This window comes from Neltuma alba, unplaced genomic scaffold (assembly GCF_004799145.2).
Source record: "Neltuma alba isolate B1F8T4 unplaced genomic scaffold, ASM479914v2 tig00011756_pilon, whole genome shotgun sequence".
NCBI lineage: Eukaryota > Viridiplantae > Streptophyta > Magnoliopsida > Fabales > Fabaceae > Neltuma > Neltuma alba.
This window is the reverse complement of record NW_021636384.1, coordinates 404494-476582: the sequence shown is the minus strand read 5'-3', so window position 1 is coordinate 476582 and position 72089 is coordinate 404494. Positions and strand designations below refer to the sequence as shown.

At 32.7% G+C, this 72089-nt stretch overlaps 1 protein-coding gene, 1 long non-coding RNA gene and 1 pseudogene across 2 annotated transcripts; 1 reads left to right on the top strand and 2 right to left on the bottom strand.

Annotated features, from left to right (window-relative positions):
• Positions 1-36088: 36088 nt before the first annotated feature.
• On the bottom strand, positions 36089-39042 carry LOC114717582 (MDIS1-interacting receptor like kinase 2-like; annotated as a pseudogene).
• Positions 38057-49959, top strand: LOC114717584 (uncharacterized). The gene is made up of 3 exons (XR_003737726.1): positions 38057-38129; positions 41533-41542; positions 49948-49959. It is a non-coding gene; the product is annotated as an uncharacterized LOC114717584 (long non-coding RNA).
• A 10347-nt stretch (positions 49960-60306) lies between these two features.
• On the bottom strand, positions 60307-60648 carry LOC114717605 (MDIS1-interacting receptor like kinase 2-like). Its single transcript, XM_028902814.1, has one exon. It carries the CDS (start codon positions 60646-60648, stop codon positions 60307-60309), a length of 342 nt encoding a protein of 113 aa, XP_028758647.1.
• Between the last annotated feature and the right edge of the window lie 11441 nt (positions 60649-72089).

Sequence of the window (72089 nt, the reverse complement as noted above, 5' to 3'; positions counted from 1 at the left end):
AGACCCCTGAGACTCACGCAACTCGGAATCGACCTGAGTCATCCGTGCCTACCAAAATTAATATAAAGAAGTTAATTATAATATAATGATATCTACACTGTGATATTATATTAATATTTAATTTATTACTTACCGCTATCTCCTCAACCTCATCCGACGCACGCCCGTCTCGGGTCTATACACCATCGGCCACATCTCGCCATAAGTGGCCGTGTATCCCCGCTCCTGCCGTATCTTTTCCCTCTGTAAATGAAATCAAAGAAATAATTAGTTACAAATTAAATACATATACATATTTAATAAATTTATTTCAAGTACTCACAATCTCGTCATAAGTGATCGCAAAGCTCCTGGATCCAGCCCTATGACGTATCGTCTGATGCCTGACGCTCCCAGCATTTCTCCTAGAAAGAGCCTGAAGCAAAATGTAAAAAAATTAAATTAAATGAGTCAAGTCGGATAAAAAATAAAGAAATTATAATTAATACAATATTATCATACCATCTGGTCAGCCGTCATCCTAAAATAGACGTAACTGGACCAGTCTTGGTCCGGGACTCCACCAGGTACATCTGCCAGTATCTCCTGGAGGGGCCTCGTCCCGTCACCTTTCTTCTCCCTCCACAGGTCGGCCCTCCTGTTCTTCCATGCCATCCCAAGCCTCTTGATCGTGTCAGCCCTCAACTCCTCCCCCAGAATAAATTTACTCTATGATTAAAATAATAAATTAACTAAATAACAAATTATAAACAAATAATTAAGCAATTTCAATAATAAAAAACAAATAATTAGTTTTTAACTAATTTAAGAATATTATAAATAAAATATAAATTAATCAAAAACAAATAATAATTAAACAATTAAGTAATTTAAATGAAAAAATATTTTTACTCAACTAAATTTAAAATTATTATAAGTAATAAATTAATGAAATCAATAACAAATTATTTTCATTTAACTACTTTTAAATAATTTAAATAAAAAATATATATTCATTTAACTACTTTTAAAAATATTATAAATAACAAACAAATTAAATAAATAAAAAATTATAATCAAACAATTAAATTATTTGAAAACAAAATATATAATCATTTATTTAAATTAAAAAAAATTATAAATAACAATTTTATATTACCTTCATCATTTCCCAGCCTTGCTGCTTCTTGTCTGAGGTGATCTTCTTCCAGTCCTGCACGTAGATGGGGAACAGCGTCCACTGCTGACCAAGGAGGCGCACGTACTTGTTGTACAACTGGCCACCTTTCTTCGTCGGTTGGCCCAACTCATTGAGCGGCACAACCACTCGTCCGCTCGTCATCATAGACAGCTCTCTGGCTGTCAGCCTCCGATAGGACCTGTTCCCCTCAGTGTCTGCAAAATTTAATTAAGAAATAAATTATATATCAATAAATTAATACAATTTCTATATAAATTAAATACTGATCAAAATTTTAAAAAGTTAAATAAATACTTACCGACAAATTCCACCTCATAACCAGCCTGACGTCTCGGAGCAGGACGCTGCGCAGCCTGGGGATACTCATTCCCCTGATCCTGCTCCTCCTCCTCCTCCTCGTCAGCAGCATCAGCATCAGCATGGGGTTGCTCATCCCCAGTAAAATGAGCCTCCTCAGTCCGCTCAACATCATCCTGCTCCATAAAACTGAGGATATCCTCCTCGCTGAGATCGTAGTCATGAATGCTGGGGAATGGCTCACCAGCATCATGATGAACCTCACTGGGTCCAGCTCTCTCAGGATCAACTGGGTCTTTCCCGTGTCGACGAGTCATCCTAATAACAACAAATAGTAATTATTTATAAATAAAATAAAAAGAAAAATTATTTATAAGCTACAACATAATAAAATAAATAAAATAAAACATAAAATAAAAATTATTTATCAATAAATTACTATTTTTACCTGAAAATAAGGATCTGCAACTGAATCAGAACTCGAATATGTTTGTGGAGAAAATTCAGCAGAGCTTCCAGAACGATTGAAGAAGTGAGAGTGGGGGGGTTTATATAGACCGAGAATTTCTAGCGGTTTACCACAAACCGCTAGAAATTTCTAGCGGTTTTGGACCGAACCGCTAGAAATTCCCAACGGTCACAAGGGCCTCGGGAATCGTTGGAAATTTCTAGCGGTTCGGTCCAAAACCGCTAGAAATTTCTAGCGGTTTTGGACCGAACCGCTAGAAATTTCTAAACTCCTCGGGGAATGAAAAATATTTCTAGCGGTTCATGCATCAACCGCTAGAAATTTTCAGTGTCTAGCGGTTTATTGGCTTGAACCGCTAGAAAATAAACGCTACAAATTTGGCGCCAAGTTCCCGCCAAAACCCGGGGAATTTTCTAGCTCTAAATTTCTAGCGGTTAGGTGGTAACCGCTAGAAATGTGCGGCAATGGTCAAACCGTCTGTATTTTGCAGCGGTTTTTTATGAAAACCGCTAGAAATATCTGGAATTTCTAGCGGTTTTGTTGAACCGCTAGAAATGTTCCGCTGCTACTTTAACATTTTCTTGTAGTGTTTGTACAAGCTTGATCATTGTTTCTCACTTTCACACAGGCTATATCTGACGCCATTTTTCCCTCCTAATCATTAACCCCTGTTTTTGGCAGCCAAACAAAGAAGAAAGCTACGATCACCTTCTCTGGCCACGGCCTCACCCCTTTTCCAGCGGCAGATCGCAAAATGAAGGTGGAAGATGACCTGATGGCTTGAATCAAATAAGAAGGGTGCGGAATGACCATTATACCCTTCAACAGGTTTTTGTCCTCACTTTCCTCCCGTCCCTATTTTTCTGTAATTGTAAAATAACTCAAAAATTAATCAACAATATCCAATAGTTCCTTGACCCAAAATAATTTTCATAAAAATTTTGGGTCAAAACTCATTTCCAACTATTTTTCTTAATTTTTTTAAAAATAGCCCTTAATTTCAGAAATTAATCCTTAACTAGAAAAGAAAATTTCAGTTAATTTTTTATTTATTTTACATGGAATTCGTTTTTGAGAAATAAATTATTTAATTATCCTTACAATTATATTAATGAAAATATTAAAAAAAACGGAATCAAGTTTATTGTAAGCAGGCTTAGGCATTATCTTCCCTAATTTGAGAATTGAGATAGAAGAGTTTTAATAATAACGAGGATACACTCCTTGTCTTATTGAAAAGAAAATGAAGGCATAATTTATGTAAAATGGTTTTTTAAATAGAACATTAATTGAAAGAGAGCTTCCTCCAAATATTGCTTACAAAAATTCTGAAAGAGTTAATTATAAATTTTGATATAGGTCATAAGATGGTTAAAAATGAAATTTAAACAAATCTTTTGAAAAACTGCGTAACATAAATAAGGGATGACGTTTTTTTTTTTTGGTGAAAAAACAGGGGATGACTTGGGTACTAGCTTTATATACTGAATATATTTTTTATCCAATAATCAAAATAGAACAAGTAAATTTTAAAATATTAGTGATATTTTAAAATTTACATATATTGATTTGATTTGATTGAAAGCAAACGCCGCAACTTTCCATCCACATATATATATATATATATTAGATTTTATATAAAATAAATGAGATTATGATATATAATGATAATTGAAATGGTACAATTTTAATTTTTTATGATTTTTAAATAAAATAAATTAAAATTCCACAATTTTTTACGGCTTTTTTCTTTAAAAACATTTTATCATTGTAATATATATCATGTTACTCATTTTATTATAATCTAAAGACAAAAGGAAAAAGGGAAAAAAAACATTTTTTTTTGGCCAAAAGGAAAAAACCATTTTGGAGTTGGAACAATACAAAGCATATTAGAGCGTGTTAGAGATAGACATATTAGAGGCTCAAGTCCATATGAGTTTAATTTTTTCCTATAATATATACTCTAATGTTCAGTTCAATATAATTATGATGCAGAAAAAAACTGTAATACTAATATGAAACAAAGAAGCCAACTATTCTCATTGACTTCAAGGGGCTTGACTTTGCTTTGAAAATACTACTATAACATAGAATGAGAATTTCGATAATTCTGAAAAATAATGTGACAATATTTAACCAGTCACCCTTGAAAGGATTTTTTTACTAATTCGAGATTATCTATTTTGGTTTTCGTCCAAAATAAAAATATATATACACTTAGTTATCTAAGGTTTCAATTAGACTTAAAACATTCCTGGTTAAAAAAAAATTAGACTTAAAACATTGAAGTTCAATTTTCATGCTTAATTATTAAAAATAAAGAAAACGGGTTATTATTTTTTTAAATTTATATTTATACTAATTAAATTAAACTAATATATACTGCCGATAAAATTTCTCAAATCATGTACGTACCCCCAAAAAAAAAAAATAGTACCTGTTAAGCCCTTATCCCTCTTTTGCAATACCATGTTCTATATTTTAAATATGTTTTAAAAATATTTTTATTTGTATCCCTATTTAATGATTTTTCCCAACTTCTAATAAATAATTTTACTATCATGAAACATTTGATTAGATGAAGATTTTGAAAATAAAAATAAAAAGCATTTAGAAACTACTAATTTTCTTGTCGTAATTTTGACAAAGATGCTATATTTATTGAAATAATAGATAGATGCAACTAAGAGAATGTGAAAAGAATGTGAAAAAGGCTTCAATTTGCTGCAACTCTTAATTCAAAGTCTTGAATTAATGTGATACTAATTCAACACGGCAAGTTTCAGTTTCATGATAATTTGTACTACACACAAAGAAGGGCATTTCAGTATTTTTGGTCCAAATAATTAGTTGTGGGTATTATTACTATATGAAACGTTTGATGAAATCCACCTGAAGATGCGAGTAGGATGTCCATATCAACAAATCAATTTTTAATTCTTTTTCCAAACTTTGAAAAAAAAAAGTACTTCTCAAATAAATAAGTCAAAGCGTGCTTATGATTTAATATTTTAATTTATCTTTATTTTTTACTTAATTCGATAGCAATCTGACCTCTTTATTATATTTTTTTTCCCGTTTAACTCCGTTGTAGACTCATTTTGATTGTTATTGAAAAATTATTTTTTATGACATTTGTACGGTTCATTTTTTAATATTAATTTATATTAGGCTAAAGTATACTTTTGATTCTTTAACTTTATATAAAGTTTCATTTGAGTCCTTTAACTTTAAAAAATAAACTTTTAGTCATTTAACCCTAAAAATATTAACAAAAAATGATGATATCGAACTCTTGAATGCTGATAAAACATTACTAAATGCTAACATGTTAAGTTTAATATTTAAAACAACTCTGATTGTTACAAAAAATCATCATTTAAGATTAATAATTTTAAGGTTAAAGGACTAAAAATATATTTTTTAAAGTTAAGGGATCAAATTGAAATCTTACATAAAGTTAAAAGACCAAATATATACTTTAACCTTTAGATTAAGTTTTACAACTCAACAATTACTTACGGAGATATTTACATCTTATTTAGCCTTTTTTTTTTTGCCAATTACCTCTAATTTAGCCCCAAGAATGCTTAAGCTTGATAATTAAGGGTCAGAAGAACATATCAAATTCATGGATAAGTATAAAATATAATAAAACAAAACGAAAAATAGAATAAAATTTAAATACTAAGTAATATTAAATCAGTAGCAAAAGAGTCAAACGCACGTATAAATATTTGGTAAGGAACTTGAAATTTGACGAACTGTAGCAGTTAGCGAACCGAAAGTGGACAAGGTAAAGTAAAAGGTATTGGTGCAACCTCCATGAAAATGACCCGTAATTAATTTTCTAACCTTGTAATTTCATTATTTGTACAAAAAAGTAGTAATAAAACAAAAATAGATGGAAGTGGACGTGGTTATGAACTTAAGGACAAAATGTAATAAAAATTAAACGGACCAAACTGAGGCACTAGTTCGGATTTATTTGTTAGGCTCTCATCCATGTGCTAGTCACAAAAATCCTTGGAAAAATATAATACTCTTCTTATCCTTAATATAAAACTTAACTAATTAATTTGAGCAGATTAAAAATACTAGTTAAATTAGTTAATATGACATATATATATATTTTAAAAACACCCTAAACATCTTCTTTAATTTATTTTCTATGTCCCCTACTTGATTATTATTAAAGCATATTAATAAGTTTAATTTGAAAAAATTGATAAACATATTAAATAGGTTTTATATATAAGACTAACATTAACTCTCCAATTAAATCTTATATTTAGAACTGAAAATATATGTGTGTGTGTGTGCACGCGCATCAAAAGTCACAAGTTAAGGAGCCTCTACACTAGGCTCAATTTTCTTATCCCTTCCCTATTGATCTCTAAAGAAGCCCTCACCTGAAAATTGTGAAATACTTCCTATGGTCCTATTTATCATCTTCTTATTTAACAAGGAACGTGGTCTATTATATCAGTTTTAATTTAGATTTGTTTTAATATATAATATATTTTTCAATTTTATCTTTAATTATTTATTTTCTCTCATTTTTCATATTTTCTCATATCGCATTTTCCTACATATTCCCTTTCATATTTTTTCTCATTCATTATAATGGCCCACAAACCAAATCATTATCTCAAACCAATTAGAAACTTTATCGGTTACTATTCACTAATAACCTTCCACAATTTTTCCAGGCCTCCAAAAATTCATTTTTATCCATGATAATTCACCTTTTAATATGAGAATATGATCTGAAAAATTTTCAGAATTTTTCACCACCTCTAAGTATTTATTTTGAATTTTCTCCAATTAAGCCTTTATCGGTAGTTCTAAGGGAAAATAAATTTCCTAAAATTAATTCCTAAGCTTCCAAGGCCTAAAACCAATTTTATAAATTCAAATAAATATTTATATGATTTATCCATAAATCTCCCAAATTTATTGAGGCCTTTACCTAATTAAAATAATTATTTTCCTTCAATTTCTCAATAATTTCTTGAAAAACCTCCGTTTCTAGGAAATTCCATAATAATTCATTTTCACCAAAATTCCACCTTTCAGGCCTCAACCAAATTTCCAAAACCTCCACTCTATACTTTTTCCATTTTTTGGGGATTTTCTAAAAATTTTCTCAAATTTTCCCGTTTTGCCTTTCCGAGACTGATAATTACGGAAATATCAGTCTGGACCTTTTCGGGGTTTCATATGAAAAGTTGTTTCATCTCCCTGTCTAGTTCCTACATTGACCATCATCCAAATTTTTTATCCTTTATTTCTAGATAAAAATTTTTTAGATGTGACACCAGGCACCATCTTTATCTCTAATAATGCCACCATATCCAGCTGTAGTAGATGTTGAAATCATGGCCCCATTGACATAATGTTTAACCCAATTCGGTGGTGGAAGAGACCAGGCACACATTCTGTCAATAGGTACATTGTCATAGGAGCTCTCCTATTCATGCATAGCAAAGTGCCACCAATTTGTCATAATATAACTACTAGGATCCTAGGGTTTAGCCTTTCTAGGTTCAAAAACAAAGCTATTCCTCCATATCCAAAGCTTCCAAACAGAAACACCCTATATTATGTTCCAGGGATGATTATCACTTTTCCCCCTATTCTGCCTTAGATTTTCTGAGACAAATTCTTTTAGTGACACATTAAAAAAATCAAATAGATATTTCTGGTTAAGCATTTTTAACCAAAATGCCCTTGCATAAGAGCAATGTCTCAACACATGAAGAGTATCTTCAACTTCCACATTGTAAAAGGTGCATAGAGGTGAAACTCGTGACCATTTGCTCCTCCATAAATTTGTTGGCAACCTATCATTAAACACCTGATAGAGGAAGACTCTAACTCTCTCCACTCCTTTCCATTTCCATATTAGCTTATACGTACGGTGGCAAAGAGCTAGGTCACTTTCCTCTATCAAATAATAAGCACTTTTCAAGCTGAAGAAGCTATTTGGAGAAGTATTCCAAATCATTACATCATTCCTTGCGCTTTCTATAGGAGGTAAGACTCTAATAATCCTCTGAATTACATCCTCAATAACAATACTACTTAGCTTTTGAAAATCCTACCCTCCAAAAGATGTCTAATCAGCAGCAACAACACTAAGACTCTCCTCTTGAGTCAGTGGTCTTAAGCACAGGTCCTTAAGCTTCTTATCAGGAAACAGCCATAAATCATTTAAAAAATTGACATATAAGCCATTACGGACCACCCATTTAGTACCCTTGTCAATGACATCTCTTTGTTGACAGATAAACTTCCATAGTTTAGAGTCTCCAGGAAGCGCATTAAGCAGATTCTCCTCATCCCTCATGATATATTTGTGCTGAAGAATATCAATCCATAAACCTTTCTGAACCTTAATCAACTTCCAAGCAAGCTTCGCTCCACACGCCTTGTTAACAGCCCCTAGACATTTAAACCCTAAACCTCCATGAGATTTAGGTAGCATTAATTGATGCCAGCCTACAGGGTGATACCCATTTGAATTTTGAGTATCACCCCATATGAAATTCCTCTAAATTCTTTCTACCTCTGAAAAGATTTTGGTAGGCTAGAGCGTCACTTGTATTGGGTACATAGGTACAAAGCTTAACACTGACTTTGCCAAAGTAATTCTTCCGGATAAAGATAAGCTATTAGCTTTCCAAGCAGCAAGTTTTTGTCTTACTCGATCCACAATATATTGAAAAGTATTATCAGTTCTTCTATTATTGGTTAGTGGAAAGCCTAAGTATTTCCCAATGTCATTAGAGATTTTCATCTACGTAATTCTTTTGATTTTCCCCTTCTTAGCTGGAGACACTTTGGGAGAAAAGAACAGTGATGACTTACTATTATTAACAGTTTTACCCAAAGCTTTGGTAAATTTTCCAAGGCATTCTTACATGTAATTGGCTTGGGATTCAGTAGCAACACCAAAAAAGAGCAAATCATCTGCAAAAAGGAGATAAGATATAGCAGGCCCCTGATTGGTAATTTTTATTGGCTTCCATCTTCATTCACAGCACCAGTAATAATATAGGAAAGTTTGTCTATACACAGCACAAATAGCAAAGGAGATATTGGATCTCCTTGTCTAAGCCTTCATTGAGGTTCAAAATACTGAGTCTTAGAGCTGTTCCATAAGAAGTTATAGGATATAGACGTAATGCAGGACATTATCAACTTGACAAAGTTTTCTTTCATACCTGCGTCATAGAGAACATCTTGTAAAAATTCCCATCTAATTCTGTCATAAGCCTTAGCTAAGTTGATCTTTACTGCAAGGAGACCTTTTTTGCTTTTATTTCTCATAGTGTGAAATATTTCCTGACCAATAATTATATTATCTTGAATGTGTCTCCCTTTGATAAAGCTTGCTTGGTATGGGGAGATTACTTCATTCATTTTATTCCTTAGTCTCTGAGTGAGCACTTTTGTGATGTATTTGTAATGCACTAAGCACAGAGATATAGGCCTAAAGTGAGCTACTGATTCTGGGATCTCTCTTTTCAGAATAAGAGAAATCAAAGTCTTGTTAGCTTCTATGATAGATATCTCCCCAGCAAAGACACCCCGCACAAATTTGCAAATAACAAACCCCACTATACTCCAGTTTCCTTGAAAGAAGATTGGGAAGAAGCCATCAAATCTCGGTGCTTTATAAGAATCAATTAAAAAAATAGCAGATCTGATTTCATCATCTGAAGGGATCATACAAAGGTCATCAAACATACCCTCTTGTACAGGAAAATTAGCCACAATATGCAGCTATATATAATCGTTTGTCTCATATTTATACAAGTTTTCAAAGAACCCCACAACCATATATTTCAAGCTATCTTATTTCCATCTTCAGATTTCAGCGCAATAACCTTGTTTCTTTTCCTTCTAATCTTCATCTTTAGATAGTAATATCTAGTATTCCAATCCCCTTTTTCAACCTAATCGGTTCTAGCTTTTTGGAACCATTTCAATTCTTCCAACTTTAAAACTTCATCTAATTCCTCCTGAAGCTTTAATTCTAAGTTACAAAGAAACCGAGAGAAAGGGTAACCATCAGCCTTTTGAATACCATTTAATCTAGCCAGGAGTTCTTTCTTTCTTTTTTCAACCAGGCCAAATACTTCTCTATTCCACATTTGAATATCATTTTGAAAATTTTCCAAAGCATAGTTCAAATCACCATCATCAGCCCAAGATTTCTTAAGAAAATCTTTGAAATTTGCATGCTCTAACCACACAGCTTTAAATCTAAAAGGTTTAATTCCTCTAGTAGTATAGGATGGTTCATGTAAAAATAACAGAAGAGGATTATGGTCAGAGAATTTCGTTCGAGGTAGTACCTTAGGATAGCTATCTGGAAACTCATCAAGAAATTGAGAATTAATCAAAGCTCAGTCAAGCCTCTTGAATAGTCTAGCATGTCTTGGTAATTTAGGGCCCCTCCAAGTGAATTTAGGACTGACACTCCCCAAATTTGAAAGAGAACATCGATTCACTTATTCATTGAACCAGTTGATTCTCCTCGAGCCTCCCTGCACACTACCTGCTCTTTCTGATGTAGTAAAAATATCGTTGAAGTCACCATCTACTACCCACGGATCAGAGATTGTACTTGAGATAGCCCACACATCATTCCATAGCAAACTCCTCAAATTTGAGTATGAAATGGCATAAATAGCAGTAAGAAAGAACTGGAAGTTTGTGACATTTGAATAGTAGATGTGGATAAACTGGCAAGAGGATTTAATGACAGTAATACCAACGCTAATGCTTTTCCAAGCTACAACAATACCACCAGACTGTCTGATGCTTGGAATGATTAAAAAGAGATCATATCCCAACAATGATAGCTCCTTAAAATGAGAAGTTTCTTCATATCTCGTCTCTGCCAGAATCAAGATGTTGGGCCTAAGCCCATTAAGAGTATCTTTTAAGTTCCTGATGAGGTTGTTACTACACGCCCCTCTGGAGTTCCAAAATAAAATACTATCCATTAAAAAATGGTTAGAGAGTAAAGGCCCGACCCATTAACACTATTTTGAGAATTGAGTTTCATCAACCACAGTCCCCTCATTACATACGCGTAGGGCACTCCTCAGACATTAGGCTATCTAGCATTGGGCTACACATATTCAGCCCATCACTAGTAACCCTGAGGTTATTATCTCTGTGCTTTTCTCCAGGATCAAGTGGCAAGGAAGGGGGTTTTCTTATAAATCCATTGATCCATCGTCTATCCTCTCTGAAGTAGGAATCACTTCTATTTCTTTGCCATTCTCATTATTTTTCTCCTTAGATTGCATCTCAACATTAATCTCATCCAAAGTTAACATCAAAATCTTGTTGCTTCTCATATGATTTTTAAACATGTCTCTTGTTCTTTTCTCCCTCTTGCTTTTCTCCACTTTGTTTACTGCTCTCTCCATATCAGGAATTGGGACTACATCAATCTTATTACCATTATCAATAACATTTTTCTTGTTGTTTTGCGCTGATTTCTTTCCCCTTGTATGACGTACAAATGTTGCAAGCATGCCACTACCTTGTACAATGGCTTACTTAGACTCTACTGGACGTACATTGTCTTTAATATTTTTTGTAAGGTTAAGAGGCTTATCCACGTTAGCAAGAACATCGAATCATGACCCTTGATTTGGCCGTCTGAGATTCTCTCCTTATTTCTCCTTTCCTTTACGTTGCTGGCAAGGTTTCTAAACAATCCTCCAATATTCTTGGTCATTAGAGTGGTTAGCTCTAGAATTTGTGACATACCTCTATTCTTTATTCATATTAGCATTAAAACTATCCTTTTCAACTTCTGTATTCCCTGGTTCATCCTTCTTCTTTGGACACATAGAACAATTACATCCATAAATTCCACAGTTAGTGCATAAAGAGTGAAGGCCTTTATACCCTAAGTGATACTCTTCTCCATCTAGCGAAAAACCTGACATAAGTTGTTTTCCCAGATTGATCAAAACACAAATTCTAGCATAATGCCCTCTGAGTTGACATGATGTATTCAAATCCACCTTGATAGTCTCCCCTATTCTATTCCCAATGATTGGTTAGAGCTTCCTCATCGTAGTACTGTAAAAAGACTCTTGGAAGTCGAACCCATACTGCCACTTTATCAATCTTAGCTCTCGCTAGATTAAACATGGGTTCCCATGGCCTTACTATCAAATAATGATCATACAACATCCATGGGCCCCCTGTCAAAGCATTAAAGTAGTCTTCTCTATTTGATAGCTTCACCACAAAATATCCATATCCAATATTAATAATGCTTATCACTCTACATCTTGCCCATAGTGCTTGCACCCGACCATGAAGAGCTTTATATCCCATATGTCTGTCAACCAGTTTAATTATGACCACTTTCTTCCAAGCTCTGTAGAGGCATCTCTTTAACCTACCTGAGAAAAGAAATATGGGGAAGTTGCGCTTAGGGTCTTCTCTTATCCTTACAATAGGCTCTTTCTTATCTTGGTCCATTTCTTGAGAAGACTTTTTAGATATTGTATCATCTGAAAGTCTATTGTCATCATCTTTTTCATCATCAAAACATTCCTCCTCATGGTTTACACCTTTGAGTTTTTGAACAAAAGTTATACCAGTTCTTTGCTGCCGAGGAATAGGTTGAGAGCCCAGTCTTGGCCATTGTTCCATGTTAGAGCATTCAACAGTAACCACATTCTTTATCTTTTTTGAGCTTCGTTGGAGTAGATCGTCTTCCTCATCGGAAGCAGGAACCAGAGCAGCGCCTTTCTTTAAGAGCACGAGAGCCATGGTGTGTTGCTCTTTCACTCCTTTTTGTGTGCCTATATTACTACATATATATATATATATTTATGCATAACGTATGGGCTTTGGACCCATTCAAAGCCCAAGACATATGCTCAAGTCCAACCACCAAACCCATACGCAATAGTTTAGTGCGCACAACATATTGCAAATTCTTGAATAAAGTCAAATCATCAAAACAGATAGCTTCATATGGATCCCCATCCCACAACCACCAAAACATTCCTAAGGCACTTGGCCATAACTACAAGGTTTCCAAATCACAAACCATTAGTCATTCAACATCCAAGTTAAAACATAATGTTGATGCTTTCAACACAAATCATGGTAAGTATCTCAAAAGTATAAGTAATGTAGTAACCTTGTGTCCCAATAGTTACGTAATAAAAAGAGAGACTTTTTATTAGCATAATAGGTATTGCAAGTATTCTCATAATTACGTTCATTTTTACTGTCTTTAAGTTCCCAACATGTATGATTAAGATGAAATTTGAAATGTGAGGAACAACATGAGAAACCTAATTTAACTTTTTTTTAATTGATCTTTAAGTTTGCTAGTGTGTTTGTTGGCCCCCCAACTTTTGATAACAACTCATATTTGTGTTTCTTCTAGAGAAGCTTAGATGTGATCTTGTCCCCCCCCCCCCCAAAAAAAAATTCTTATCCTTTCTTCATTATTCTTATTATTTTCAATATGTATGTCACCTAAATTTTTTCACATATATGTATGCATATATATAAGATATACAATTATACATTAAGTATTTTAATTTACATATCATGTATTTAATTCGCCCGTCAAATTTCTATATTTAGCATTATTTATTTTATTTAATCCTTTGTGATTGGCTAGGTTTATTTTAGATATATAACTTGAAAACTTCTTTTTTTGCATGAGCATTCATTTAAGAAATTTGTTTTTTTAGGTATTGGATAAGAATATAATCTAATTTGTTTTGCCCAATTTTGTTCTTCAGAATTGGCTGGAACTTTTGACAGTAAATAGTCAATTTGAAAAGTTTTTCACAAAATAATTATGGCAACAAGAAATTAATAGTTGATACTATCCATATGGCAACAAAAACATTTAAAAGAGCATTTTCTATTATAAATATTATCAAGAACCTGAAACAAAATGGCATTTAGAGATAAATGGTTGAGCGATGATTGTTTGCTTGCTTATATAAAAAGAGAAGTTTTTATTGTATTAAAAATAGAAAATTCATTATACCTACACACTGCTGTTTGGAGATGGCTTAAAATTAAGTGAAGTGACAAATTTACTCATTGTAATATATTTATAAAAAAAAAGAGTCACGCATCATAATAAAATATTAAACATAAAAATATCTATTAACTTTTCAAACCAGACCCCAAATGCCATTGAGCCATTCTTGTTAAATCTTGTAAACGACGGTTACTTTTTTTAAATGGGTCACACTTAGTGCCTATGTGTCAAATGCTCCGTGTCTCATTTTATCTCTCATATGAGTCAGCTTTAGCTACCTCTCATCCTTTCTTGCTCTCCCCTCCAATCACGGGCCCATCATTCTATGTCCATTATCTTTCTTTTTGTCATAACACGTGGCCCCTCATTCTATCTCTCCCTCTCTTTTTAACACGTAACTAAACGCTGTGTTGCCTCTCCCTGTAACACCTCCTCCATTGCTCAATTATTTCTCAATTAGAACCATTATGACGTATTTCGTAGCGTTTCTAGATGAAACATTTCAAGTTTAAAATTTTGCTTTTAATTTTGTCATATACTGTTCATCCGAAATTGGGCAAATTTTGAAAATTCAGAACTAATTCTAAAAAAATTGAAACAAATTGTTTTCAATTTTCACGCAAAGCTTGCTAAGAGTTCTACAAAAGAAAAATATCTATTGGACTCAATTCCATGTAGAATAGCACCAGAAAATTTGACAAAGTATAGTGTTCATATGGTCAATTTTTGAATTTTTAGTATTTTAGCCTAATTTTGGAAGGACATAACTCCTTACAAAAAACTCCAATTTCAATGTTCTACCACTTGATTTAAAGCTAAGAATATAATCTATAAGTTTACCAAACCTTAGGTCCAGACTCAAAGAAACAATTATTATTTTATGTGTCCCAAGTTTGGTCATTTTTAGGGACGTCTTATCCCTTAATTAGGTTCAACTTTGTCTTTTCTTTTATCTTTTCTCATTCTTAACCTTTTGGGACCCATAACATGCTTGCATATACATTCTAATATACTTGGACATTTTCACAAATGTTCATATATATTCAACTTCATAAGGGAGCTATTATCCAACAAATACAAAACATCCAAAACATTAAATAACATAACATTATATTCGTTGGCAATGTTACTAAGCATTTACATGTCTTCAGTTACCACTTCCTGGCTCTTGCCCTTGTTGTTAAACATAGGGGGATGAGATTTCAAAGAAATCCCAGTAGCAAAAAATCATAATTATCATGCAATCATGCAAACATAATGTGACATGCTTTTGTGCACATAACTTTATTGCTCATGCATAATAAAATACCATGAAAAATAAGCTAGTTCATTCATAGTCACGAAAACATAATGCCAAAGCATGCTTAATATACATTGCAATCATAATTTAGTAACATAGCTTAGTCACATCATGGCATTCATAGCACATACACACATACACATAAATGTAAGCAAGAAAGCACTTTAATCATAATTCAATGCTACTATTTGTTACTTGTCCAATTTGATCACTTTAAGGGACAATGATCTTCCTTACTTCCTCCTCACAAAGCCTATTAAACTAAGCATAAAATAGGCCACATTAATAACCAAACAACTCATATACAATTCTTAAACTTTAGCTTCACAATTTCCCCCATTTTCCTTTCATTTTTAACAAAATGATTCCTCCTTTAGAATCAATGACCTCATGACTCAATCCTACACAATTTTTCATTAGGAATTCAATGGTACAATTAGATTTTTGAAATTCAAACTCCTCCCCCATGAATAGTGACTGGCTGAATAGGGGGTTATATATTTCCAAAAATTCTATTTTTGATTCCAATGATTTTAAATACTTCCCAACAACATATCCTTACACAAAAACATGTTTTAAAGCCATTGGAATCATCCAATCAAGCCAAAACAATCAGCTCCTACATGAACAGTGCTGACCAAAATTCCTCTCCTTAAATCTTAACCTTAATTTCATCCAAAAATTAATCCATACACTACTTAATCTTTCTGATTCCACTGGATTATTAAGGTTTCTATCCTTCCCAAAGCATCACATGACTGGACCGAATTTAACATCATTTTCCCATAATTTTCCAAGCCAAAACCTTAATCTAATCAATGTAAAACTTAAGGATAGTGATGCTTAGACATACCTTAGCATTTCCTTAGTATAGGTTGGATGATTCCTTGCCTAAAACACTCAAGAATTTTGAAGACGCAGGGCTGGAGCTATAGTGACAGAGTCTCTACTTATTTTCCAATTTTTCCAACATTTATTTGTATTTTCTAATAGGGTATTTATAGAAAAATTCCATCTGCCCTCACCCCTCCATATTTGGACGAAATTGGACACCTCAAGGGGTGTATGTGGCAGTCATCAAGTGCCTCAAACCTTCAGATCTCACCATGTGGTTTTTCTCTAGATTTTTCCACACAAATATCCCTTAATTTCACATTTTATTTAATAAAAATAGAGGGACCTGGAAGCTGCACTAGATTGGGCATTTATTGGGCTCAATATGGGCCCTAAAAATGGTCTAGGCTGGTCCATAAATATGGCCCACAAACCAACTCAAAATCCCAAACCATTTTAACACTTTATCAGTTACTATTCACTAGTAACATTGTATAATTTTTTCAGACTTCTAAAAAGTTATTTCTCTCCATGATAATTCACCTTTTAATATAAAAATATGATTTAAAAATTTTCAGAATTTTTCACCACCTCTAGATATTTGTTTTGAATTTTCTTCGATTAGGCCTCTATCGGTGCCACCGCGGGAAAATAAATTGCCTGAAATTAATTCCTGAAGTTCCAAAGCCTAAAAATAATTTTATAAATTCAAATAAATATCTAGATGATTTATCCATATTTTTCTCAAATTTATTGAGGCATCTAACTGATTAAAATAATTATTTTCCTCTGATTTCCCAATAATTTCCTGAAAAATCTCTCTTTATGGAAAATTCCATAATAATTTATTTTTACCATAATTCTACCTTTTGGGCCTCAATCGAGTTTCCAAGACATCTAATTCATACTTTTTTTAATTTTCAGAAATTTTCTAAAATTTTTCTCTAATTTTTTCATTTTGTCCTTCCTAGGCCGATAATTACGAAAATGTCAACCCGGACCTTTTCAGGATTTCACATCAAAAGTTGTTTTATCTCGCTGTCTAGTTCCTATATTGACCCTCATCCCAAATTTTGATTCTCTATAGCCAGGTGAAAATTTTTGGGATGTGACACTCCCTCTCTCATTCATTCTCTCCCTCTCCCTCTCCTTTTAGACGTGAATCCTTGTGTCCAGCTTCCAAAAAGTGGAAATGGCTCCTCTCTGTTGCCTTTAGTATCCGCTGCTCCTCCTTTGCTTCAAAATGTTGCCATTTGATGAAGAAAATCACAAGAAAATAACGAGATGGGAGGGAGGTCGTGAATTGAAATTGCTAATTAATTTTCTGTTTGTGAATATTGTCGGAAAACAAAAATGGATAAAGGTACCACCTATCGCCTTTGAAGTGCTTTTTAAATGCATTCAATATAAATATTTTGTATTTTTAAGTATTTTTAGTACCTTAAAGTATTTTTTAATGCAATTTTAGACTTAGCAATTTAGGGTGTTGGATGTACTTGAAAGAATATTCAAAATGTTAGATGCACTAAAATATAATTTAAGATACCAGATATATCACAAAATACTTTAGGATATTAGATGTATTTGAAAAAATACTTTTGGATGCTAATGGACCTTAACTTAATAAAAATTTAACAATTTTAAGACACTGACAAAACATATTCCATCTAGCTTCAAATATAAGTGATTTATAACTAATTTATACATATAAATATTTTTTCATGTGTATCTAGTGTTATAAAATATTTTGGGGTTTACCTAGCACTATAAATTATATTTTGCTACATTTGACACTTTGAAATAATTTTGTGTGTGCGTATATAATACCCTAAAAATTATACTCCCTCCGGTCCTATTTATAAACTTCAATTTTGAAAAGGAGAGGAGTGTGGTTCATTTCATAAGTCTCAATTTAGATTTGTCTTCACTTTAAATGCTATTTTGTTTTTAGTTTTACCCTTAATTATTTATTCTCTTTCTTTTGTCATACTCTCTCTTATCATATTTTTCCACACATTTTCTTTCATTTATTATAAGGGCATATTTGAAAATAAAAATATATTTCTAATATATTTATGGCTTTTAACCAATTTGAATTAATTGTTCATTATTCATAAATTAGTTATTTTGGTGCATCCGGCATTCTAAATTATTAAGTATAAAATAGCACTAAAAAAATACTTTATAGTGCTAAAGGTACCTAAAAATACAAAATACTTTAAGATATTCAATGCACAGTAAAAAAAAATATAGATGCACCTATTCCCATTTTTATTTCCCAACCATATTCCCAAACAAAAAATTAATTAGCAATTTTCCAATCACGCCTTCCTCCGATCTCGTATATTTTCCTTGTCATTTTTTCACTAAATGGCAACATTTTGAAGCAGGAGGGGCAGCAGAGAAAAGCCATTCTCCAAAAAAGCCACCCCTACTGGAATATTATGGTCAGCACTTGAAAGATGACTGGTTGAACCACCGGATTTGGAATCACAGCCACCACCGTAAAGACTGTTAAAGGATGATTTGTTGTAAGCATCTCGTTCAAAAATAAATAAATATAAAAGACAAAATAAATTGAAATCTTATATTTATGGTTAAATTATATCTCTAACTAGTTTGTATATTTACAACATGAAGTAGTGTGTATGGTAATACATAGTGGGTGGACTTTGGACCCATTCAAAGTCCAAGACACTCAAGTCCAACCATCAACCCCACAAGCAATATTTTAGCAAGCGCATCACAACTTCTTGAATAGAGGCCAATCATCAAAATAGATAGCTTCATGTGGATCCACATTCCACAACAACCAAAATATTCCTAAGGCACTTGGCCATAACTACAAGGTTTCCAAATTACAAATCATAAGTCATTCAACATTATTATCCAATTTAAAACATAACTTTGATGCTTTCAACAACAATCATGCTAAGTATCTCAAAAATATAAGTAATATAATAACCTTGTGTTCCTATAGTTACGTAATAAGAAGAGAGAGACACTCTTTAGTTATAATAAAAGCATAACAAGTATCGCAAGTCTTTTTGTAATTACATTCTTTTTTGCTGTCTTTAAGTTCCCAACATACATGATTAAGATGAAATTTGTAATGCGAGGAACAACATGGGAAACCTGATTTGACCCCCTTTTTTTTTTTTTTTTGAATTGATCTTTAGTTTGCTGGTGTGTTTGTTGGCCCCCAACTTTCAAACATCTCACATTTGTGTTTATTCTAAAGATGAATTTTCCCTCTTCATGCTTAGATGTTATTGATTTCATTTTTCTCTTTCCCTTCTATTTCTTGTCCTTTCTTCATTTTTCTTATTGTTTTAAATATGTATGTCACCTAAATTTTTTCACATATATGTGTGCATATATACATATACATATATATATTTATAAAAGATATACAATTATACGTTAAGTATTTTAATTTACACATCATGTATTTAATTTGCACATTAGATATCTGTATTTAGCATTATTTATTTTGTTTTATCCTTTGTGATTAACTAGGTTTATTTTAGATATAACTTGAAAACTTCTTTTTTAGCATGAGCATGCATTTAAGAAATTTATTTTTTTTAGGGTTAAAGTGCAACCCACCCCCGACGTTTCCGCATCGTTGCAATTGCTTACCAAATGTATTTTTAGGCGTAATTTTTGTCTTGTGGTGTTTTATTTTGGTTGAATTCGAATCCTCATCATCAGAGATGCTAAACGGTGTTAAAATCATCATAAGGGTCCCACACATTAATGCCAGATGGTATCCCTATCACATTTTTTCCTTCATTAAAGTACTCCCCACATGGCAAACCAAATGGACAAGTCTCTTCCTTTCTTCCATCGCAGATCAAGGCTGCGCAAAGTGATGGCGGCTACTAGGTCCAATGGTTCCAAATCATGCTTTGTCCCAGTTCAATGGAAGTTCTAGATCTACTCTCCACCTGCAAAGCTCTAGATCAGCGAACATTTGAGCTCCATTAGCGACATCTACGGCGAGGATTTGATGCTTCCTCCATTTGAGCTCCACCTTGCAGATCTTTGTCGTTGTTATATGCAGAGGTCTCCGTCATCACAGATGGCATCGTCGTGCAATGGAAGGAGGTTCAAAGGTTGAGATGGTGTCATCATCATAAATCTCCTTCCTTGACCATGGTTCCTTCACCCTCCATCTGGTCACCCTCTGATCAACCTCCCACTCGTCGTCCTTTTCTTTTCCTTTCATGCAACCCATTATTTGTGTCCTTTCTTCTGAAATTTTTAGTTTAAAAAAGGAAGAAGATGGAGATCGACTTGGGAGACTTGGCCGAGGTATAAAGAGTAGAAGCAAGAGATGCGATTATGTTCGGTACAAATGTGACGGTGTGACACCATCGATGGTGCTAGCAATGGTCTGATGCCATCAACAACTACTCCTCATTTCTAGTTTCGTAATTTCACCTCTTATCTTTGCTCACTCATCAATCTTCACACTACCGATGGGTGCTCAGACTTTGATTTTTGTTTCACCCCTCAGTTTCGATTTTCATATTTTTGGGTTTGTTGGTTTCTGTTTATGATTATTTATGGTGATGAAAGCAACAAATTTTTTTTCAAAAGAGGTTCTGATAGCTTCAGGATTCAATCGAGCTTTATATACAAGAAGGTTGAGTCCAGAAAATTCGATAATCCCCTTCCTTGCTGCTTATTGATGCTAGATGGTGGGTTGTTGATGGTAATGTTGTTGGGGTTGATGTTTTACCCTTTACTATTGGTGTTGTCGCCTTGGCGAAGCTGAAGATGTTGGAGGCTGTGACTTGTGAAATACCCATGGCAGTTTTTTTTCCCCTTCTTCTTCCACATGGCCCTTACTTGGCACTAGCTTAATGCATTTAGCCCTCCAACACAACAAAAAATGGTCAAAAGTTACTCACTAACGGGCAACGTAGCCGAATCGCCATCAAGGGCAAACATTGCACCAAAAATCGCCCCTAAAAATACATTTGGTAAGCAATTGCAACAATTCAGAAACGTCCAGGGTGGATTGCACTTTAACCTTTATTTAATGAAATGGTAATACACCAAAGTTTAAGTATTAATATTCCTACAAATGTGTATATGAATTAATCATTATCAAAACAAGGGAGGAAGAGTTCAAGCAAGAGGAGGTAACTTGGAATATTTACATGCTTAATTAATTACCATTGTCCATTATTGAGTTGATGCTTTGCTACTGAGATTCTCAACCCCTCTTCTCCCATGTATTAACAGAGGAGCAAGTTCCTCAAGGAAAAGGCAAGCTTATAAAGAAGATCTAAAGATGGAGATTCCAAAAAAAAATTTAGTTGTTATTATGTAAGTATTATTTTGTTGTTTTATGCTTATAGTATTTGGCAGCCATGCATGTATGGCTATAATTTCATATATAAATAAAACTGATTATAAAGAGAGTGTAGGCTGTATATGTAATATCCCAAATTTTAGAATAGAAATTTATAAGATGCTGAGAGGTTTAAATAATTAGTTAAGGCCTCAAAAAAATCATTATTCAATAAAAGCCTATTTTTGAGTAAGAAATTCAGGAAAATCAAAAAGTAATAATTATTAAAAATATGGATGCTCAGAATAATTAAAGAAAATTTCCAGATAATTATTTTGGGAAATAAAAGAGTTTATGAGAGTTTATTTTCCAAAACAAAAAGGGGGTAAAAAAGATAGTTTAAATGCTAATTTCCTAAATTAACGGCTTATTTTCTTGAAAAATTTAATTAAAAGACCAACTAGAGGTCAATGTTTTTAGCCTGAAAATTTTAGAAAAATCATTTTATGGGCTATGGGAGCTAAATGAAGAAGACAATTATTATAATTTATTAAAAATTAATTTTGAGAGTTGCTTCTTAAGAAAATATTGGATTAAAAGAGCAAAAAATAGTTAATACTCCAAGCTCAAAATGGAGCAAGGCACATTCTAATTAGAAAAGGAGCCTAGCACGATGGCGGATATTGGAGTGCTAGGCAAGTAGGCTTCTTGGGTAAGCTTGAAAATCATTAGTCAGCACCCAAAATGCACATGGTAAAATTCCCATCTGACATCTATGCTTCCCTTCTCTTTATTTCATCCTCTTCCGCGCTACTTGCTTAGATGAGAGGGAGACCGAGTGAGAGCAGGGGAAACAGAGTGAGAGAGTGAGAGAGAAATATAGGGAGGAAAAGTAACTTGAGATCAGAGAGGAAGGGGAGGTGTTCAGGAGAAGATAAGCCACATGCAAATTGGTTTTGAATCAAGGTGAGCATCTTGACTCTTCCTCTAAACTCTATTTCTTTGATGGGGCGTGGATCTGGGTTAGAGTGGATGACTAAAACTAAAGCAAAATAATATATCGATTAAACTGAAGAAAATATTTAAACACTGATGGTAGATGCCATTTATATTGTTGAGATTGAAGCTTTGCCTTTTGAAATATGATTGAGTGTTTAAGTTGTAGTAGGGACGCCTCAGTTGATCTTTTGGGATGCCTGAATTGCTGAAACTGAATTGATTCTTGAATATTGTAGATGATAGTTGATTGATGAAGTTTGAAGCTTGAATAGTTAAATATACATTCATGTTCTGTGTGGTTGCAGCAGTAAGAAAGTAGCGTGCCCTTTATTCTGTTATGAGTTCTGTTATGGGAAGAATTGAATTCTCCGAGTAAAATGGTTAGACAATGTATAATGACTTGAAAACTGTGAAGTTAATAATATACTATGGAGGATGCATATTATGATATTTTATGTACTGATTTGATTTGGTTCATGGTTGCTGAGATTGAGGTTATTGCTTTTGTTTTTGTTCTCCGGTAATTCCACCAAGAAATTCTTGAGCTTAAGATGATTAATTGTATATCTAGTTAAGAATGTAATAGAAGAACATGATGTGTATATGTCGATTGTTGTTGCTGGAGACAACTTTCGAATCTGTAATCTTATGTGTGTATTACTTGTATGCTAATGTGATGAACAATATTTATATCTTTGAATCAGATTTAAGGTTCTGAAATGCTAATAAAGGATGACATTTTGAGACTAATTAAAAAGGGTATGTGAAAGGTACTGTTAATACCTTGGTTATCAAGCAATAATTGAGGGTAGTTAAAATGGCTTGAAATAATGTTTATGAAGCTGAAAGTTAATGGAGGCGATTTTTTTTACTTTTAATACAAGGAGGCTAAGATGTTTGCATATTAATAAAATACATAAAGCAAGTGCTCTTGCGATTTATAAGATGAATGCTTGATAATCTGAAATTTCAGATATTATGCATATGAAAAAGCCATTGATTTGATTATGGAAGTTAACATGATGTGTCAGTATTAGAGTACCAGGATTAAGAACTTTGTGAGTTCATGTACATGTTTTGAAACTGAAAAATAATTTGCAGGTTATATAGTGCTGCTATTTGAAGCATTTTGATGGTTAAAAGTTGATTATAAACTTGTAAAAATATGGTTAAAGCTGAAAAATATGAAAGCGCAGAAGAAGTGTATGTTATTTCACGGTGATAGAAAACATACATATACAGGAGCATATTCGAGGGCCCATTCGAGAGTCCGTATCAAGGATCCCACATTATCCTCTAATTGATTTTATACTCTCTCTCTATAATATTTACATATCACATTATATCTCACAATATTTGGCAATATCCTATCTTTGACTTCCAACACTCCCCCTCAAGTTGGTGCATGTAAGTCGGCGATGCCCAACTTGCCTGTAAGAGTTTCCAATCTTTCCTTGCTAAGAGCCTTTGTAAACATATCAGCGAGTTGATCCTTGGTCCAAATTTTTCTTGGCATTATCTCACCAGATTGGTATCGTTCCCTCACAAAATAACAGTCCATTTCCACATGCTTGGTTTGTTCGTGGAAAACTGGGTTCATAGCTATATGCAACGCCGCTTGGTTATCACAGTAGAGTGGTGTCGCTCCCTTTTGTGGTGCTTTTAAATCACTCAACAACCATCATAACCAAATGACTTCACTCACAGCACATGCCATTGCTCTATATTTTGCCTCAACTGACGACCTTGCCACCATATTTTGCTTCTTTGTTCTCCAAGACACTGGTGACCCTCCTAGTGTCATGAAGTACCCGCTACACGATCGTCGCGTCAACGGGCTACCTCCCCAATCTGCATCACAGTATGCTTTAAGCTCTAGACTTCCTTCAGCTCGCAGCACAATGCCTTGTCCCGGGGTGCTTTTCAAGTAACGCAGTACTCTCTCCACCGCTACCATCTGTGGATGCTTTGGGTCAGATGTGAACTGGCTCAACACGTTAATAGCATACACTATATCTGGGCGTGTCACTGTCAAGTATTGAAGCTTACCAACTAGCCTTCTGTAGCGTCCAGGGTCTACTTTTGGATCATCCTCACTGCTTTGCAATTTATAGTGCTGCTCTATTGGGAACACACTTGGTTTGCAATTCACCATGTTTGTCTCTCTCAAGATGTCCAGAGTGTATTTTCGCTGGCTCAAGACGATACCTTGTGGAGAGCGTGCAACTTCAATGCCAAGGAAATACTTGAGTCTGCCAAGGTCTTTAATGCTGAACTTTCGGTCAAGATACTTCTTCGTCTCCTCTATTTTCCTTTCGTCATTGCCTACCAACAGCACATCGTCGACATAAATGAGGCAAGCAACATAGGATGTGGTGGTACGAAAAAGGAACAATGAGTGGTCGGCCTTGCTTTGATGGAAGCCTATACCAATAAGTGCCTGAGTAAATTTGTGATACCAGTTGCGAGAAGCCTGTCAAAGCCCATATAAGGACTTTTTCAATTTACACACATGTGTCTCCCCCTCACGTGCGAACCCTTAAGGAATACGCATATAGATGTCTTCATCAAGGTCGCCGTGAAGAAAAGCATTGTTGACATCTAGTTGACAGGCGAACCAGCTGCGTTTTGATGCCACAGCGAGTAGACAACGAACAGTGACCAACTTGGCAACGGGAGCAAAAGTTTCATGAAAGTCAAGACCTTCAATTTGAGTGAACCCACGAGCAACTAGCCGAGCTTTATAGCGATCTACCTTTCCACAAGGTAAGTATTTGGTTTTAAACACCCACTTCGAATCAATAACATGTTGACCGGGTGGGAGAGGAACCAGCTCCCACGTACCATTTGCCTCTAGGGCAGTGATTTCCTTCTGCATTGCTTCACGCCAGTGAGCATAGCGACGTGCCTGGAAATAGTTCTTAGGCTCATCGTTGGAATCAATGGCAGAAAGAAAAGCTTTGTGTGAGGCAGAAAATTGATCATAAGTGATGTATTGGGAGATGGAGTACGTTACCGAGGCACTTGATGGAGTGGGAGTGTGAGATGGTGTAGTTGGGGGGGCAATGGAAGCAGGCAAGTCAGTGATATAATCTTGAAGTCGTGATGGTTGAGTGCGACTTCGTTGGCTACGGCAAAGAGGCACCAGTGGTTCGCTTTGATTGTCATTATGTGGTTGGTCACTGCATGATGACATGTCACCAACTGATGGTGCATTCATAGAACTAAGTGACGCATCAGCCCGCTCATCAAAAACCTGGGGAGAAATGGGACCGATATGCTGTGGAGGTGACACGCCTATCATAGCAAATGGGAATTCATTCTCAACAAAAATAACATCCCAAGACACAAAGCGCCGATGTTCTTTAAGATCATAGAGAAGGTATCCTTTCTTCCCAGCTGGGTAGCCAAGAAAGACACAACCACGACCACGTTCCTCCATTTTGTCAATACATATCGCATGGCATGCATAAACAAGGCAACCAAAAACTCTCATGTGACTATAATTGGGACGCCTTTGAAATAAGACTTCATAGGGCGTCTTGCCATTGAGGACTTTCGAGGGCAGCCTGTTAATGATGTAGGCTGCTGTTATGATGCACTCCCCCCAAAAGCGGATAGGCAAATGAGCCTGAAAATGTAAAGCTCATGCAATCTCTAACAAATGGTGATGTTTCCGCTCAACTACACCATTCTGCTGAGGTGTGTGAACACATGTAGTCTGTAGAACAATTCCTCTGTCTGCATAAAACACACGTATTTCATGTGATTGAAATTCAACTCCATTATCAACACGAATTTGCTTGACCCTTTTCTCAAACTGTGTGGCAATCATGTTGATGAACGATTGAAGATAATGGCTTGTTTTAGACTTATGTTTCATTAGGTAAACCCAGACACCTCTACTGTAATCATCAACTATAGTAAGAAAATAATGATCTCCACTAAGCGAGGGGGTGTGATAGCCTCCCCATATGTCACAGTGAATTAAATCAAAGCAAGACTTGGATTTTATTAAACTTTCACCAAAAGGCAACCGAGTTTGTTTGGCTCGAATACAAGAATCACAATGAGAAAAACCAATGTTATTCTTAAAAAAAAGGAGAACAAGAAGGAATTTGTTTCAGCTTATCAAGAGAAGCGTGACCAAGCCTTAAATGCCACAATTTGCTTGTTTCACCATTTTGAGCAACAAGTGTCACCCCCGCATTCTGCAATGGCGTCAAGTAGTAAAGTCCATCTCGACATCTACCCACTCCAATCAGGTTCCTCAAACTCAAGTCCTGAATAACACAAAAGTCAGTGTAACATCCCAAAATTTCTAACCTAGAAATAGGGAAATATGTCATACCTTGATATCTTTAGTATGATTAATGAAAGATTTAGGGCTGACCAAGGCCAGGTGAGATAAAAGATAGATAAACAACACAACAATTGAAGTGAGAACTGAAAAAGGACCAAATTGTCATTTTTAAAATGATTGGTCTACAAAGGGCATTATCGTAATTAGTGTCTAGAAATCCTAAAAATTTCCAGTAAATCATGGAAAATAGAATTAATGCCGTAGAATGGTATTTGAGATCTAGAAAGTAAATACAGGTTGAAAATAATTTATTAAAAATTATTTTAATTATTAATATTCTGGCTAAATTAAGGAAAATTAGCCAATATTAATTTTTAAAAATACTTAGAGATCTCAGAAAATTATGAAAAATTAAAAAAAATTCATTTAGGAATTATGGAAATTTATAAAATTATTTCCAACCCTAAATGATGAGGAGGTTAGCTTTAATTGAATTTAAAGCTAAATTAATATCGGTAGATTGTTTGTTTTTACAGGAACGACAATTTAAGGAGTTATAGAGGGAGAAAAATTGTAAAATTAATCAGAGAAGTTCCCTTTACTGAGACATAATTAATGGTGAGTTGATATAAGAATTTTGAGATACTAGAATTTTTCGGCTATCAGATAAAGTAAACCAGTACTATATTAAGACTCAGTGGACTGTCTGGACAATAGGGGTGATAAAATTTCCTACAGATGGACAAGGACACATGTCACGCCTAAATTGGCCAAGAAAAGAAAAAAGAAAAGAAAAAGAAAAAGAAAAAGAAAATAATAAATCAAGATAGGTTAAAACCTAATTAGATTTAAGTAAGATGATTAGGGTTAAGTCATCTTCCGTAGGATTGTGACATGTGGCAAACATAGTTCATTGGATGGCTAGGATTCAACCATCTACTTTTGAAAAGTCAAAAGTTTCTAGAAGGTTGATTAGCCAAGTTAATCAAGGGATTAAGAGAGTAAACCTTGATTAGAGCCTAATTAATCTTAATGAATAAGAAGAGATGACATAAGCCCTAATGACTCATCATCCAAGTGTCAACATATTAAGCTACCTAGCCTAAGATTTGTACATGTGGAAAGAGGTAAAAATTGGAGGGCTAAGATTAAGTCTTATGCAAGAAGGGCATATGTGAATTAGTGAAATATGAAGCCTATAAATACCCCCTCACATGTTCATTTCATGCAAGACCTTTCAAGTAGGAAACCTCTTGCAATTTTCGTGTAGAGAGAGAAAGAGGAGAATTCTAGTGAGAGAAAGTCATCTGAAGCAAGGTAAGCTTCTAAAACTCTTCCATTTCAAGTTATAATGATGGTATGTTAGTTTTAGGCTATTTTAATGATGGTAGAAAGTCATTTTCCTAAGGGGAAGTGCTGCCCAAATTTTATCAAAATGATAGGGAATGGTTTAGATGAAGATTAAGCATGGTTAAAGGTTAAAGATTAAGTGGTTACATGTTAGTTTGGTTGAAAATCCTTTTCCCTACAAATATATATATGGTTCGGCCAAGCTAAGTCAATGGGAAGGGATTGGATTTTCATAAAACTAATATGATAAATGGATTCTACATGAAAAATTATGTAGGAAAGGCCCAAGAAAGTTCAAGAATCAAAGCTAGAAAAATAAACCCTAAAAATCAAGAAAAAGGGGTTTAAAGGGTTATGTTAAGTTGTGAAGTTGCAATGATACTTAATGTTGTGTCATTGATTGCCTAATAGGCTATACATAACAAAGGGGTAAAGATCTAGTCAAGAGGAAAGAGTTCAAAAGGAAGGAAAGCATTCAAGGCTTTTGCAATTCATTATATTAGAGTGTTACCTTACTTTGTATGATTATGGCTATGTGTTTTGCTAATCTGTTATGCTATGAGGTGGATGAGAATGTTATGTTATATGATGTTGCCTCCATGCAAATTATGCCTTGGCTTATGCTATGTTGAGTGCTATGAATGTTTATGATGATATGTCCTTGCCATAGCATGAACATAAAGTTAAAGTATGCATGCATGTAGCTTGATTTACAATGTATTGTGTGACCTTGATAATGTATGCAATTGCTACTAAGATTCCCCAAGAATCTTACCCCAATATTTAAACAAACCCTAGGGCCTTCAACATCCAAGGGCAAAGGAAAGGAGTTGGCTCTTACTTGAAGAGGTAGTAAGCCATAGTAACTTTATATGGCTTTGAACCTTTCTATTTTGGAGGAATGTAATATGAAGCATGCTTTATGTTTCCAATAGTATGATTAAGGTTAGAGGTATACAAGCATAAGTAGAATGGTCCAAGCATGATTAGAAATAGCTAATATAGCTAAGCAGAGTATGCTATGATGTTAAGTGGTCAATTAAGTTAAGTTACCCTTCCAAAGGGGGTAAAAAGTCAACTAAAAGGGATCAAAGTTTGACCATTGACCATTTGAGTAAACGAGTGAGTTAGGTTTTGAAATTTAGCGAGCAAAGAGATCTTATTTTTATCTTTAAAAGGAGGGGTAGTTCGCCTGATTCCGATAACCGAGTAGAAAGTTTTGCCTTTCCAAAGTTAGGGAAAAATCAAGTAAAATCCGAAAATGACCAAATGAACAGTAACTTTTTCAAAGAAAATTGGGCTCGAATTCCAAGGAAATCAGTCCAAAAACTATTTTTCCTCAAAATTTTATCCAAAGAGCTTTCCGTAGAATTTGGAATCACTCAATTTCAATTTTTCTACAATTAGTTATGAATTTTCAAAGTTTGTCACATTTTAAGGTGACAATGAATAGTAACCTGTAAATGAAAATTTTCAAACTTGATTTTTCATCATTTGTAGCCTTCAAAAGTGATTCCAAATGCTTCTGCAAGATAAGTTATTTGGTATAAACATAAGGTGTTACAGTCAGCAAGAAAAATCACCACACAGTTATAGTCTTTAGTGAATCGGCTAACTGAGAATAAAGAACATTTGAAATCTGGAATATATAAGACATAATCAATTTTCATTTTTGGGGAAAGCACGACACTCCCAATTCCTTTTACAGGAACTCTTTGTCCATTAGGTATCTTTACTGGTGGTGAGATAGACTTCCGTAGGCTGGTCAACATAGATTTGTCATGTGTAATGTGAACTGAAGCCCCGGTGTCAGATCCATGGCCCATTGTCCCACAACATACCTAACATGTTTACCGTGGGTTGAACCTGATTGCTTGTCACCTTGGTATTCTTGGAGTCTAAACTCAAGTATTGGATGAGCTTGTCGTATTGATCGGCGGTAAGACCTGGTATGGGGCTTGTTTCATCGCTCACTTGTGCTGCCTTGGGTATACCTTGTCGATCCCGCCTCTCTCGGCTCCCTTTCTTCCAATCACTAGGATAGCCAACTAAGTCATAGCACTTATCTTCGGTGTGACCAAGCTTGTTGCAATGGTTGCATCTTGGTCTATCCTTCTTGCGATCATTATGGTTATTTTGTACTTGGAATGCTGCCGCCTTAATGCCCTGCTTTTGTGTGGTAGAGATTTGCCTCTGTTGCTCATCCTCTGCAACCAAATGATATGCTGTTCCCAATCGTGGCAAGGGTTTCATGCTTAAGATCTGTGTCTTAATGGTTGCATAGGATTCCTCAAGAGCCATGAGAAAATCATAAAGATGTTCTCGCTCCTTTATCTCTATCAATTGTTCTTGCAGATCACATTTACAACCACCGAGGAGCACTTCGGCCATGGAGCTATGGAGTCGAGTTCGTCCCAGTAGCTCTTCAACTTGTTGTAGAAGGTGGGCATTGATTGCTTGTCCTGCACCTTGCGTGCGACAGCTCGTCGCAGTTTATATGCTCGCGGTGCATTGCCTTTGCCGAATCTATCCTCAAGATCAACCCAGATCTCTCATGCAGTTTTGGCATACCTGACATTGCCTCGGACCTCCTTGCTCATTGCACTCTTCAACCACTTAATGACCATGGCATTACAATGCAGCCAGATGTTCAAGTCAGCGGAGTCCGCAGCTGGCATTGAGATTGTTCCATCAACGAACCCAATCTTGTTTTTCACGAAGAGGGCATTGCTCATATCGTTCACCCATTCACTGTAGTTGCTCTCATTGAGGAGCTCTCCTACGTAGACATGGCCTAGACTATCAGAGGCATGGATAAAGTATGGTGACATGGCGTCGACCGAACTGGTTTTAGACGATGAATTCGTCATCTTGTGCGGCTCAGCAACCTAAGCTCTGTATTTTTTTGTGGACCTCTGCTCTGGTACCATGAAAAATATGAAAGCGCAGAAGAAGTGTATGTTATTTCACGGTGATAGAAAACATATATATACAGGAGCATATTCGAGGGCCCATTCGAGAGTCCGTATCAAGGATCCCACATTATCCTCTAACTGATTTTATATTGTCTCTCTATAATATTTACATATCACATTATATCTCACAATATCCGGCAATATCCTATCTTTGACTTCCAACAAAAGCAAGTGAATACAAAGTGGTATATGAGAATGCGTGTAATGGACTTGCTTATTCATGTCTCTAGTTGCTGAAATTGAATATTATTATCGTGAAATATTTTTGAACAAGTTGATGATTGACACTGTCAAGTAGTGAATAATTACCTTATATATCAGGGGTCTATGTTAAATTAAATGCTTAGAGGTCATAAGCTGAAAAACTCCTTGTTGGTTAATATCAATATATGTGATAAAGCCAAGGCGACGTGTTGAAGCTTAAAATTAAATATAAGTTGCTGTTTGGATGGTTCTTGATGTTAAATGAGGGTCTTAAATGCTCGACATATATGTATTTGCTGCTCTGATATATGGGAAACAGATGCAAGTTGTGTTTGTTTGCAAGAATCGAATTTATGACATTTGTTTCTTGTCTTGTTTTTTATCAACTATAGTTCCAATGGATTAAGAAGTTAAGCGATGGAAACATAAGAAAAGGAGAGGTTTCAGAGACCCTTAGAAATATAGAGATTAAATATAAGAATTTTTGTATGAGATGACCAATCCAGTTAATATTTAGATAGTCATGGGTTAACTATAATCCTAGTTTTAATTTACTTTATATATGTACCTGTCATGTTAGGATTTAATTGGCTTTCTAGCTTACCAAGGAGAAACCCAGAGCAAGGTACTAGCACGGTGGAGCAATCAGATGGTAGCTTTAATCATTATTTTGTATGTTTTGTTTTGGTTACATGTTTGTTTGTGCCATAATGCTATAGTTAAATATGAGAACATGAAAATTGCCTTGCTAGTTATTGCCATGGCCATGTGCATGCATTTCGTTGTCCAATATATGTGTTGAATTTAATCACTTAGCAACTGCACAGTTATTCAACTAATCAGTTAGCAATTACGCAATTATTTAGTTAATCAGATAGTAACTGTTCAACTATACAGTTCGGTTAACTAGTTATGCAGCTACTCAACTGTACAGTTTAGTTAATTAGTTATGTTGTTGCTTAGTTATTTAGTTAAGCATATGTTCAGTTATCCAGTTATGTATATGACCAATAATTAGATAGCAGCTGCTTGGTTATACAGTTCAATTAATCAGTTATGTAGTTGCTTAATTATTTAGTTAATTAGATTATTCACTCAAGCATATGCTCGGTTATCCAGTTATGCATATGATCAGTAATCAGTTAATCAGTTAGCAGCGGCTTAGTTATATAGTTCAGATAATCAGTTAGCAGCTGCTCAACTATACAGTTCAGTTAATTAGTTATGCAGCTACTTAGTTACTCAGTTATGCGCAACAATTATGTGAGATTCAGTTAAATGATACCAAATATGCTTCAGTTAGTTATTCAATTTAGTTCAGTTATTTTGCAAGATGCTGTTCTCCATGGCTTGTTTTGCATGCTCAATTTTATACCATGCATAATATATGAAATATGATTATTACTACTGGGATTCGTTGAATCTCAGCCCTCCTTTCTATTTAACCAGAGGGCCCAATTTATCCAAAGGAAAAGAGAAGGTGGTGGAAGCGTAGCTAAGGTGGAAGGAAAGAAGAACTTAGTATTTAGTTAGTTAATCAATCTTGAATACATTTTGTGTTATGTTTTCCTCTTTTCTTTTGTGATATGTGATGTTTACTTTCTCTTTTCAGAAGTTATGTAGATTTCACTTATAGGATTCTATGTAACTCCATAAAAAGGAGTGATTAAGGGTAGTTTAGCTTAGCTGAGAAGTTAGTGTGTATATATATATGTTGATAATATATCTGTGGCATGAATGAATTAGAATTTACAAAGCATGATTTATTGGAGCTGGAATAGAAAGGTAGAGTTTTTAGAAGTGACATTTGTACAGGTCTCATGAATAGAAGCTACTATTAGGTACATAAAGAATGAATCTAGGTCTTATTTTTATAGCATGAATCTTCAAGAAAGTGAAATGACAAGTCATGATTCAAAGTTCGATGAAAAGTTTTAAAAATTCTCTTTTTGACGTAAGCTTTCAGTCATGATTAATAAATCTACTCACATCTAGGTGTATAGAGGAGTGTGTTATAATATAAACCTCTATAAAAAGAAAAGTAATGGCTCTTGTAGCTAGCAGTGAGTGCCATCTACTATGATGGCTGTACGGTAGTAAAGTAGAGGAAAATAATTAATTATATTTAGTTATCTTATTATATAAGGGTAAGTATGCATTATGTCCAGGGATAGAGAAGTTGCTCAAGGAGAAGAATTTTTGTGTTGACTTATTTGTCAAGTGCGGGGCTTTAACAATGTTAGAGCCTTAGTCTTAAGAAAATTTATCAATTTTATAAACAAAGTTAGATCAAACACTTAAATCACTAGTCAGACTTCATAAAAAGTAAGTTTGAAATTTTAAATTTTTTTAGAAAATCCAATTTAAATTTTTTTAGAAAATCCCATTTCCTAAGTAGAAACAATCCTTGTGTTTGGGGAATTTTTTCACAAGGAAAAAAAAATTCTCAAGATGAACTCTGATTTTTAGTGGTTTACAATCATCTAGAATAATTTCACTGGTGTATAAAGATAAGATGTTACATGCAATTATCATGAAGATTATTTAAAATATATATAAATAAATATAATAGATGAAATAAATTGAAATATTATATTTATAATTAAATTGAATTATTAATTAGTTCTTGTATGTAGTCGGGAGGCAGTCTGTGTATATATATATATATGCTATGTGTGTGTGTATGTGTTAATACATAACGGACGGATTTTGGACCCATTTAAAGTCCAAGACATATAATCAAGTAGCTGGCCAAAAAAAAAAAGTACACATAGTCAAGTCCAACCATCAAGACCAAGACCAGAGGCAATAGTTTAGCATACACAACATATCACAAGTTTTTGAATAAGGGCCAATCATCAAAATAGATAGCTTGATGTGGATCTATATTCCACAACAAATCATTAGTCATTCAACATTATTATCCAAGTTAAAACATAACTTTGATGCTTGCAACACAAATCATGCTAAGTATCTCAAAAGTATAAGTAATATGATAACAGGTATTGAAAATCTTTTCATAGTTACATAGTGAAAAGAGATAGACACTTTCTAGTAATAATAAAAGCATAACAGGCATTGCAAGTCTTTTCATAATTACATTGCTTTTAGCTATCTTTAAGTTCCCAACATGCATTATTAAGATGAAATTTAAAATGTGAGGAGCAACATGGGAAACCTGATTTGATTTTTTTTTAATTGATCTTTAAGTTTGCTGATGTGTTTGTTAGCCCCCAACTTTTGAACATCTCATATTTGTATTCATTCTGGAGATAAATTTTCCCTCTTCATGCTTAGATGTTATTGATTTCTTTTTTCTCCCCCTTCTATTTCTTATCCTTTCTTCATTTTTCTTATTGTTTTCAATATGCATGTCACCTAAATTTTTTCACATATATGTGTGTGCGCACACTCACACAGATATATATATATATATATATAAGATATACAATTATACTTTAAGTATTTTAGTTTACATATCATGTATTTAATTTGCACATCACATATCTATATTTAGCATTATTTATTATTTTATTTAATCCTTTGTGATTGACTACGTTTATTTTAGATATAACTTGAAAACTTCTTTTTTGGCACAAGCATGCATTTAAGAAATTTATTGATTTTTAACATTGGATAAGAATATAATCTAATTTGTTTCGTTCAATTTTGTTCTTCGGAATTCTCTCACTTAGAACTTTTGGCAGTAAATAGTCAATTTGAAAATTTTTTCACAGAATAATCATGGTAACAAGAAATTAGTAGTTGATACTCCTCTGGTCCTTAATACATGACCTAATTGTTGAGTTGATTTTGGTCCCATATATAAAACTTATTTTTCATATTTATCAATTTTTTCTAAATTACCTTTATGGACACTCCCTCAACCATAATCAAGTAGAAGAGAGAAACATGTCATATTTCTTGTAACTAACTAACCTACCTAATTTTCTTAATCTAATTAAATTAGTTAAATAGGTTTTATATTAAGGATCGGAGGAGTACTATCTATATGGCAACAAGTTTAAAAGAGCTTTTTCTATTATAAATATTGTCAAGAACCTAAAGCAAAACAATATTGGACATAACTGCGTAGCGATTATTATTTGCTTACTTATGTGAAAAGAGAAGTTTTTTAGTGTAGTAGAAATAAAAAATTCATTCTACGTCATTGCTGTTTAGAGATGGTTTAAAATTTTACAATGTGTTTGAAAAAATTTTATTGTTAGTTTGCAATGATAGAGACGGATTTGAGGATGGAGATCTTCTAGTACTTGGATTGGACTGGCAAGTAGCTGAAGATGGAGGATAAACAAATAGATTTACAATGTGTTTTTAAAAGTAAGTTCCCTAAAATTATAAAATTGCTAAACAAGTCATTTGCTTACTTATATGAAAAGAGAAGTTTTTTATTGCACTAGAAATAAAAAATTCATTCTACGTCACTGCTGTTTAGAGATGGTTTAAAATTTTACAATGTGTTTGAAAAATTTTTATTGTTAGTTTGCGATGATAGAGAAGGATATGAAGATGAAGATCTTCTAGTACTTGGATTGGACTGGCAAATAGCTGAAGATGGAGGATAAATAAATAGATTTACAATGTGGTTTTTAAAGTAAGTTCCTTAAAATTATAAAATTGCTAAACAAATCAATTCTGGGTGACGCTTCCTTGAATATGAATTAATTACTTTACTGGGTAATACACACATACATTAGTCATATATTGGAGTTGTTAATGATGACGTGCAACATTGATCTTATCAAATCAAGGATTAGAAAAATATGTAATAGAAACTATAAATTAATAACACATCACTAATGAACTTAATTACACAATATTTAATTATTATTTCGGGTTGGTCTTTATTCAAAAGGTAAAACACAAGTAGACTAAGGGAACACATTAAGTATGAAGACAATAATACACCACACATCATCACATCGTAATGATCTTATTTTCAGTTGAGATCTCCAGACAAAACTTATATGAAGCTATGGAATGGAACTAGAAATATGTGATTTTGGCATGGCAAGCTGCTTACATACTTGCTCCATAGTTGGGCGAGCACGTGGGTTTTCATTCAAGCAAGTAGAAGTTATTCTTGCAATCAACATCACCTTCTCAGCCACTGAACCTCGAGGATAAGGTAGCCTTTGGTCTAACACTTCCTTCAAATCCAAATCGTAAGCAACTGTTGTTGGTGCTGCACTAGAAGATGTTGATGAGAAACATGACATTATGAGATCTCTTGGATGCTTTCCCATAATTATTTCTAGAGCCAATACTCCAAAGCTATAAATGTCACATTTCTCGGTCACTTCCATTGTGTAAGCAAGTTCTATAACAAAACCAAAAGATTATCATTAAAAAAACATTGTGAATGATAAATTTTTAATTGTTAAATAATGAAAACATGAAATATAACGCTATGCAAACTCAAAAGTAATGAAAATCACATAACATAAAAGATCCTTAACCTGGAGCAGCATAGCCAAAGGTACCAGCAAATGAGGTCCAATTGTTAGAATCTGGATACAAAAGCTTGGCTGTCCCGAAGTCAGAGATGTGAGCCTCATAATCTGAGTCTAAAATAACATTTTTGCTTGACACATCACGATGAGCTATCAGAGGTGAGCATCCATGATGAAGATAGTATAAAGCATTAGCCACGCCTTCAACAACTTTGATTCTTTTACTCCAATCCAATACAATTGCTTGTGTCTCTTCACTTAGTATCTTGTCCAAGCTGCCACCTTCCAAGAATTCATAAACCAAAAAAGAGACCTTTGAATGCCAGCAAAACCCATATAGCTTGATGATATTATGATGTCTAGTTCCTGTTAAGGCTCTAATCTCACTCATAAAAGCTTTCTGATGGCACATATCCCTGTCTGGTACTGAATGAAGCTTCTTCACTGCTACAACTTGACCTGTGGATAATTCTGCCTTGTATACACTTCCAGATACTCCTTTCCCAATGAGATATTTTTCATCAAAATCCTCTGTGGCTTCAATAATGTTTTCATATACTAATTTCCCATCATAACTCCATATGGCAAACAAATTTTGAGTTTGCACTTCTCTTTCTTGACTTCCTGTTTTCCTTGCTTTGTGATGGAAAATAATATATGAAATCCCAACAAAAAATGTTACTAGCATCACAACTCCTGAACTAAAGGATACAACATAGATCACCACTTTCCTGCTCTTAGAATGGCTTGAGTCAAAATTTGTTGTTGGGCAAATTGGTAGGCCAGATAGATTACCACATAAGCCTTTGTTGCCCTTTAATCTCTCTATTGTAGCTGCACGAAAGGCTGAAATATTTGGAAGTGGACCTTCTAATTTATTGTATGATATGTCAACCATAGTCAAGCTTATCAAATCATTAAAAGATGAAGGAATCATTCCAGAGAAATTATTACATGAGAGGTTCAACATTTCCAGTCGTCGTAGCTCTCCAAGCATTACTGGGATTCTTTCAGCAAATGAATTTCCACTAAGATCAAGAAACTGAAGCTATTGCAATCAACCAAAACTAATGGGAATGCCAAAGAACTTATTTCCACTTATGTTTAATTCCCATAATTTGGTCAACCCTCCCAGTCGTTCTGGAATCGAGCCACTTAAGTGATTGTTAGCTAGACTTAACTATTCAAGTTTCGTCAACAATCCTATCTCAATAGGAATGTTTTCTGAAAGTTGATTGTTGCTCAGACCAAGTTCACTCAATAATGACAAGCGGCTTAATTCCTTTGGAATATTTCCTGTCAAGTGATTTGATGAAAAATTAAGTCGCTGTAACTTTTTTGCCTGACCTAGTTCTGGTGGTATGCCCCCTGACAAGTTATTATAAGAGATCCCAAGGTTTGTAAGGTTATTGCAGTGCCCCCATGTGGGTGATAAGTGGCCATAAAGTGCATTATTACTTAAATCAATATAGTCCAAGTGTGGATATACACCAAAAGCTTCTGTGACATTCCCTGTAAGTTGATTACTTTCAAGCCTGACTCTAATAAGGCTAGAGCAGTTCTTCAAACTTCTTGGAATTGGACCAGTGAATTGATTCTTAGTTGCAGTGAGTGCAATAAGCAGTCCACCAAGGCAAATGTCTTGGGGCAAATGGCCTTTGAAATTATTGTATGCAATTTGCAAGCTTACTAATTTTGTAAGGTTATTCATTTCTGATGGAAAATTGCCACTAAGTTTATTTTGAAACAACTTTAGCATGGAGAGCTTTGTCAAGTTTCCAATGCTAGAAGGGATAGATCCAGAAAGGTTGTTTTGAAAAAGACTGAGGTCGGCTAGATTGGTCAAGTTCCCTATGGATGGTGGGATTGATCCCGATATTTTATTGCCTGACAACTGCAATACTCCCAAAGCATGGAGTTTCCTGATTTCCTGTGGAATTGACCCTGAGATTTGATTATTATAAAGATAAAGTCCTTGTAAACTGGACACGTTTCCGATAGTAGTAGGGATGCTACTAGAGAGATAGTTCTCTGACATGTCAAATTCCACAAGTCCCTTGATCATTCCAATCCCATGGGGGATAGAGCCAGTAAACTGATTGCCACTAAATCTTAAGTATTGGAGGTTAATCAATCTACCAATTTGTGGAGGAATATGACCAGAAAAGTTATTGCCTCCTAGCTCAAACCATGATAGGTTAGTCAAATTTGCTATAGCTTCAGGAATATGGCCACTGAAATGATTATAACCTATGCCCATAGCACTAATCCTAGTCAACTGTGTGATCCAATCTAGAAATGTTCCAAAAAGTTCATTATGACTAAAATAAAAAAAGGTGATTGAGGAAAGGTTGGCAAGACTTGTTGGAATGCTACCGGAGAACTCATTATAAGAAAAATCTATACAAATGAGTGTGGATAGTTCGCCAATCTGGGGAGGGATATTCCCATAAAATGAGTTATGTTGCAACTGTATGAATTGGAGATGAGGAAAGGATGAGAAATTGAGACTATCAAGTGTACCTCTTAGTCCAAAATTTGGAAGAGATATATTGGCAATGGAGTTGAGCTCATTGCATGCAATTCCAACCCATTTGCAAGGAGGACTACTATTATCCTTCCATGATGATAACACAGTTTGGTTTTGGTGGTCAAGGCTGGCCTTCCACTTGAGCAAAGCATTTACTTCATTGTTTAATGATGAGGTCATGAAAGAGGAAATAGGAAATGGGAACAATATTAAAAAGCCAACTAATAGCACCCACCAAAGTGTTAGCTTCTCAGAAAATTGAGATTCTCTAACGACGAGGAACCCTATGGCTATGAAAGAAATTTTAAACAAATCGAGAATGGTGTAAATGAAGGGATAGTGAGAGATATATATAAGGAGATGAATTAACAGTCATTATTTATTCATTGAGTATTCTTACTAGCAAGTAGGTGTGTAACTGATGTGACTTGACATTTCTCAAAACAACGCCTCTGTATGCAAACTAGCTAATTGAGATATTTAAAACATTAAATTATCTATAATGATTCAGATTCATTTGCCAAAATAGCATATGATAGAGAAATCAACAATGTGCGTGACTGTATATGTAATCAAGCTAACTGTGGACTTTCTTCTAACTTGCAAGCTGGGCAACTAAAGAAGAAGAGAACAGCTTATTAGTGATCATTTTATCAAGCAAAAGTGAAAGACATTGAAAAGTGGAGTGGATGTGCAATTCTAATAATGACATTTGAAGAATATTATCGCTGAGACTTCATTAATTTATTTGTTAATAAATATTATAGTATGAAAGAATGTAATACTTAACTTACATGATATGAAAAGTATTTATATATTGGCCCAAAAAAGTGTCATATATTTATGAGAAAAGGACAAAAATGACACTTAAACTTTGAAACCCCAAAATAGTTATTTGAATAAGTAAATTCTAATTTAAGTACATGTGACCAATTTGAGATTTACAAATTTTTTGAAATGACCATATTACCTTTTATTTTTTATTCTTTTTTTAAAAAAAGAATTTGAATTTTACTTATTCAAGTAACCATTTGGGATTTTCAAGTTTAAATGTCATTTTTATGTCATTTTCCCTATATTTATTAGTACTTAAATCTTTTAACAGATAAAAATATTTTTGCCAAAAAAAAATCCCAAAGGTCCATTTGCCATTTGGGATCAAAATGAGCAATCTTAGTTACAAACTCAATTTATACGAAAACAATTGAAATTTGAAAAAACCAAACCAACTTAAAATTTGATCCTTCAAGTGAAACCCTTAAAATTTATATTTCGCTGATCGATCTTAAACTTTGTGATTAGCCTCCTCAATTTTTTTTTAAAAAAATTATCATATTTTTAACTTTCTTTTTTGGCTTAGCATTTTAACCTTCTCTATTAATTTTTTAATACAAACTTTGCATATGGTCTGAAATCATATTTCATATTAATCTTCATGATATAACTTTAAAATAATACTCCCCCGGTCCTATTCAATTGCTAGCCGCACAATATATAGAAAAATTATTTATAATAAATTCATATTAAAAACTAAACTAAACATACACTCCCTACAATCTTGCATATGAAAACTAGTTCAGAAATTTGTTTTGATCTCAATATAAAATCTCAATTTGTTTTTCCTCCCAAATATTTAGCTAATCAAGCCACTTTTCTTAAATTCCATTTACGTGTAGAAAGGACTGAAAAAGAAATATTACGTGTAGAAAGGGAGAGAAATAGTGATAGTGCTCTAAGAAAGACTGGTCTTCTCTTTATTTCCAGTTTGCGCCTTGGACGACTTGAAAATAACTCTTGAAAGATGGAAAAATCAGTTAATGTGTGTGGGAGTTAGGGGCCTCTTGAATTAATTGATGATTGATAGTACATCTTGAGAAAGTAATGCCGAAATCTGTACTTTTCTCATAGATAATTAATGATGTGTTCGCATTTAATTTGAATAGTTGAGCTTAATCTCCATATGAATTTTAAGGGGGGAAGCCATTTTACAAGTATGCGTACTTTTTCTCAATTTTGAATTTGGCACATGTACATTTTTTTATTAAATCATCATTTAACTTTGCTTTGTTAGCCATGTACTTTAAGAAACACAGTGAAAGGATCAATGGAGGAAATAGCTAGATTTTTGATTTCAACCACAGAAATATCCAAAACATCTTGTGTGACTGTGCATGAGAAGAAATTATAAGCTAAGTGGTGACTTCCCGTAACTTACAAGCTCGGGCAACTTATATTTTCTAAGTGGAAGACTTTGAAATGTAGAAGTGGCGGGGCCATTTTAATTAGTGATGGACACATTTGGGGCGTATTACAAGGGAGTCTTCATTCTAATAGAACCAGTTCAAACTGCATGATCTCAGTAGGCCACGACATAAACTACTACCTTCATTTTTTAATCTTCTTTTTTTTTTTTTGTCTAAGACAAGAAACTACTGTTGAAAATGCAATTTAATGACTAACATATCATATTCGTAACTTTATTAAGTTTTTAATACATACTTCACATATACTATGAAATTATATCTAATTTTGATCTTCATGATATTAAAATATATTACAAAAAACTGGCTTTCAGTGACGATTCTAAAAAGTTGTCTTTGAAACTTGACTTTTAGTGGCGATAATTTAAGTCGCCACCAAAAGTGTGACCTTCTGCGATGATAATTGAAGTTGTTACTGACTAAAAGTTTGAGTTTCTCCGGTAACTATTAAAGTCGCCACTTAAATAAAGTGACTTTCAACAACAAGTTCAATTGTCGTCGTAAAAAGTCATACTTTCAGCTAGTGTGACTTTTTATATTTTTTTCTCACTAACAAATATATATGATTAAATATAATATTTAACATCTCAAAACATTAAATGTATCATTTTATAATAAAAAATAAAATAAGGTAATGATATCCATTTTCATAGGATTTATATTTAAATCAATACTTTAAATGTATTATGCACTTACAACTATATACTATATACTTCTTTAATCTTTAATATATGACCTAATTTTAGAGTTAATATTAGTCCTATATGTAGAACTATTTCATATGTTTATCAAATTTTTTCCAATTAACCATATTGATATTCTCTCAGTAATGATCAAGTAGGAGAAAAAAAAGGAGGGAATTGAGAAGGATACTTAGGGTATTTTTTTTAAAAAAAAACATATCATATTAACTAATTTAACTAATATTTTTAATTTACTTAAATTAGTTAATTAGGTCTTACATTGAGGATTAAAGGAGAGAGTTATATATATAAATGCTTTTATTGCTTTAGTGTCTACCTAAAAACAATTGTTCTACTGATTTTGATAGATAAATTTTAATATGTTGTATGTATATGTCTATAAAATAAATTGACAAAATGAATTTTAACAATTTACAAATGATCAAAAGAAAGTTTTTTGACCAGGAACCCCATGGCCATTAAGGAAATTTTAAGCAAATCGAGAATGGTGTAGAGATGAATTATAGCATTTGTTTATTGAGTATCCTACTAGCAAGTGGGTGCGTAACTGATGTGACATGACATTTCTCAAAACTACGTGCCTCTGTATGCAAACTAGCTAATTAAGATATTTAAGACATTAGATTATTTATAATGATTTCGATTTATTTGCCAAAACAGCCTATGGTAGACAAATCAACAGTGTGTGCGACTGTACATGTAGTCAAGCTAATTGTAGACTTTTCTTGTAACTTGCAAGTTGGTGCCACTTAGCAAAACCATCTCACCAAGTAATCATGTTGCTATAGAAAACAAAAGTGGAAGACTTTGAAAAGTAGGAGTGGATGGACCATTTTAATTAATGATAGAACCATTTTTTGGGCCAACGTATTGGAATGGAGGGGCTGTTTTAATTAGTGAGGGACAGGCAGTATTATAAGAGGAGACTTTGATAGACAAATCAGTAATGTGTGTGAATGTACATGTAGTCAAGCTAATTGTGGACTTTTCTTGTAACTGGCAAGTTGGAGCCACTTAGCAAGAAACCAGCTTACCAAGCAATCATGTTGCTACAGAAAACAAAAGTGAAAGACTTTGAAAAGTAGGAGTAGAGGACCATTTTAATTAATGATAGAAGCATTTGGGCCAATGTATTGAATGGAGGTCCGTTTTAATTAGTGAGGGACAGGATGTATTATAAGAGGAGACTTCGATAGACAAATCAACAACATGTGTGACTGTACATCTAGTTAAGCTAATTGTGGACTTTTCTTGTTACTTGCAAGTGAGAGCCACTTAGCAAGAAACCAACTCACCGAGTAATCATGTTGGTATAGAAAACAAAAGTGAAAGACTTTGACACCACAAAAAAAAATACTTTTAGCGATGGAATTAGCGACGGATTTGTGACGGAATTAGTGACGGAATTTGTTCCATCACTAATCCGATTTTTGAAAAAAAAAATAAAACACCACACGGCATCTCTAACAATCACCATGTCATCACCGATGACTATCTCCACATGTCATTGCCACCTCACCTTTACATGCCACATCATATGTCACCTTTGCCTGCCACGTGTCGCTACCAGATAATTCCCTCCTCAAAGTGACTTCTCCATGGGTCAAACCCCGGACCTCATCTGTGCGCATGTGCGGCTTTACCCGTTGAGCTATAATGAACCTGTTAACTTACTATGTAAAATTAAATATATACATATATAATATTATTTTACAAAAACAATTATATATACATATATATTATTAAAAACTAAAAATATACTATATGATAATTTTAATCATAATTATTTTCATAACAAAATTTTTTTAAATATTTGTTTACTATTTGTTTTATAATGTTTTATTTTTTTAAAAAATATTTTTAATATAATTTTAATTTCTAACGACACTAATTTGAATTTTAAATCATAAATAAATTTTTTATAAATATTTTTTTAAATTTATTTTTAATTAACATTGATAAGATACACAATTTAATTATATATGTATTATACTACATTATATTAAATTATCTATATGTGTTTTATATATTTGAAGAAAATCATTTACAATTAGTCAAAAAATCTTATTATTCAAAAAATAACTGCTATAATAAAATCTAATAAATTATTTTATATAAAAATTAATGATTCGAATAGATTATGATAAACAGTATTCTCCTACTTGTATATATATATCCTATGTAATTTATTTTCTTAAAATTCTTTGTATATACCATTTGTTTTTGTATTGAAGACAAAAAACAATCTATCTCATGGGTATTAATTATATCATGATTAAATTTTATTGTTTAATGATTGAAATTCAAAATTCACTTCAATATTAGTTTGCGTTCATATAAATTCATTTTTTGGTTTTGAATTTCTATCATATATTATATATTTCAATATATTGTACATATGATAAAATTATTTCTTTTTTATATCAGTTTGTATAAAAAAGTTATTAATATTCTTATTATATTTTTTAACTATTATTAATAATCAATAGGAATTTATTTTAATGAAATATAAACAAGTTTTCTAAAAAATTGTCTTTCTATTTTCAGTATATACCTAATGATGACATGAATGATGACGATATCTTTATTAACACCAACTCGACAATATATCAATTTATTTTATAATTAAAATTTTTTTAAATCATTATATTCTTAATTGTCATTATATAAATTTTTGTAAGATTATAATTTAAAATAATGAAATTTAAAATTAGTGACTAGCGACAGAATTGCGACGAAATAGAATTATCGACGACATTAGTAACAAAAACTTCTATGACAAACAATTTAGTGATGGAATTAGCGACCGAAATTTTTGATGGAAAAAATTCCGTCCCTAAATATTTATTGATGGATTTTCTGACAGATTAGCGACGAAATTTAGTGACGGACAGAAATTCCGTCGCTAATCCGTCAACAAAATTAGCCACACAATTTCTGTCGTAATTCTGTCAAAAACTAGCAACGGAATTTGTTTCCATCAGAAATTAGCAATGGAATTTTTTTTCCGTTGCTAATCAAATTTTTTTTTGTAGTGTGAAAAGTAGGAGTGGATGGACCATTTTAATTAATGATAGAAGCATTTGGGCCAATGTATTGGAATGGAGGGGCTGTTTTAATTAGTGAGGGACAGGCCGTATTATAAGAGGAGACTTCGATAGACAAATCAACAACATGTGTGGCTATACATGTAGTCAAGCTAATTGTGGACTTTTCTTGTAACTGGCAAGTTGGAGCTACTTAGCAAGAAACCAACTCACCAGGTAATCATGTTGCTATAGAAAACAAAAGTGAAAGACTTTGAAAAGTAGACTTTGAAAAGTAGGAGTGGATGGACCATTTTAATTAATGATAGAAGCATTTGGGCCAATGTCTGGAGGGGCCTTTTTAATTAGCACGAGACAGGCCGTATTATAAGAGGAGACTTCGTTAAAACGTAAAATAGTAGTACAAACTGCGTAATGGTCACTCCCTAGATGAAGACCTTGGCGCCTTGTTTGGTTCACAGCATTGACATTTGATGAATTAGGATTGAGATAGAGATTATAAGTAAAAATGGGATTGATGCCTTTAACGTTTAAATAGCATTTAGTCAGGAGTTTTTAGATAAAATGTTTGTATTGATATTATATAAAAATTAGTTTAAAAAAAATCCTTCCAGTCCATAATATAATTTTTTCCACAAACTAAAGAATATTAGTTCAATCATTAAATATGTTTTGAATTGATAAAAGTTGCTTAGGATTGCTGAAGTTGTCATATATATTAAACACGACAAAATGAATAACTCCAGTGCCAATGTTAGTACCAACTCTTCCAATGCTGTGTATCAAATAGGCCCTTATGATATTGTTTTTGGAATGAAATGAAGGGAACATTATATGCTTCAATTTTGATTATGCAATAGTAATAAAGGAATTTCAGTACATTCAAGCACTTTATTCAGTGCTTTTTATTCCAGTTACACAAAGTATATTATTGATGATTATTAAGTCATTTCTTTTAACTTTGAATTTAAAATAAATTACTTAGCCATCAATAGTATATCTAGGGCAGAAGATAAAAATAATGCTTTTAAATACAAAAATAATTTTTTTTAAATCGGTTATTTACTAATAACGTAGAAATTATCTTCTATGTTGTTAAACGTTTAAAAAACTACATCACTGGATTACATGTCTCCCTTGAAATGATGTTAAAAATATAATTCTTCCTAATTGATGTTAAAATTGTTACACTTGTCCCAAAATTAATGTAAAAAATCTTTCTTAAAAGTAATATCAGAGCTTTTATTATGAACATCTATATTTATGAAATTTGTTACTTTAATTTATTTTATTGTTTTTTTATTTATGGCATTTGATAGTTTGTCAAAAATAATGACAGATATGTGGAAGAAATATAGTGAAGGAACCCTGATCAGCCTTGCCACTTCACAAGAACTCTCTCCCATTGATGGGGATATCAACAGGTGTATTACTTATGGAAAAAGATCAGATATTTGGCGGAGAGAAAATCCTAGGAATTGAGGAATTTATGATTAATATAATATATAACCCAACTATTAGTTTTTTTATTATTAATTTGAAGACTACAAATTAAGAGAGAGAAATTATTTGTTGATTTTTAATAATCGGGTTTTAACTGTTTTAAAAAGGCTTTCTTTCTTTTTAAGCTAATCAAGCACTCTTCTTGAAGTCCATATTTTTACGTGTAGAAACCCGAAACCCGAGAAGAGAAATAATGATGGTGCTGTGTGAATATTGACTGAAAATTAGCTAACAAGAATTGACCTACACTACTAGAAAAAAGGTCATTTTCGCCTGTTCTGAAGGTCCTTTCTCATCTGTTTTGAGGGGTACGTAGATGAAGGAGATGTAGATAGAAACTGAATATTCGTCTGTTTACCAACAGACGAATATAATGTAATATATTTGTCTGTTAAATTGAACAGACGAATATGAGATGTCATATTCGTTTGTTCAATTTAACAGACGAAAATAGTGTACTATTCTGTTTACCAACTAGCTAGTTGGTAAGAAAGTGGCTCATAATTCACAAGATCATAGGTTGTTCAAATCTTGCTACTGATGTGATGACCTTATTAGTGAGTAATCTAAAAGCATATTTGTAAGTGCTCTCTAAATATGAAAATATGTCCTCATCCTAGTGAGTTCACAGGGCCAACTTACTTAATCTCTCCAATGCCCAAAAAAAAAAATTGACTGAAGAGTAGAAGAATATGGTCAATAATTCTGAGCCTCTGCGTCCTCCAAGGACTTTATTCTCAACGTGCGACTTGGACGGCATGAAAATTAAGCATTAATACGTGAGTAGTGGATGGGCCATTTATAAGAGAAAGACTCTTCAAAGATGGAAAAATCAACTGATGTCTGTGAGAGAGTGGGGTCTCTTCAATTAATCATACATGTGGAGAAATTTATCACTGATATGCTTCATTGAGGATGCCCAAATCTGCACTTTACTCATAGATAATAATGTGTTCACAATTTGTTTGAATAATTAAGCTTAATCTACATATGACTTATATGATGTAATTTAATTCCTTCATGCTTTCATTTTTTCGGTGAAACAATTCCTTCATGTTTTTAGTAATAATCAACTTTTTATTTTTAGTACTCATCATCTATATATAACATTTTCAGTGCTCATTTTAAAAGTTTTTCATCTTTTATATATTTAATATTCGTTTTCATGTTCGTTTAGCAATAACCTTTAATTTTTTTTTCAGTACTAAAACAATAAAATAAGGAGTACTAAGCTATCAAATAATAGACTGGCAAAAAAAAAAAGCTATCAATTAGCAGTACTTAAAATATTTTTTTTTTAAAAAAAGAGTATTGAAAAGATCGAATATGCCGAGTTGTCATTTAATGTGTTTTTATCATTTTTGCCTCTAATTGATTTTATAGATTGAATTAATTGAAAGGTTGACAACTTGGCATATTATCTTCTTTTTCATACTTTCTCTCATTATTATTCTATTTTTCTCTCTTACTTACCCACTCATAAATAAAGGGTATATTTAAAAAGAAATTATTTTTTACATATTTATTACTTTTAACTAATTTTAATTGTTTTCTTAAACTATGTAATTTAGTTATCATGCTCTTATAAAAAGGACCATAGGGAGTAATATACACAATCAAAGATTTGGTAATTAATAAAACACAATAATGTCATGTAATTGGTATAGCCAATCTCATCTACTAAGATAAAACTTATTGTTGTAGTAATTGTTTGTTATCGTTTAGGACCTTAGTGCTTTTCAAATTTTCAAAATTTAGAATTCTTAATAATCAGTGCACTATAAGGACCATTAATATGAGTTAGACAGGTTAAAGGAGGCAAACCATCTCAAATTGTAGGTTGACAAGCTCATCTAACCCATTTAATTTTTTTCAAAATAACCTATTTTAGTCTAGCTGGTAAAAAAAAAAAACTGATTCACTAGAAGGGTTAAATTAAAGAAAAAATTAACATTCCGGTCTTATATATAGTTTCAAATTTAAGGAGGCATGTGGTTCAATTTATAAGTTTCAATTTGGGTTTGTCTTAATATTTAATGCAGTTCTTTAAAAATTTTACCTTTAATTATTTATTCTCTCTCTTTTATCATGATATCTCTTATCATGTTTCTTTACATATTCTCTTTCTTCTTTTTTCTTATTTATTATAAGGGTATATTTGAAAACAAGATTATATTTCTAACTTATTTATTGTTTTTGACTAATTTTAACTTATTATTCGTTATTTAAGAATTAGTTATTTGAAGTTTATATATAGGACTAGAGGGAGTAATTAATACTCCCTTCGGTCCTTATTATAAGCTTGAAATAACTAATTTACGCATAATGAATAATTAGTTAAAATTAGTTAAAAATAATAAATATATTAAAAATATATTTTTTCTTTCAAATATACTCGTATAATAAATGGAAAAAAAGGATGAAAGAGAATATGTGAAAAAATATGATAAGAGAGAAATAATTAATGGCAACATTGAAAAAAATACATTAAATGTTAAAATCAACTCAAATTGAAGCTTATAAAATAGATCACACTTTTTGCCAAATTTAAAGCTTATAAATAGAATCGGAGGTGTAATAATGTGCATGTACTTCAATATTTGACTTTTTAATGTCTTTCTAAGAAAAGCGAGTAAATCAAACATGATTGCCCTACTAATCTCAGGGGCCTTGCGGACAAGGAGCCCTTGAGATTTAATCCCCATTTAGTCTAGTTTTTTTTTTTGGGCTAAGCCCTATTTTATACAAAAAGAAAAATAAATTGTGAAACAACCATCGGAAGAACGTTCGGCCCCAAAAAAAAACTATCAAAGAACACTTTAACTTAAACTTGGATATAAGTACATGATCTATCAAAATGGCCGTAAATACCCTCGTTTTATATATATAAAGTCATATTACCTCCACTATTTAATATAAGAGCTAGTTAACTGATTTGAGTATATTAAGAGAGTTTGTTAAATTAGTTATTTGTATTAAATACGTGATGTCTTTTCTAAAATACCATTACTAATCAAATGTATTAGTTTTAACATTTAATGAAAATTTTAACATGTACAACTATTACAAGGACTACCTTAAAAAAGAAAATTAAATATGATAGATCAAGAGGATTGGAGTCTTAGGACCAAATTAAAAGTCAAATTAGCTCTTATATTAAGGATTGGATGGATGAAACTTTTCTAGGGATGTCCACAGATTTATAAACCAAAGGTTAACTGCAAGTTAATGCTAACAAATAAAATAAGTCAACACACACACACTACTACAGATTTACAAATATTTGACGCTAGATACTTGACGGTTATTCTAAAAACTATCAAATAAGAGGCACATGAGAAATACTTGATGGTTATTACTAATAACTTTTAAGTATTGTATTCAAATACTTGATGGTTTTAAATAACCATTAAGTATTGTTTTCAAATACTTGACAGTTTTGAAGAAAAACCGTGAAGTATATTTTTGTGGAGGAATATTTGACGGTTTTTCAATATAACTGTCAAGTATTTTAAGATAAAACTTGACCGTTATTAGGAATAACTATCAAATATTTCCTTTTTTAAAACCTCACAAACCATAAATATAACTGTCATTTTCCTCTTCACCCCTTTACTGCCATCGAGTTTGTTGTTCGCTGCTACAATCGTGCTCGCATTTTAGGACAATATAGGAGGTGGTTCTACTTCGAATTATTGGTTTGTCACATTTCTTCTTCCTCTATAGTGTTTTAAAAATGTTTTGGGTTTATAATGAATGCCATTTGCTTTGGTTCATCTCTTCTTTTTATTCTTCTTCTTCATTTCATTGTTGATTGACGGGTTAATTTGTTAACTGTTCTTCGCTTCAATATTGGTTCATTTGAGTGGGTTATATGTCGTTTACAAGTTTTATTACGTTATCCGAATTGTGAGTTACATGTTATGGTTTGTGAGGTTTGATTTCTAGTTGAATGAAATCGTTTCGGTTATGTTAAAGCATTATTCCTAATGGTTTGAATGATTACATTTTACATGAGATATTATTTAGACTAAATTAAACTTCCATGAATAATTGTCTTGCTAGTTTGGTATGGAAAGATTTATTTTTTGAAATTAAAATAGTGGAAAGAGAAGGCATAAGGCCTAAAAAGTGCTCATTCTAAGCTATTATACTGCCAAATTTTTTCCAATTACAATGGCACATGATTGAATTTAGATGGCATTGTTTCTAAATTCAATGAAATTTGTTTTTAGCATGAAGAATTAAACTTTCATACAAGCTAGTTGGAATTTAGTGGCTTTATTTTTCTTTCATGAATGTTGTTATTAGTTATGATATTGTCATGTTGCTAGTTTGCTATTTATTAATTTTTTTTGAAGTTAATATAGTTTAAATATAGGGCATAAAGCCTAGAAATGTTCATTTTTAAGTTGTTATGCTGTTGACTTTTTTTTTTCCCAAATGGAATGGCACATGAGTTTATTTATTTCAATTACTAGTTGTTAATGATTAGAATTACTAGTTTTTTTTGCTAAAGCATATGTATCCTCCTATTAGAGGCAATCCTATTCGAGGTACTGTCGGGTATTAAATGTGGGCACCTCTCCCAATGGGGATTTAAACATTGATTCGTCAGGTTGTAAGGGACTAACCCCTTCCACTAGACCCAACCCCAGTTAGTTAAAATTACTAGTTGTTAACAGTTGAAATAATAGAATTAAAATTAAAGAGGGTAACATGTTGATTAATTGTGACTCATTGATTTCCTATCTTTGTTTAATTTGCTCAACATGTTTGAGTCACTGATCATATTTCCCTCCCAATGGTTAATGTTATATAGGGACCATAGATAAGAAATGGATGTTTATCAACTACCTATCAAAGGAATATTGGGAGGACATAGAATATTTTATTAAATTCACAGTTGAGTATGCTGATAATCACAATAGTATTATTTACCTATGTGTTAAGTGTTGGTTTCTTAAGAGTGTTCCACCGTCTGTTTGTGAAAGCCACATAATTATTAATAGAATTGGTCAAATTTAAAGATGGCATGCTTCGGCATCCTGCTAATTCTCCAAAATAGAAGAAGTTTGACATTAAGTATCTTGAACTTAGAAAAGAAGAGAGGAATCTATGCCTTGCATTAGCTACTAACAGAATGAACCTATATGGCATGCAAACCAGTACCCACAGTATATGGCCAGTGATTTTGTTTATATACAACCTTCCTCCATGGCTATACATGAAGTGCAAGTATTCCATGATGTCTATGATAATCTCTAGGTGAAAGCAACCAAGGAATGGTATAGATATATAGTTAACTCCACTGATTGAAGACTTGAAGCTATTATGGGAGAGTGGAGTTGATGTATATGATATATATATATATATATATAAGGAAGAAATATTCAAGCTGAGAGCCCTGTTGTTTGGCACAATCAACGACTTTCCCATATATGGTAATTTGTTAAGGTATAGCGTTAAGAGGCAACTTGGATGTCCCGTTTGTAAAGAGGGCATAAATTCAATAAGGTTGAAACATGGTATGAAAAATTCCTATATGGGACACCGTAGATGGTTGCATCGTGATCGTTCTTATTGGCATTTCAAAAAATATTTTAATGAGAATTCAAAAGAAAGTAAGGCACCTACACTGTTGACTGGGGAGGATATTTTTTATAAGGTGAAAGATATAGAGTGTGAATTTGGCAAACCCTTTGCTAAGCATGTTGGGATGAGTAAGTGGAAGAAGATTTCTATTTTCTTTGTGTTGCCATATTGGAAGACCCTGGATGTGAGGCATTTTCCTGAAGTTATACATATTCAAAAAAATGTATATGAAACTCTTTTTGGGATGTTACTCTATATTCCAGGGAAGACCAAGGATGGTATAAAAGCGAGGTTAGACATGATTGAGATGGGGTTAAGGGAGGAATTGCCACTAGAGGATAAGAGAACTTGTATATTTCTTCTTCCGGCTACTCACATAGTATCTAAAAGGGAAAACTAGTTTTTGTGAGTTTTTTGCTACAATTGAAATGCTGCAATGTTACTTTTCTAACATTAACAACATTGTTTTAATTAAGGATTTGAAGCTGAAGGGTTTAAAATCTGATGATTGCCATGTGTTATTGGAAAACTTTATTCTAGTCATAATATTAACTATTTGACCTGATAAGGTGCAAGGTACAATCACAAAGTTATGTTTTTTTAAATTCTCTTTTCGGTAAAGTGATTAATCCCAATAAATTGCTGAGGTTGTAAAATCGAATCATAGTAACATTGTATGAGCTTGAAATGTATTTTCCTCCAATATTTTTTGACATCATGGTCAACCTAGCTGTTCACTTAGTTAGATAAGTGCAACTGTGTGGCCTAGCTTATTTGAAATGGATGTATCTAGTTGAGCGTTACATGAAGATATGTAAAGGGTATGTGAAAAATCAGAGTTGACCAAAGGGTTGTATCATAGAATGCTATATTTGTGAAGAGGTTGTTGAATTTTCTACCTAGTACTTAAAAAATACAAGTGATATTGGGATACCAGTATCTCGGTACGACGGAAAAATAGGTAGAAAAGGGATTATGGGGAGAAAAGTTGTTATTATCTCATATCAATAGTGGGAGCAAGCACATCTCTATGCATTACACAACACTAAAGAGATTAAGGACTACATGGACCAGCATTTTAATGAGCTTAAGAGAGATAATCCTAATAAATTGGAAAGTTAGTATGCCAAAACATACAATAAACGATTTATATCATGGTTGAAAGAGCACGTGCATTACAATTATAATGCTGATCCTAGTTTAATTTATGAGAAAACAAGTTCTTGGCAAATGAACCAAGTAAACATGTACCTTTTTTTCACAAGATACCTCATCAATGGGTTCACTTTCTATACTAAAGAGCAGGATGATCAAAGTAACATGCAAAACATTAGTGTAACCATTATAGCTAATACCATGCGTATATCGACTACCAAAGATAAAATTCCTATCTATACAAGTATATCATAATTTGGGGTGATTGGGCATATTTGAGAGTTGGATTACATTGGATTTAGGGTTGCAGTATTCAATTGCAAGTGGGTGGACAATGATAATGCACTAAGGGTTGATGACTTAGGATTCATACAGTTAAATTTGAATAAGGGTATAAAGAAGAGTTTTTCATTTTGGCTTCTCAGGCTAGACAAGTTTTTTATGTTCCAAATCATGCTACAAAAGGATGGTCTATTATCTTGTTGACCAATCAAATGAGGAGATGGGATATGAAGGCAACACATATGAAGATGATCCATTTCAAGGGACATCACTTGAAGATCTTTCAAATATAGATGAATCCATATACGTCAGGCATGATGATAATAAAGGAATATGGATTTCAAAGAAAGGAAAAGTACTTTAGAGAAAGATAAAAACAATTCAAATTAAGAAGAACATACAAAAAGCTAAAATTAAAAAGAGGAAAAGAGCTAGTTGACTATATATATTCTCTTTTTTATTGTTTGACTACATTGTTACTTGATTTGATTATGTTTGATTCATTTATGTTACTAATGACTTTATTTTATTCACTCATTCAATCCTATATGCTTTAATTTGTTACAGATAGCATATGATAGTAGATCTAGCACTGATAATCCATCTCAGTCCACCAATGCCACTGAATAAGAGCAGCAGTTGCAGGAAGAGGCACAACATAGATAGAAAGGGCTTTGTGTCATGAAAAAAGTGGTCAAAGTGAGGTCATAGGGAAAAAAGTTTGTTATGTAGTAGAATAAGAGGGGACAAGTTGTGAAATCCAATAAGTTCATCAGTTATATTGGTGCTATGGCAAGAAACACCATGCTAATCACTATACAGCATTGGAGAAAGGTATACCGTGCAGTATAGGATGCTATCTAGCAAGATGTATTGGTAAGATATTATTATGATAGTTCAAATTTGATTTTTTCATAAGATACTTCAAACTAATGGTTTGATTTCTATGTTTTGTGGTCAGGATTTCACATTGATGAGAGCAAAAAGAAGCATGTTTTGAGGAAGGTTGGGACAGTACTACACTCATTTAGATATTTTGTTACAAAAAAATATTTGAAGGATCCTTTCTTAGCCAACGAGTATAGAAAGTGGTCAAACAAGAGGATTGACCTTCTTTTGTTCAGTTACGTCATAAAAAGAAATTTCAAGTAACATTTATTCTCAATTCTAAAATGAATTATATTTAATATTTAATGTATTCACCTAAATCTTCTTTGTTTTCATAGGAATTAAAAACCCAACATAAGGAGAGGGTGAAGAAGAATGAATATCTCTATCAGAAAGGACACTTAGGGTATGTAGGCCTTGAGAAAGAAGTAACAGAAAAGAAGAGATCAAAAGTTACTGTATCTCGTTAAACGCTATGGGCATTGTCCAAGCAAAATAAAGATGGATAAACTAATAATCCTCACGTGAAGGAGATCATCGATAGGATGGTAAGTTTTAATATACGTTCTTGTTTAATTAATACCTTAGAGTAGCAATACTAACAATGTTTGCTGCATAGAAAGCTATGTCCCAAGAGGTTTCCTAAGAAAGAAGCAATCCATCAAATGATCAAGATGTATTAAGGATAGCACTGGGGAATCCTGACCACTCCTGTCATCTTAGTGGTGTTGGCTTCAAAGTCACGAAGCAAGCTTATTTTGGGGCTAAGGAAAAGCTCTCAACATCAAACGCACCTTCTTCAATAGAGTTTATGGAGTTGAAGGAGGAAACGCGTTGGTTGAAAGAGCTGGTCAAAGTACAAGGGTTCCTGATTGATCAATTGATCAAGGGCTAAGCACCACAGCCGGCTTTGAGTCTTAGCCTAAGTGGAAAAGACAGCTACATATTCCCCTCTCTATCTAAGGTATAATACTACTTATGTTTATATTATAACACTTAATTATTTTCAAAACAAAGTAAGTAAAATGTATATGTTTACTTAGGGTGAAACGGACATCTAGTGTAGGGCAGATAGCCCTAGACATCACACCATCACCACAGGTCGCATGTTCAACTTACTGAGAGAAACTATGATTCATAATGTGGCTCTCCCTACTGATCATGTAAGGATACAGTTGAATTCCATGATAGATGGCAACCATGCCCTTCCTGTGTCTACCCCAGATGTAGAGACAGTGGCCTAAGCGATGGGTAGCTTTGTTGCTTGGCCTGGATGTCTTATTACATTAGAACCATTTAAAAAAGGGGTGTGTGTGTGTGTATATGTTGAAACCTTTAGCTAATTTAAAATAATTTATAAATCTGTTTTAATTGTAATTATATATTTGTTAGTCTAAGGGAAAGAAGAGTCTATTGGAAAATCAGTCATTATCGTGTTCACTATAACATCCAAAATATTATCTTAATATTAAAAATTTATTATTATTTCAAAAATAATAATAAAATAATATAAAATAATAATATTTTATTTAAAAAACACCCAGAAAAAACACCCAGCTTTTCCACCGAATTCAGTGGAAAAGCTGAGGGTATTTAAGAAGAAGAAGAATTTGGGGGAAGGGGTCATCTATTGAAGAAAGAAATTTGAGGCATGTGGTTAATAAATGAAGAAGGAAAATGAAGAAGAGACGGTTGAGTAGGAAGGATAAATGGGAGGAGGAGAAATGATAGATAGAAGAGAAAGAGAGAGCGAGAGGCGGACAGGAAAAGAGAGAGTGAGGATACTGAGCTGGAAAGTACATATAAGCTTTGAGGATCATTTAGGTACATAAAAATACTTCTTTTTATTAGATTTTCTTTATAAATATTTCCTATATATTTAGAGCTTTATATTAATAGTATCATTATAATGCTTAAATAAAATTTTGCGGTTTGAGTACGGAGTAAGTAGTGAGTTTTGACAATATATGACCATAGAAATTTAAAGATACATTACTGAGAAATTTTAATCAGTTTATATTTATTCATTGATTGTTTTGAGAATTTTAAACTAAGATTTTAGCTTAAAATGTATTATTCAAGGCATATAGAATGTTTTTACTAATTAGATTTGAGTTAAATAACTTAATTAGGTTATTTAATATATAACTGAGATTTTAATCGATTTAAAATGTGAACTAAATTAAGGATATATTATTGGAAAATTTTCAAGTTGAAAACTTAAGTTATAAATTGAGTATTTTACAAAATTAAATAAAATCAATACTTATTTATAATTTGAATGAGTTATTTGGGTGGAGGAAAAATGTTATTTAAAGCAAGAGTTTTTTGGGTAATAAATATATATATATTAATAATAATAAATTATATATAATTTAAGTTATTTATTTGTATGTAAATTAAATTGTATCTATATTATTTGTAGATTATCTTGTACTTTGAAGTCTGTCATTTGTGCTCTTATTCTTCAAGCTATGAGGTTAAGCTTGGAGTAGAGATAACCAGGGTTAATTTATTTTATATACATACTTTAGATTGTAAGGTGTTTATTATGCTTTTATTTTCTCAAATTAATTTGTGAAAGTATATCTATAAATAAAGTATGTATTTTCTTATATCACAAATTTTGGTAGAGGGGGAAGTATGTCGATTTAATTATGTATGAGTTGTATTTTATTAGCAATTATGTTTTCTTGAAGTGCTAAATTTGATACACTAATATTATGTTATTAAATAAAAGGGAAATGCGTTGTGCTTTGTTTGGAATTATATCATCTTACTTTGAAAATTTATGATATTTTTAATTTATATTGTGACTATGCATAGGGTTCATATGTGGAGGTTGGGATTATGTTATGTGGAGGATAATTGTTCTTGAAATCCGCACGGCATGCCTACACCATTGATCATAGTGCTTGGCCTTTTGTCAAACCCTTATAGTTCTTCCTTTTCCATGGGCCCAATTTGAGAATGAACTCTTGGATAGATACCTCTTGCACTATAGTCCATTCTTAGGCGGTGTAGACATAGGAGGGGGTCTATTGCTAGATGTGAATGGGGTGACCTTTGGCCAAGTTACGCAGCACAGAAAGTCTGGGTCCTTATCAAGGAGTCATAAGGAGGAGCAGGGTGATGGGAAGGCATATTTCATGGTGTTATTGCATAAGTGTACTTTTGTATGAATTGTGTTGTGGATGGTGAGACATACTCTTTTCATGTAGTTGTATCTATTAAAGCATCATTTATTACTTTAAATTATATTTAAGCATTACTTCACCAACTTGCTATCCTACTTGTGTATGTCATAAATTAATAGTTAGTTACTGGGACTTAATTGTCTCATCCTGTTATTCATCAATGCTTTTCAAGAGAAATATCTAGTTTGGCTCGGCATGAAAGGAAGCAACTGGAGGCATAGGTGTGGATATCATAGTAGCCCTCTTTTGGTTTGGGCATGTTATGCATATTGCCATCTTAAGGCCCATATTTCATTGACATATACTTACTTTTGTTTGGTTGTTGGATGACTATATTTGATGAAGTGCTATAAGAATGGCTGGAGGCCACAAGACTTTGTTGCATGTGTTACTTTTATGGACAGATTATGTGTATGACTTGTGGGCAAGGTTGAGCACCCTGTATTTCTTGTGCCCCAAGTCTTTATGGGATAAATATTTATGATACAGTTGTATCTGAGTATGTCACAAATGATCTATTGAAAGAAATTTTAGCTTATGAAATAGTTGGGATGAATGCCTGTAACTTTTATATAAGGTATTTCTCAAACCATAATTAAATACTTAATTACTTAGAACATTTATTATATTGATATTTTTGTTTAGGTAATTAGGTACCTTTACAAGAATTTCATTGTTCCTGGCAACCTTGATGAAAAGTTTAGATTTGTCAATCCCTATACCTTTGCCGACTACAGCCCTGATACGAAGCAAGACTTATCGAGGGATTTAACCGATATATTCATTTCAAGGGCAGTAAAAAAATAGGGACACTTTGCACCTTACTGCTATGGGTAAGTATACTAAATTTTCTTAAATTTTTTCATTTTATAATACTTTCTAATTGTTCTTATTATCTTTATTGTACTTAGGGGATACTGGATGCTAATTGTGGTCAATCTCTTTAAGCCAAAAATTTGGTATTTTGATTCTCTTAATATTTGACCAACCAACCATTTATATAATCACTGTTTAACAGGTATCTTAAACATATTTTATTATATTGAATTTAATTTCTTTTTTATCTAATTTTTGACAATCACTAACATTTAATTTCATTGTATTCTCAAAGCTCTATGGCTATTCAGCACATATTAAGGCTTACCATGCCCCCTAATCAAAGGCAGCCTATTCGATTCCGTGTTTCCATAGAAAAAAGTAAAGGTATTCATCACCATTAACTATTCAACTAAATATAGTTTATCATTATATCATCATTAATATATTTTCCTTTCTCTTTCTTTGTAGTGCCCATTGTAACTAGACAATAGCTCAAATTGTGGATATTGTGTCATGAAGTTCAGTGCTGACATAATCCCTATTAAGGTAACATATATTTATTCAAAATTAAATTTATACGTACATTAATTATACATTTATACCTAACATCATCAATTTCTTTGTTTCTTGCATACAGTACTTTACGGATACATATTGCATTCAATATTTGTCCAGTCATGTGGAAGAAGTTGTGGAAGAGTTGGTAATGGCATTATACCATCAATGGGCACAAAATAGATAGACAATGAGATTGGTATTTATCTACTTTTTTTTTGTTATATTTATCATGGTTCAATATCTTGTGCTTTTGGTTTTGATACTTGAACAATTTGTTATGATTTTTGTAAATAGCTAATTTTGGTTTTGGTTTAGTACTTGACAAATTTTGTTTTGCTTCTTCTTGTCCAAGTTTCTTTTTATATACATTGTATGACTTTTGATTTCTTAAAATATAATGTCAATTTCAATTTCTAATTTACTAGCTTGATTGATGTATATATGTTTTTTGTTCTGTTGCTCCCTTCTGTTTTCAAAACATAGGGGGGCTGCTAAAATAGTAGCCAACAGCCACCTCATTTTTTCAAAAAATAGGTCTACAATATTTGACAATTATTTGATATAACCATCGAGTATTATGGGTATATTTTATAGTTGTATCTAATAACCATCAAATATACAATATATCTTATGGTTATAGTAAATAACTGTCGAGTATGTTGAAAACATACTTGATGGTTATTGATCAAAACCGTCAAATATGTTTATACTTGATGGTTTTGACCAATAACTATCAAGCATTTGGCCGTAATACTTGACGGTTTTTAGTTAAAACCGTCAAGTATTGTATCGAATATTTGATAGTTATTTACCTTCAAACATTACCTATGCAAATATTTGACACCTCCATATTTAATGATTATAAACTATCAAGTATGGTCAAAAATAACTGTCAAGTATTTATATTTTTACACATGAGTAGCATAAGAAAATGCTTAAGTATGAAGACAATAATACATCACACATCATCACATCATGATGATCTTATTTTCAGTTGAGATCTCCAACATAACTTATATGAAGCCCTGGATGGAACCAGAAATATGTGATTTTGGCATGGCAGGCTCTTTACATACTTGCTCCATGGTTGGGTGAGCACGTGGATTTTCATTCAAACAAGTAGAAGCTATTCTTGCAATCAACATCACCTTCTCAGCCACTGAGCCTCGAGGATAAGATAGCCTTTGGTCTAATACTTCCTTCAAATCCAAATCATGAGCAACTATTGTCAGTGTTGTACTAGAAGATGCTGATGAGAAATACAACATTATGAGATCTCTTGGATGCTTTCCCATAATTATTTCCAAAGCAAACACTCCAAAGCTATAAACATCATATTTTTTCATCACTTCCATTGTGTAAGCAAGTTCCATAACAAAACCAAAAAAATTATCATGAAAGAAACATTGTGAATGATAAATTTTTAATTGTTAAGTAATGCAAACATGAAACATAACATCATGCAAACTCAAAAGTAATGAAAATCATAGCATAAAAGATTCTTCACTTGGAACAGCATAGCTAAAGGTACTAGCAAATGAGATCCAATTGTTAGAATCTGGATACAACAGCTTGGCTGTCCTGAAGTCAAAGATATGAACCTTATAATTTGAGTCTAAAATAACATTTTTACTTGATATGTCACGATGAACTATTAGAGGTGAGTATCTATAATGAAGATAGTATGAAGCATTAGCCATGCCTTCAACAACTTTGATTCTTTTACTCCAATCTTAATACAACTGTTTGTGTCTCTTCACTTAGTATCTTGTCCAAGCTGCCTCCTTCCAAGAATTCATAAACCAAAAAAGAGACCTCTAAATGCCAATAAAACCCATATAGCTTGATGATATTATGATGCCTAGTTTCTGTTAAGGTTCTAATCTCACTCATAAAAGCTTTCTAATGACACATATCCTTGTCTAGTACTTAATGAAGCTTCTTCACTGCTACAACTTGACTTGTGGATAATTTTGCTTTGTAGACACTTCTAGATACTCCTTTCCTAATGAGGTATTTTTCATCAAACTCTTCTGTGACTTCAATAATGTTTTCATATACTAATTTCTCATCATAACTCCAGATAGCAAACAAATTTTGAGTTTGCACTTTTGTTTCTTGATGTTTTGTTTTTTGTGATGGCAAATAACATGTGAAATCCCTATGAAAAATGTTGCTAGCATCACAACTTTGAAACTAAAGGATACAACATAAATCAACACTTCCCTACTCTTAGAATGGCTTGAGTCAAAATTTGTTGTTGCGCAAATTGGTAGGCCGGATAGATCACCACATAAGCCTTTGTTGCTTGTTAATCTCTCCATTATAGCTATGCGAAAGGCTGAAATATTTGGAAGTGGGCCTTCTAATTGATTGTTTGATATGTCAATCACAACCAAGCTATTCATATCAACAAAAAGTGACGGAATAGCCCCTGAGAAATTGTTGTGTGAGAGATTCAACAATTCCAATCGATGTAGCTCTCCAAGCATTGCTGGGATTCTCCCAGTAAATAAATTTTCACTAAGATCAAGAGACTAAAGTTGTTGTAATTGACCAAAACTAATAGGAATGCTAAAGAACTTGTTTCCACTTATATTCAATTCCCATAATTTGGTCAACCCTCCTAGTTGTTCTGGAATTGAGCCACTTAAATGATTATTAGCTAGACTCAACTGTTTAAGGTTAGTCAACAATCCTATATCAATAGGAATGTTTCTTGAAAGTTGATTGTTGCTCAATGTAAGTTCAATCTTTAATGATAAGTGACTCAATTCCTTTGGAATACTTCCTATCAAGTAATTTGATGAAAAATCAAGACTCCGTAACTTGGTTGCCTCACTTAGTTCTAATGGCATTCCCCCAGATAAGTTATTATTTGAAATCTTGAGGGTTGCAAGGTTACGGTATTGCCTCCATGTAGGTGATAAGTGGCCATAAAATGCATTGTTACTCAAATCAATGTAGTTTAAGTGTGGGCATAAGCCAAAAGCATCTGTGACATTTCCTGTCAGTTGATTACTTTCAAACCTAACTCTGACAAGGTTAGAGCAGTTCTTCAAACTTCTGGGAATTGGACTAGTGAAATGATTCTTATGTGTAGTGATGTTAGCTAGTAATCCTCCCACGCAGATATCTTGAGGGAAATGACCTGTGAAATCATTTTCTCCAATATGCAAGGATCCTAATTTCCTCAAGTTATTCATTTCTGATGTAGGGTTGCCACTAAGTTTGTTTCCACACAAATTTAGATAGGTGAGCTTTGTCAAATTTCCAATACTGGAAGGAACAAATCCTAAAAGAGTTTTTCATCCTAATGATAGTATGGAGAGCCTTGTCAAGTTTCCAATGCTAGAAGGAATGTATCCAGAAAGTTTATTTTGATAATCAGAGAAGTTGCTTAAATTAGCCAAGTTCCAAATAGATGGTAGGATTGAACCTGATATATTGTCCTCTAACAAATACAATGTCTCCATAGAGTAGAGTTTCCCTACTTACCATGGAATTGGTCTTGAGATTTGATCGGAAGAAAGGTAAATATGGTGCATTGGTCATATTTCCTATAGTGGTAGGGATCTTACCAGAGAGATTGTTTCTTGACAAGTCAAGTTCAACTACTTCCTTTAACATTCCAATTTCACTAGGAATGGAACCAATAAGTTGATTACCTCCAAGTACTAAGAATTGCATATTAGGGAAAGATGTGAAATTGAGACTATCAAGTGCACCTCTTAATTTGAAATTTGGAAGAGATATACTGGAAATTAAGATGAGCTCATTGCATGAGATTCCAACCCATTTGCAAGTACGACTGCTATTATCCTTCCATGAAGATAACACAGTTTGGCTATGATTGTTAAGGCTGGCTTTCCACTTCAGCAAAGCATTTGCTTCACTATTTAGTGAAGTTGTGAAAGGGGAAACAGGAGATAGTGGGAACAATGTTAAATAGCCAACTAGCAGCATCCACCAAAGTGTTAGGTTCTCAGGAAATTAAGGCTTTTTGAAGAGGAATCCCATGACTGTGAAGGAAATTTCAGACAAAATGAGAATGCTGTAGTAAACGCAATGGATGCTAAGAGATATATATAAGCATATGAACTAGCACTCATTTATTGACGATGTGATTTGACATTTTTGATACTTATACATATATGCATGTGCCTGTGCCATTGTATACAGACTAACTGAATGAAGACTTTTCTTGATAGTTATTTAGGTAGTATTAAGGCAATTATACTTTGCTTGATCAATTTTATTATTATAAAAATTTAACAGACGTTTAAAAATTTGTATTTTTAATAAATGTTAGTAGAAGACATAAGGAATTATATAATCTTAAGAATTAAAAAAAATAGTTGTGCAGTTTAAATAAAAAAGATTTACGTCATGCATATTATCATAATTTAATTTAAAATTTCAGATATGATTATAGACCCGATAAACTCGTAATCTTTCATAAGAAAATTTAGAGGTAGGACCTCTAAGAGAGGCAAGGAGAGGACATTAGATGAGGAAAATAGATAAATTCTTAAAATTCTTCTTCGATTAACTCAATCGACTTTTTGACCAGCAAGGGACTTATTGATGGAAAATTGAGAGAAAAAGGGAATAAAAAGAAAGTTTATGTTAACATAGCTACTTAAGGCGTAATTTTTCCACCTTCTATAGAAATCCTTGATATCTGGATAGTTCAAATGGTCAAATGGATATCTAGGAGAATTGAATCCGGATGGAAACAGAGAAGGCCTAGTTTATTCCTTCCCACATACTTCACCCTATAGTTTGTTGGGTCTATACTTATCTCAAAATTTAAATTAAATTTTGATAACATGACGTAAATGTTTTTTATTTGAATTGCACAAATATTTTTATCTTTTGAGATTATATAGTTCTTTAACAAAATGAAAAAGTATTTCAAACTTTAAAATTAATTTTAATTTTAAACTATAAAATACTCTAAATCAAATTTTTAGTCTCAAATATATACATATATATATGTATATATGTTAATGAAAATTATATCAAAACATTAAAGATAAAAAAACTCAATTAAATCTAACTAAAATACCTTCCTTCAATTTTACTTGTTAACTATAGAGGGATATTCTAGTCATTTAACAACTTTCTAAAATTCTTAATTAGGTCTTCTGGTTTAATTAGGAATTTGTTAAAAGTGTAAGCTTAAATTTAAAATTTTGATATTTTTGCTTGATTTAATTGAGATTCTCCCCACCTTAATCTCTACAGTAATTAAATAGATACATAAACATATATATATATATATATATAATATGTTGGTTTATAGAGGATGACTAAAACTGAATCATCCTTCCTTTAACCTCTTAGAGTACGCGCTTGGAAGCGTTATGGTGCAAGTGTTTCATGAAATAAGCCCGTAGATTGAAAATTTACATTAGGTTCTCGGGTTACTGTTCATTGATTAATTTTAAGATTACAGGTCCAATTTTAAAAAATCATAACTAATTCTATAAAAATCTTATTAAAGTGGTTCAAAATTCTATTTGAAGCTCTTTCAATTCTCCACAAGGAAAAAATATGAAACTAGACTTATCCTTACCCAATTCATATAGTTTCATTAAACGCTACTGTTTATTTTGTCTGTTCTGGAACTTCCAGATTCTGTGCCTCAACTTTAGAAATTCGTATATCTTAGTATAAACATCCAATTGAGATGATATACCTATCATTTAAAATATTTGGATGTGTATAATATGTCTGCCTAGTTTCATGACTTAACTCATACATTTGATAGGTCAAACTGGAGCTAGAAGCTGACTGCTCTAAGACCTACGTTTTATCTCTTATATAATTCTTGCTTTAATTCCTTTTATTGTTTTGGCATGCATAGCTTGGCTTTATTCTTTCCCATTCATTCTCATACATTTCCATTCATGCCATAAACATTCTAAACAAATATATTGCATCATTGGTATTCATATACATAATTTACATAATAGGAGAATTATACATAAATCCTTAACCAATTATTAACATCAATAATTCTTCACTTTCTTCTCCTTCCTTCTCATGCTCTCCTTCATGCAATCATTTGCATTATTGATTGACCTAAATAGTTGGTTAGAGAGGGGTGAGATTCGGGAGAATCTCAGTAGCAAACAATAACTACCCAAACATACTTGGCAAGCTTGACATTCATAACATGCTTGCAACTTAACATTTCTGTAACATAGTGATATGTTTGGAAATTATCATGCATTAACCATAAAACACATAGGCCTATAACACATTTCAAACATATTCAAAATCACAATGCATGAGTTCATAAAACCATATAACACAGAACATGTCATAGATGTAAGCAAATACTAAGCACATAAGAGTAAGATAAAGTTTGCTACTTTGTGTCCTTAAGCTTTCTTCTTACTCCTTTTTGCTTCCAACCATTAAGGTTGCTTGCTCAACCGTATCCAAACCTTCTCTTGGATGCCTCAAGGTCCTAATCACAGCCACAAGGGTCACATTACTCATTAGGACTAAGAATTACACAATGTGGAAGACTTATATCCTTAAACTTAATCCATTTTCCTTAATTTATAATATAGTATTCTAGTTTTGTAAAAATTGTTCACTTAGGCCAATACTACACAATTTTGTCCAAGGAATCCAAATATGAGCTTAGATTCATCAAAATCTAGCTCCTTCCCCTAGTCTTAGGCCCAAACTGAAATCTGCCACTTAATTTTCTAGTTTTGATTCCAATACTTTCAACTTCATTTTTTCATCTTATCCCCACACAATTTTTCATTTTAAACACATTGGAAGCATCAAAATCATCAAAATCACATCCTAGGCACAACAACAAGATCTAGGCAAAACATTTCCTCAAGTTACACAATTATGAAATCCAACCAATTTCAGCATAAAACTACTTGATTCATGTTCCTTTAAAGGCTTTGAATATTATTCTAACATCAATTTCATCTTCTCCTATTCTTAAGAATTTTGTGCAGTACCTCCCCCAAGGGTTCCAAGCGCCTAAAAATCATTAAAATCCATAACCAAGCTCAACAACAAGAGTAGTGAAAACTACATCAAAAACTATAAACATACCTTGTTTGAGAGCTTGATATTGCATGGGACCACTTGGCCTTTCTTTCTCCCTCTTCTTTCTCTCTCTAGAAACCATTTTACCAAAGCTTTCCTAAGGTTTCCTCTAGGTTGGACGAAAATGAGGGAGGGGAGGGGGTATTTATGGAAAATAAGACTGAATTTGTGCTGTTGATCTTAAAAATATGTGGCTTGATTTGGACCGTCCATTTTCTCTTTTAATCTTATGGTGACAAGTGTCCCATGACATCATGCTTATATCATCTTGATGACATCATGCTTTATATCATCAATCCACATGTTTTTAATCCAACCGTACACGAGTCTTGCATCCGACCGTACACGTGTCTTGCATCCAGCTATACATGTAATACCTTCTTTTCCCATCTAACTATACACTTGTCTCCTCCATATTCTTTCATCATTTTGGCATTAAAATAGGAAGGAAATTAATATAAAATTCGTGCAAAATACAACCCTTAGGTATTCCTCTACCTATCTTACCATTCTACACCGTGTAGGGTACTTTTTCGAGTCCTGACTTACCTGGGCCCACTGGGACATGTTCTGGCACCATTTTCTCACCTCAAATAAATCCACATGGCATTATATAACATGCCTAAAGAGGGAATGATACTCTTCCCTTGTTCTTCCATTAAAATAATTAAATAATTAATAATATTTATTTCGAATTGAACTTGACCGAATTCTTTATACTGGTCTATGACTCCAAGAATCTGTCTCCAGGTACCAATACTATTTAGTCATCACAGGGAATTCCTCTAAATTTTCTTAAGTCAAAAGTCAACCTCTAGAAATTTGACTTTGACTTTCTCCGGATAGTATGTAAATAGGCTTTAAATTCTATTAAAGCCAACCTCTTCGCTTTCTAGGGACGGAATTATTTTTAAAACCTGTGATAATTCCCTCCAGTATTTTCTCCCATTTTCTTCCAATTATCTGAGGCCTCCGTGTACTTTAAATAATTCATTTTTAGTGATATTCAAAATCAGTCCAAACCCTAGGAATTCCACAAATTTCTTCCAGGGCCATTTTCGTCTTTTTTAGCCTCATATAGGCCTCTGAATCTTATTCCTATTTTTTTGAAATTTTTCTGAGCCATTTAGGCCTTAACCTACCATTTCCTATTTTCTGGGATTTTTGGGCATAATTTCTATTTTTGCGCTTATCAACCCAAAATTTTAAAAAATTACAATTTTACCCATAGTTTGGTTTAACCTCAAAATTCACCTCATTGAGGCTTCAACATAACATTTGGCCTATATTTATCTCTATTTCTCATTCCTGGGTCTCGAGACTTTTTCTGAGTCTCCAACTTTCTCTTTCCTCAGTCCCAGAAAACTTTTCCTTTGCAATTTAGTCCCTGAGAATCCCTCTGTCCCTCCAAGAAATCTCCAGGATCTCTGCCAAAAAGGGGTCTGGTAGTCTAGCCAATTCAGGCTAATTTCAGTACTTCTAGGCCCAAATCCCAGGATGTGACAAAAACACTTCACAGTAGCTTTAGAATAATTTTAAAAGTAGCTCTAGAGTAGTTGTTAGTAGTCTGTTGATAAATATTTATGTTTATGATTATTGTAAATTATCATTGAAATTTTTAGAATAATTTTTTTTTGGTAAATTTAGAATAACTTTGTTGTAACTATTTGTAAACTGAAGTAACAAGTAACTACAAAAATTCTCCATATACATGTTGATAGTGTGTGATTGTACCTTGTTGGTTATCTATTGAATTATGCAAGACTGAATTACATAATTATATGTTATGTGTATTCTGAATTTTTTTAGTGTGATTTAACATACATTTCGTTTCATTTGTTATTTACATTATTGATTAATTAATACAATAATTAATATTAATACTAGTTTAATTCCTTGTTAATTATAATAATTAAATCATAGAGATATTATGGTTATTCATATTTTTAACTTGCAATTCCCATATATATTTATTTATTTATGTGGGTGTGTGATTTGGATTTCAAATGTGTGTGTAATGTTTAGATTATTCGAATTGTGGTTGAATCTTTTTCTCAAGCGTGCTTGTATTCTAATTACTGTTGCGAAATCTCCGAGTATTCTAATTACTGGTGCGAGATCTCCGAGTATTTTGTTGCTTTCAAACATGCTTGTAACTTGCGGGTACATCTCAAATCATAACGTCATCACACATGCCTATATTCTCACAGAGCCCCATAATCCTTGCACAAGCTTAATCCATGGCAGCACCTCTTTTATTCTCCATTAATGTTTCGGGTAGCCATATGTTGAATCCAGGAAAAAATTTTCAGATTTAGTACAACGCAACTAATCAGATTTTAATCATATTCGGTATGTATTTTATACAAATACTATTTACTATAATATTACTAACTTCTAAGCATCATGTTTGCTCTTCATCAGAATTCGGACAGCATCATCACCACAAATCTAAAAATTCCAACTTCAAGAATAGTGTTTAGATCATCACTTTAGAGTCTTCCTACTTGGATCAATCTTCTAAAATGATTATATAACATTTGGAAGCATTAAACAGTAACTAATTTCAACTTTCAGCTTCCAAATTTCAGATTCATTGATGTGTGTCCAATAACAGACCATCATATAACACAGACACATCAATTACTCAAGAATTTGGATATGTCGATAAGATTCTCATTGGAAATTCGAATGACTCCTTCTGACGGCAAAATGAAGAATGAAAAAAAAAAATCATCCTTTCCACAGTAATATTCAACATCCAACAACATTACACATGCAACCGAATATATCTCTATATATATGCACACATCTCCACAATGCTTCATTCTTCTCATTCATGCACTTAGCCTCTTAGGGACTCTCAAACACCTTTAATCAATGAAATCTAGAATTTTCAGATCTGAGATACACCCAACAATAATTCAAACCATCACATGCAATCCTTTAAATCAATTTCTACAAGCTTGATCATTGTTTCTCACTTTCACAAGCTATATCTGACGCCATTTTCCCCCCAGTCATTAACCCCTGTTTTTGGCAGCCAAAACAGAGAAGGAGACAATACATGCAAGCTACAAATCATACTGCATTATCATCAATAAACATCATTCTTTCATAATTCTCAAATTTCAACTTAAACCGAGAGTTTCTCTCACTAAAACCCAAATTTCTTCCATCATCAACTCTTCAAACACACAGCAACTAAAGGAAAGAACGATGGGAGAGTAATCTTCGGGCTCATCTCGTCCAGAAACGCTGATTGCATGCAAAGAAAGAAGCTCCAATCACCTTCTCCGGCCACACCCTCACCTCTCGGTCTCTATCTATTTCTCTCGACTCTCTTTCTCGGTTCCTTACTCTCTTTTCCAGCGGCAGATCGCAAAATGAAGATGGAAGATGACGTGATGGCTTAAATCAAATAAGAAGGGTGAGAAATGACCATTATACCCTTCAACGAGTTTTTCTCTTCACTTTCCTCCTGTCACTATTCGTCTGTAATTGTAAAATAAACTCAAAAATTAATCCACAATATTTTATGTGGATTTTCTTTATCTAATAGTTTTCTTGACCCCAAAAATAATTTTCATAAAAATTTCGGATCAAAAATCAATTCCTAACTATTTTTCTTAAATTTTTTAGGAAAATAGCCCTTAATTTCAGAATTTAATCCTTAACTAGGCAAGCAAAATTCATTTAATTTTTTATTTATTTTACATGGAATTCGTTTTTGGGAAATAAATTATTTAATTATGCTTACAATTATATTCATGAAAATATTTAAAAAAAAAAAAAACAGAATCAAGTTCATTGTAAACAAGTTTAGGCATTATCTTTTCTAACTTGAGAATGGAGATAGAAAAGTCTTTAATAACAAGGAGGATGGATTGCTTGTCTTACCAAAAAGAAAATGAAGGCATAGTTTACGTAAAATGTTTTTTTTTTTAATAGAACATTAATGGAAAGAGAGCTTTCTCCATTATTGTGTATAAAAATTCTGAAAGCGTTAGTTATAAATTTTGATATAAGTCATGAGATGGTTAAAAATGAAATTTAAACATTTGAAAAAAAAAAATAACATATATGGGGGGTGACTTTGGTATTAGCTTTCTATACTTAATATATCTTTATCCAATAATCAAAACAGAACAATTAAATTTTAAAATATTAATGATATTTTAAGATTCACATATATTGATTTGATTTGGTTGAAACTTGAAAACAAACGCCGCAACTTTCCATATTCATTTTTTTAGATTTTATATAAAATAAGTGATATTGTGACATATTATGCTAATGAAATGGTACAATTTTAAATTTTTTTATGATTTTTAAATAAAATAAATTAAAATAGCACAATTTTTAGGGCTTTTTTCTTTAAAAACATTTTATCATTGTGATATATTATAATGTTACTCATTTTATTATAATCTAAAGACAAAAAGAAAAATTTAAAAAAAAACACATTTTTTTTGCCCAAAAGGAAAAAACCATTTTGGAGTTGGGACAACACAAAGCATATTAGAGAGTGTTAGGGAGAGACAAATTAGAGGCTCAAGTCCATATAAGTTTAATTTTTTCCTATAATGTACACTCTAATGTTCTCATTGACCTCAAGGGGCTTGACTTTGCTTTGAAAATACTACTATAAGATAGAATGAGAATTTCGACAATTCTGAAAAATAATGTGATAATGTTTGACCAGTCACCCTTGAAAGGATTTTTTTTTACTAATTCGAGATTATCTATTTTAGTTTACGTCTAAAATAAAAAAAATATATACACTAAATTATCTAAGGTTTAAATTAGACTTAAAACATTGAAGTTCAATTTTCATGCTTAGTTATTAAAATTGAAGAAAACGGGTTATTATATTTTTTTTAAAATTTTATATTTATACTAAATTAAATTAAACTAATATATAGTGCCGATAAAATTTCTCAAATCATGTACCCCCCCGCCCAAAATATAGTACCTGTTAAGCCTTTATCCCTTTTTTGCAATGCCATGTTCTATATTTTAGAATATTTTTTAAAAACATTTTTATCTGTATCCCTATTTATTGATTTTTCCCTATTTCTAATAAATAATTTTACTATCATGAAACATTTGATTAGAGGTAGATTTTTGAAAATAAAAATAAAAAAGCATTCAGGAACTACTAATTTTCTTACTTTTCATAATTTTGACAAAGATACTATATTTATTGAAATAATAAATAGATGCAACTAAGAGAATGTGAAAAGGTTCCAATTTGCTGCCAACTCTCAATTCAAAGTCTTGAATTAACGTGGTACTATTTCAACACGGCAAGTTTCAGTTTCATGATAATTTGTACTGCACAAAAAGAAGGGCATTTCAGTACTTTTGGTCCAAATAAATAGGTATGGGTATTGCTATATAAAACGTCTGATGAAGCTGGTCCAGGATGTCAGGGCTGCTCCAAGCCTCCAACATCCTAACCTATTTTCTTCATTCATTTTGACCAATTTAACGCTCAAAAGACAAAAGCTGATGACCCGCGACTTTGCGCTTTTCCTTCTTCATTTGCAACCAGGTCCATTAACATAAACCCACACTAAATTGCTTCATCCCAGACCCGTTTCTTACTCCTTAGTAGGGGTGCTCATGGGACGGGACGGGACCGGGACAGGCCCGTCCCGGTCCCGTCCCGGTGAACAGGGACGGGACAGGGTTTTAGTCCCGT

Bases quoted from the DNA above. Each gene is read 5' to 3' on its own strand.
- LOC114717605 (XM_028902814.1), bottom strand. From the start codon at position 60,648: ATGGAAGTGATGAAAAAATATGATGTTTATAGCTTTGGAGTGTTTGCT.